The sequence below is a fragment of the Hyla sarda genome, chromosome 6 (assembly GCF_029499605.1).
Source record: "Hyla sarda isolate aHylSar1 chromosome 6, aHylSar1.hap1, whole genome shotgun sequence".
In the NCBI taxonomy this organism is placed as follows: domain Eukaryota; kingdom Metazoa; phylum Chordata; class Amphibia; order Anura; family Hylidae; genus Hyla; species Hyla sarda.
In genome coordinates this window covers 57,603,834-57,675,922 of record NC_079194.1, presented here as the reverse complement: position 1 = coordinate 57,675,922, position 72,089 = coordinate 57,603,834, and the positions used below count along the sequence as shown (strand labels likewise).

Below are 72,089 nucleotides of genomic sequence, written 5' to 3'. Positions count from 1 at the left end.
AGAGGACACTGGAGGTGGATCCTCAGTGTCAGTGAGGTGATGGCGTGGGCCGTACTAGGGGAACGGAATCTTAGGGGTTACTGGTTTTCACCAGAGCCCGCCGCAAAGCGGGATGGACTTGCAGCGGCAGGTAACCCCCAGGTTGTTTCACCCGATAGCGACTCAACCCCACTGACAGCTGAGACAGGCACGGTACACAGGGACAAGGCAAGAGCAAGGTCGGACATAGCAGAAGGTCAGGGCAGGCAGTAAAGGGTCGTAGTCAGGGGCAATGGCAAGGGTCTGGATACACAGGCTTGGGATACACAAAACGCTTTCTCAGGGCACTAGGGCAACAAGATCCGGCGAGGACAGGAAGGGGAAGTGGGTTTATATAGGAATGGGAGTGATAGACAACTGATTGGGCCAGGCACCAATTAGTGGTGCACTGGCCCTTTAAATTTCAGAGAGCCGGCGCTCACGCGCCCTAGAGAGCGGGGCCGCGCGCTCCGGGATGTGACAGCCAGGGAACGGGACAGGTGAGAGGATTGGGATGTGACCCACGGGCGGGTGCGTCCCGCTACGTGGATCGCATCCCCGCCGTCAGTAACAGTGCAGCGCTCCCGGTCAGCGGGTCTGACCGGGGCGCTGCAGGCAGGAGAACGCCGCGAGCGCTCCGGGGAAGAGCAGGGACCCGGAGCGCTCGGCGAAACAGGGTCATAGGTGAAAATGTCCCCCCAAATATTGTAACCCCATTTCTCTCGAGTAAGGAAATACCTCATATGTGGATGTAAAGTGCTCTGCAGGGGCACTAGAGGGCTCAGAAGGGAAGGAGAGACATTGGGCTTTTGGAAAGTGAATTTTGATGAAATGGTTTTTGGGGCATGTCTCATTTAGGAAGCCCCCATGGTGCCAGAACAGCAAAGTACACCCACATGGTACACTATTTGGGAAACTACACCCCTCAAAGAATGTAACAAGGGGTACAATGAGCCCTAACACTCCACAGGTCTTTGACGAATTTCACTAAAGTTGGACATGAAAATGAAAAGTTAGATTTTTTTCACTAATATGCTGGTGTTACCCCAAATTTTTCATTTTCACAAGAGGTAACCGGTGAATATGTCCCCCCAAAATGTGTAACACCATATCTTCTAAGTATGGAAATACCCCATATCTGGATGTAAAGGGCTCTGAAGAGAAGGAGCGCCATTAGGCTTTTAGAGAGAGAATTTGGTTGGAATAGAAGTCGGGGGCCATGTGCGTTTACAAAGCCCCCTGTGGTGCCAGAACAGTGGACCCCCCAACATGTGACCCCATTTTGGAAACTACACCCCTCATGGAATGTAATAAGGCTTTGTAAATGCACATGGCCTTCAATTCCAGCCAAATTCTCTCTCCTAAAGCCCAATGGGGCTCCTTTTCTTCTGAGCCCTGTAGTGCATCTGCAGAGCACTTTACATCCACATATGGGGTATTTCAATACTCATTAGAAATTGTGTTACACATTTTGGGGGGCTTTTTCCCCCTTGTGAAATAAACAAACTTTGTGTAACACCAGCATTTTAGTTAATAAAATCTAACTTTTTCATGTTCAACTTTAACGAAAATTTGTCAAACACCTGTGCTTTGGTAGTCCGGGCCCCGCCCCCACCTGCCATTGGTCAGTGCCACCTCTGAATCTGGTGATCCGATGGCCTGGAAAATCAGGGTGATTGGTGCTGTTCAAGAAAGCGCCAATCAACCTGATTTTCCAGGCCATCGGGTCACCAGAGACCCGATTGACACAGAAACGCTGTGATTTTCTGGTCTGAATTGACCAATGAATCATGGTGATCGCTGACAAGGGGGGATCTCTGGACCCCCCCTGAGTGATATGCTTGGATGACTGCTGTTAGTTAACAGCAGCCATCCCGGCTTGATCACCGCGTTCGGAGATGGGTGTGCACTAAGTGTCACTTAGCAGCGTAGTACATTTGCAGCGCTCGTCCTTAAGGGGTTAAAATTGTCCTCTTTACATACACGGTGATGAATGAGGGCTCATTTTTGTGCTGTGATCTGTAGTTTTTAAAGGTTTAATTAATTTTATATTTTAGTAGTTCGGACATTTACGCCGGTGGCGATACCACATATGTTTATTTTTGTTTACATAATTTTATTGAAAAAATGGGAAAAAGGGTTGATTCTAATTTTTATTAGGCTTTTTCACATTTATTTACCTTTAAAAAAAAAATTTATTTCACTATGCCAATGCCATGGCTTCCTGGAGCATTTGGTCGCCGAAGACCTAGGTAAGGGCCCTCCCGATGTCCTCTTAGCAGATTGGGTCTTCAAGATTTTGCCCCGGGTGTCCTGATCATCTCCACTGAGCTACTGCGGATTGATATTTCCCGTTTTAAATGCTGCAATCAACTTGGATTGCGGCGTCTAAGGGAAAAATGTCAGGGATCAGCCTGATCGGTGACATCTGGCTTTAGCTATGGGCCCTGGTAGCTTAAAACCCCAGGGACCCACCGAGTATGAAGCACGCTCAGCTCCTGAGCATGCTTCATACAGCGGGAGCAGGCAATGGACATGAATGTACATCCATTGCTGTTAAACATTATTGTTTCGTCCTAGTACACCTGTTAAGTATTTCAAATAAAAGTTCTTTTATTTCATTGCACACCTGCTTTTCTTCTTATCCTTCTTTCTTCCTGTGAAACATTTCACTTTTTGGGCGATGCATCTGGGTACAATACATACCCTGGGGGCATCAGTGTACTTGTACAGTAATTGTAAAACAAATTTGCAAAAGTACAAGGAAGAACAAACTGTTATGATTTAGTAGACAGGTAAAAGCTATAAAAAAAAAAAAGGCTTGTCTATAGGAGGCATAAAGAATTTGAAGTGTAGCTGACAGGTGTCTATGAGGGGCATTTACTAATCTTTTACTATGTAGTCTGGTTTTTACCCTGTTTTTTTCTACTTCATTTTTGACTATGTGCGACAAATTTACTAAATTGTTGCACGGCATTAATAAATTTGGCACACATAGGCAAAAGTGGGAAATTTACTTCATGTAGTAGAAAAAATAGTCTGTTCCTTTTTCCTGCTGTCTGAATAGGTTTGGCTGCTAGGTTTCCTTCTGGATCTTTTGTTTTTGAGTTTTTTTTTAGTTTTTTCACCACATCTAAATAATTCAATAACTACAGTGGTCCCTCAAGTTACAATATTAATTGGTTCCAGGACAACCATTGTAAGTTGAAACCATTGCATGTTGAGACCATAACTCTATGGAAACGTGGTAATTGGTTATAAAGGCACCAAAATGTCATCCAAAATAGGAAAAAGTGACAAAGAAAAATAAGTTGATAACTAATATAGATAAAGCAAATCCTTACATATAAAAGTAATAAAGATCTGCTGGGAGCTGTAAATTACTGTCTATGTCAGTGTTTCCCAAGCAGGGAGCTTCCAGCTGTTGCAAAACTATAACTCCCAGCATGCCTGGACAGTCAAAGGCTGTCCGGGCATGCTGGGAGTTGTAGTTTTGCAAAAGATGGGGCCACCCTGCTTGGCAAACACTGGTCTATGTAGAGGACAGGAGCTTCTTCAGGGGTCCTGTACAGTACAGGCAATGTCCCAAACAAGTAATGGAGTCGCCCTCACCTGGTGTCCAAAAGAGCAGCTAACCCTGATACAGGTAAAGTGTACAGAACATGTAATACCAGACACCAGTCAGTGCATACACTTCAGTAATACAGGGGTTTTACCAGTGAATGCCCATTTTGATTGGTTGGTTCTTCCAGCCATTGACACGTTTCACAGATCTGGACTGTCTGTAGCATTGTATGTTGAGTTTGGTTTCAACTTACGATGGTCCAGAAAAGACCATTGTATGTTGAAACTATTGTATGTTGAGGCCATTGTAAGTTGAGGGATCACTGTAAATTGTAGTCATGGCTCAGAAGTGGTAAACGGCGTTTAGTGTGTGTGTGTGTGTTTATTACATTTTTTTAACACAGTTTTTTTCTCCCTAAATGTACTTACACTTTTTTTTTTTTGGTTACTTCTTCTACAGATCTGTGTATCCTGTGGACTCCTTCGGATTCGGTGGACTACTTCGACGACCAGCGTTTTTCTTTGCTTGATGTTAATAAAATGGTTAACGAGGGCTTGTGGGGGAGTGTTTTTTTGTAATAAATTTTTTTTTAAAACCTGTTGTGTTTTATTTTATTTTACTTTACTAGACAGGCTTAGTAGTGGAAGCTGTCTTATAGACTGAGTCCATTAATAAGCCGGGCTTAGCGTTAGCCACAAAAACAGCTAGCGCTAACCCCCAATTATTACCCCGGTACCCAACACCACAGGGGTGCCGGGAAGAGCCAGTACCAACAGGCCCGGAGCGTCAAAAATGGCGCTCCTGGGCCTAGGTGGTAACAGGCTGGCGTTATTTAGGTTGGGGAGGGCCAGTAACAATGGTCCTTGCCCACCCTGGTAACGTCAGGCTGTTACTGTTTGGTTGGTATTTGGCTGAGAATAAAAATAGGGGGACCCTATGCGTTTTTTAAATATATTTAATTATTTATTTTAAAAAAAAAATGCATAGGGTCCCCCCTATTTTCATTCTCAGCCAAATACCAACCAAACAGTAACAGCCTGACGTTCCCAGGGTGGGCGAGGACCATTAGTAATGGACTCTGTCTATAAGACAGCTTCCACTACTAAGCCTGTCTAGTAAAGTAAGAAAAAAACACAACAGGTTTAAAAAATTTTTTACTACAAAAAACACTCCCCCACAAGCCCTCGTTAACCATTTTATTAAAATCAAACAAAGAAAAACGCTGGTCATCGAAGTAGTCCACCGAATCCGAAGGAGTCCACAGGATACACGGATCTGAAATGAGAAAAAAAAAAATGGGTTAGTACATTTATTATCACCTGCTCACACATCTCCCGCCCCGCACGATTACAACTGCCAGCATGCCCTTACAGTAAGGACATGCTGTGAGTTGTAGTTGTGTGGTGCAGGAGATGTGTGGGCAAGTGACAAGCTTGTCCCCTGCCCCCAGCTGCAGGACTACAACTCCCAGCATGCCCTTACAGTAAGGTGGGGCGGAGGCCGGGCACAGTGTTTCCCAACCTGGGACTTGTAGTTTTGCAACATCTGGAGGCACCCTGGTTGGGAAACACTGTTTTAGGCCAGTGTTTCCCAACCAGGGTGCCTCCAGATGTTGCAAAACTACAAGTCCCAGCATACCTGGACAGTCAAAGGCTGTCTAGGCATGCTGGGAGTTGTAGTCTTGCAACATCTGGAGGCACCCTGGTTGGGAAACACTGTTTTAGGCCAGTGTTTCCCAACCAGGGTGCCTCCAGATGTTGCAAGACTACAACTCCCAGCATGCCTAGACAGCATTTCCAGCTACTACCCATTGTCGGGTGACTGAGTAAATAAAGGTTTGCTGGGTGCATAGTATGTAAACCAAGTCATGGATAGTCTTTTAAAATGTATTATCTGTATTGCAAATGTGCTTTTTGCATTTCAGTTCCATCAGATGAATACGCTGAGGTTTCCAGCGTGCAGAGGGGTGAATGTTTCTCTATGTCCCTGTGTGCCACTTCATTGGGCATTGGCCACAATGTAAAAAAAATAAATAAATAAAAATGAAACATTTGTTGACATCTGACAGCGGTCATTTAACCCCTACAGGACCCATGACGTAACGTTACGTCCCAACACCCTGGGTCTTAACCAGGGACGTGCACAGACATTTTGAAGGGCAGGGGCTCAAGTAAAAAAAGAGGGCACTTTTCATAATTTAAAAAATGTCTGCCAGACTTAATGGGCAGATGAGCTGCGGCCCAGGGACACAGTGGACTCCCGACAGGCCTCCTCTACATTCCTATCCCCATAAAAGTTGGTGTTTTTGTAAAATCGAGTCAAGAACAGTTTCTATGAAGGTCTGCCATGTGTATATACACTTTGTCTGTGCTGTCAGTCTTATTTACAGAAAACATGTGACAGCTGCCCTATAATATACTGTATTATAGAGGAGATTTATACAAAACCTGTGCAGAGAAAGAGCGGTGCAGTTGTCCATAGCAACCAATCAGATTGTTTTGCAGAGGGATTTTTCCTCTGCAAAGGTTTTAATAAATCTCCCCCTATATGCCCCAACCTGAGCTCTATATGACAGAACCAATCACCAATCACCCAGCACCCATCACCAATCACCCATCACCCAGCACCCATCAACAATCACCCAGCACCAATCACCCAGCACCCATCACCAATCACCCAGCACCCATCCCCAATCACCCAGCACCCATCACCCACCTTATGCAGGAATCTCCACACAGCTCTGGTTCTTACACTGAAGAGATGGACACCACACTAATATATGCTTACATGCTGCAATATACTAGAGTTGGCAAAAAAAAGAATTACAAATATACAAAGACAGCCAGGCATAGCACAGCATACAGGATGGAGGCAGGGAAGCTCCGCCTCCATTGATCACAAGACTGACTTTGCATACTAGCATTGTGGGGCAATACCTAGAAAATGGAAAGACTAATTTTTGTATACATGTATACATGCACTGTAACCCAGTGTATTGGGTTTAGTGTGAGTAAACAGCCTGTCAGTTTCCGTTTAATTATATACCGTACCCCCCTTAATTCTCTATATACTGTGCCACCATTCATCTATTAGATCCCTATATACTGTGCCACCATTCATCTATTAATTCCCTATATACTGTGCCACCATTCATCTTTTAATTTTCTATATACTGTGCAACCATTCATCTATTAATTCCCTATATACTGTGCCACCATTAATGAACTATATACTGTGCCACCATTAATAAACTATATACTGTGCCACTATTATTTAACTATACAGTGCCACCATGTGCGTTCACACGTGCATATTTTCTGCTGCAGATCTGCTGCAGATTTGCTTTAGCAGATTTCTCATCTCATTGTCAATGAGAAGCAAAATCTGCAGCAGATCTGCAGCAAAAACAGGCACGTGTGATCTATAAGGATCTATACACAGTGCCAGCATACATAAAAAATATAATGTTCCAATATAATGAAATATATACTGTGCTTCCATAAATTCCCTATATACTGTGCTTCCATAAATTCCCTATATACTGTGCTTACATTCCTCCAATAATTCCCTAATAATGTGCTTCATACAATAAATACAAGCACATAACATAAAGACACATACAGTACATAGGTAATATACACACATACAGTACATAGGTAATATACACACATACAAAGAGACAGTGAAACATACATACAGGCCCAAATATACATTAAGAAACATAAATACACAGATACACATATAACATGGAATATATACTAAAAGATATAGCCAATAAGCACATCATACATACAGGTACCTCATACAATCACTCACAGATATATACACACATACATAGATTCACTTGCTCATATATATATATATATATACACACACACACACACACACACACACACACAAATATATATATATACATACACACACACTGAGACACAATCACTCACATATATTTACAGTTACTTACAGTAAGGGCTGCATAGACTGAAGTCTGTGGCCGGGCAGACTGTGGGCGGGGCTTCTCTCTGCCTCCTCTGCTCCTGTCTCCTCTGTGTGGAGAGAAGCAGAGAAATGGCAGATAATGACAGGGTGAGTGGCGCCCCCTTGCTGCAGGGAGGGCACAGCACCCTCCATTAAACCAAATACAACTCCCCAGCAATGGATCCTTTTTACTTCACCTGTCACCCTGAGTCCGCAGCTCCTTTTGTGAGGGCACTAGAGGGGCAGGTGAGGAAAAGGCAGGGGCTCCAGCCCCCTTTCACTCCTATGTGTGCACGTCCCTGGTCTTAAGGACCAAGGACGTACAGTTAAGTCATGGGCAGTTCTGGTCCCCGCCGTGCGCCGGGCGGAGATCGGACCAGGATGCCTGCTGAAAAACTACAACTCCCAGCATGCCCAGACAGCTGTTTGGGCATGCTGGAATATGTAGTTTTGCAACAGCTGGAGGGCTACAGTTTGAGACTACTATATAGTGGTCCCTAAACTGTAGCCCTCCACATCTTGCAAAACTACAACTCCTAGCATGCCCAAACAACTGTTTGCTGTCTGGGCATGCTGGGAATTGTAGTTTTACAACAGCTGGAGGACCACAGTTTGGAGATCACTTTGCAGTGGTCTCTAAAACTGTAGCCCTCCAGATGTTGCAAAACTGCAAATCCCAGCATGTCCAAACAGCAATCAGCTGTCTCACAATGCTGGCAGTTGTAGTTGCATACCTCCAGCTATTGCATAACTACATCTCCCAGCATGCCCTTCGGCGATAAGTACATGCTGGGAGTTGTAGTTTTGCAACAGCTGGAGGCAGACTGGTTGGAAAATACTGAGTTAGGTAACAGAACCTAACTGAAGGTTTTCCAACCAGTGTGTCTCCAGCTGTTGCAAAAGTACAATTCCCAGCATGCACGGTCTGTCAGTACATGCTGGGATTTGTAGTTTTGAAACAGCTGGAGGTTTGTCCCCCCCCCCCCATGTGAACGTACAGGGTACATTCACACGGGCAGGCTTACAGTAAGTTTCCTGCTTCAAGTTTGGGCTGTGGCAAATTCGCCGCAGCTCAAACTCCTAGCGGGAAACTCACCGTAACACGCCAGTGTGAATGTACCCTAAAAACACTACACTAACACATAATAAAGAGTAAACACAACATATACACCCCTTACACTGCCCCCCCCCCAATTAAAATAAAAACCGTATTGTATGGAAGTGTTTCCAAAACGGAGCCTCCAGCTGTTGCAAAACAACAACTCCCAGCATTTCCGGACAGCCACTGACTGTCCAGGCATGCTGGGAATTTAGCAACAGCTGGAGGCACTCTGTTTGGCAATCACTGGTGTAGAATACCCCTATGTCCACCCTATGCGATCCCTAATTTAGTCCTCAAATGCGCATGGAGCTCTCTCACTTCGGAGCCCTGTCGTATTTCAAGGAAACAGTTTAGGGCCACATATGGGGTATTTCCCTACTCGGGAGAAATTGCACTACAAATTTTGGGGGGCTTTTTCTCCTTTTACCCCTTATGAAAAGGAAAAGTTGGGGCTTCACCAGCTTGTTAGTGTAAAAAAATAAAAAAATTTACACTAACATGCTGGTGTTGCCCTATACTTTTTATTTTCACAAGCGTTAAAAGAAATACCCCATATGTGGGCGTAAAATGCTCTGCGGGCGCACAACAAGGCTCAGGAGTGAGAGCGCACCATGTACATTTGAGGCCTAAATTGTTGATTTTTACAGGGGTGCCGATTTTACAGCGGTTCTGACACAAACTCAAAAAAATAAATACCCACATGTGATCCCATTTTGGAAACTACACCCCTCACGTAATGTAATAAGGGGTACAGTGAGCATTTACGCCCCACAGGTTTCTGACAGATTTTTGGAACAGTGGTCCGTGAAAATGAAAAATTTTATTTTTCATTTGCACAGCCCACTGTTCCAAAGATCTGTCAAACGCCAGTGGGGTGTAAATACTCACTGCACCCCTTATTAAATTCTGTGAGGGGTGTAAATTCTGTGAGGGTCACATGTGGGGGGGGGGGTCCACTGTTCTGGCACCACGGAGAGCTTTGTAAAGGCACATGGCCCCTGACTTCCATTCCAAACAATTTTTTCCCCAAAAGCTCAATGGCGCTCCTTCTCTTCTGAGCATTGTAGTGCGCCAGCAGAGCACTTGACGTCCACACATGGGGTATTTCCATACTCAGAAGAGATGGGGTTACAAATTTTGGGGGCCTTTTCTGCTATTTTTTTTTTTACATATGCAAAAGTCGTGAAACCCCTGTGGGGTATTAAGGCTCACTTTATTCCTTGTTATGTTCCTCAAGGGGTCTAGTTTCCAAAATGGTATGCCATGTGTTTTTTTTTTCTGTCCTGGCACGATAAGGGCTTCCTAAATGCGACATGCCCCCCGAGCAAAATTTGCTCTCAAAAAGCCAAATATGACTCCTTCTCTTCTGAGCATTGTAGTTCGCCTGTAGTGCACTTCAGGTCAACTTATGGGGTACCTCCATACTCAGAAGAGATGGGGTTACACATTTTGGGGGGTATTTTCTGCTATTAACCCTTGCAAAAATGTGAAATTTGGGGGGAAACACACATTTTAGTGAAAAAAAATGTTTTTTTTTACATATGCAAAAGTTGTGAAACACCTGTGGGGTATTAAGGCTCACTTAATTCCTTGTTACGTTCCTCAAGGGGTCTAGTTTCCAAAATGGTATGGAATGTTTTTTTTTTTGCTGTTCTGGCACCATAGGGCTTCCTAAATGCAACATGCCCCCCAAAAACCATTTCAGAAAAACCTACTCTCCAAAATCTCCTTGTGGCTCCTTCACTTCTGAGCCCTCTAGTGCACCCGCCGAACAATTTACATAGACATATGAGGTATGTCCATACTAGAGAGAAATTGGGCTACAAATATAAGTATACATTTTCTCCTTTTACCCCTTGTAAAAATTCAAAAATTGGGTCTTCAAGAACATGCGAGTGTAAAAAATGAAGATTGTGAATTTTCTCCTTCACTTTGCTGCTATTCCTGTGAAACACCTAAAGGGTTAAAATGCTGACTGAATGTCATTTTGAATACTTTGGGGGTGCAGTTTTTATAATGGGGTCATTTGTGGGGAATTTCTAAGATGAAGACCCTTCAAATCCACTTCAAACCTGAACTGGTCCCTGAAAAATAGTGAGTTTGAAAATGTAGTGAAAAATTGGAAAATTGCTGCTGAACTTTGAAGCCCTCTGATGTCTTCCAAAAGTAAAAACTTGTCAATTTTATGATGCAAACATAAAGTAGACATATTGTATATGTGAATAAAAAAAAAAATATTTGGAATATCCATTTTCCTTACAAGCAGAGAGCTTCAAAGTTAGAAAAATGCAAAATTTTCAAATTTTTCATCAAATTTTGGGATTTTTCACCAAGAAAGGATGCAAGTTACCACCAAATTTTACCACTATGTTAAAGTACAATATGTCACGAAAAAACAATCTCGGAATCAAAATGATAACTAAAAGCATTCCAGAGTTCTTAATGTTTAAAGTGACAGCGGTCAGATGTGCAAAAAACGCTCTGGTCCTAAGGTGTAAAATGGCCTGGTCCTTAAGGGGTTAAATTGCATGGCATCTATGTTAATGGGGTATTCCTGGTATTCCAGTTATATGAACTGGCTCCAAAAAGTTAAACAGATTTGTATATTACTTTTATTAAAATATCTTAATCCTTCCAATAATTAGCAGCTGCTGAAGTTGAGTTGTTCTTTTCTGTCTGGCAGCAGTGCTCTCTGCTGACATCTCTTCTTGTCTCGGGAACTGCACAGAGTAGAAGAGGTTTGCTATGGGGATTTGCTTCTTCTCTGGACAGTTCCCGAGACAGATGTCATCGGAGAGCACTTAGAAAAGAACAACTCAACTTCAGCAGCTCATAAGTACTGAAAGGATAAAGATTTTTTAATAGAAGTAATTTAAAAATCTGTTTAACTTTCTGGAGCCAGTTGATCTTAAAAAAAAAAAACATGTTATATATGAACATACTTATTATAATTTAATTACATTTATAATAGAAGTTAGATATCCATTATTATATTTATTATTATTGTTTTTATGTTATAGGGCCATTAAAGCGTACCTGTCAAATCACAGAAAAAAAAATATTACTCATATATGTTACTCACTAGGACATGCAGTTTCTTTACATGTGATTTTTTTGTGTCTTGTTTCTGTATTTGGCTCACAAATAGATTAAAGGGGTATTCCATCTTTATACATCTTATCCCCTATACAAAGGATAGAGGAGAAGATGTATGCTTGCCTGGTCCTGCCGCTGGGGACCTCCACAATCTCGGTGAAGCCCCTGGCATCTTGTGCCGGGCGCTGTCTCCAAGACGGGAACCTGACGTCACAGCTACGCCCCCTAGTGACGTCACACCACGCCCCCTCCATTCATTTCTCTCTTTCCAGAGACATGAATGGAGGGGGCGTGGTCGAGATGTCACTAGGGGGTTTGGCCATGATGAAATTCTCCTTTGCATAGGCACTACTAATTTCAAAGTTACTATTGTCTCAGGCTAAGTTTTGCTTTATATAAACTTTGTCTCTCAAATATATATATATATATATAATTGCATAAATAAAATGCAAACAATGAAATATGCAAGAATAGATATATGATTTATTAATTAAGAATATAGAAATATAACATAATATGATACCCAGCACTCACCAGTAATGCACAGTGAACATTTATTATGCCATAGTGTAGTACAAGGACATTTCGGAGTGGGAGCCTTCCTTAGCTGTCTGCCTATATGTCGCACCGATAACTGAATTTGTCCAGTAGAGGAGGGTATATTGCCCTAGTACACAACAGTATTAAAATTGAAGTCAAGATTGCAGCACGAATATCAACACGATATAACATGCATGTAATTGGTATATTATAATATATTAAATATTAAACATGTTAAAACATGAAATAGTGACTGGTGCAATTTACTCTTAGAGAAATTATGTTTGCCTGACTCATAATGTGAAAAGCAAAAGAACTACCGTATATATTCGAGTATAAGCCGACCCGAATATAAGCTGAGGCCCCTAATTTCACCCCAAAAACCCAGGAAAAGTTATTGACTCGACTATAAGCCTAGGGTGGGAAATACATCATCCCCCCCGTCATCATCCAGACCCCCTTCATTAACACCCCTGTCATCATCACCCTGTCATTATTACCCTCGTCATTATCACCTCCGTCATCATCACCCTGTCATTTTCACCCCGCCATCACCCCCCCTTCATCATCACCGCCTGTCAATCCCTTCTCAGTGGTCTTCAACCTGCGGACCTCCAGATTTTGCAAAACTACAACTCCCAGCATGTCTGGACAGCCATCGGTTGTCCGGGCATGCTGGAAGTTGTAGTTTTGAAACATGTGGAGGTCCGCAGGTTGAAAACCACTGCAGCCTTCGTCATCATCCAAACCCCCTGTCACGATGCCGGCTGGCAGGAGGTGGATCCTCTGTGCCAGAGAGGGATAGCGAGGACCGTGCTAGTGGACCGGTTCTAAGACACTACTGGTTTTCACCAGAGCCCGCCGCAAAGCGGGATGGTCTTGCTGCGGCGGTAGTGACCAGGTCGTATCCACTAGCAACGGCTCACCTCTCTGGCTGCTGAAGATGCTGATGATGCTGAAGAAAGGCGAGGTACAAGGGAGTAGGCAGAAGCAAGGTCGGACGTAGCAGAAGGTCGAGGCAGGCAGCAAGGATCGTAGTCAGGGGCAACGGCAGGAGGTCAGGAACACGGGCTAGGAACAGACAAGGGAACGCTTTCACTAGGCACTGAGGCAACAAGATCCGGCAAGGGAGTGCAGGGGAAGTGAGGTAATATAGGGAAGTGCACAGGTGATCACACTAATAGGTAATTGGAAGATTGGGCCAGGCACCAACATTGGTGCACTGGCCCTTTAAATTGCAGAGACCCGGCGCGCGCGCGCCCTAGGGAGCGGGGCCGCGCGCGCCGGGACAGGACCGACGGAGAGCGAGTCAGGTACGGGGACCGGGGTGCGCATCGCGAGCGGGCGCCACCCGCATCGCGAATCGCACCCCGGCAGGAGGCGGGACCGCAGCGCACCCGGTCAGTGGATCTGACCGGGGCGCTGCAGCAACGGGGATGAGGCGAGCGCTCCGGGGAGGAACGGGGACCCGGAGCGCTCGGCGTAACAGTACCCCCCCCCTTGGGTCTCCCCCTCTTCTTGGGGCCAAAGAACCTGAGGAAAAAAAAGTCAATTTTTCCGTGAAGAGGTCCGATGCACATTAGGAGGGGTTCTGTGCGGAAACGCATGAGACTGGTCACAGGGACGTAGAACCTGTTGATAAGAGAGGCCAAAAAAAATTTTCCTGCAGATCCGGAATCCAAGGGGACCATAGTAGAGAAGGAGAAGGTAGAGGCAGATATCCGCACAGACACAGTAAGGCGTGGAGAAGCAGAGTTGACATCAAGAACTGTGTCACCTTTGTGCGGAGTCAGCGTACGTCTTTCCAGGCGGGGAGGACGGATAGGACAATCCTTCAGGAAGAGTTCGGTACCGGCATAGTACAGGCAAAGATTCTCCATGCGGCGTCGTGTCCTCTCTTGAGGTGTCAAGCGAGACCGGTCAACTTGCATAGCCTCCGCGGCGGGAAGCACAGGAACGGATTGCAGAGGACCAGAGGAGAGAGGAGCCGGGGAGAAAAAACGCTTCGTGCGAACAAAGTCCATATCCAGGCGGAGCTCCAGACGCCATCCGGAAGAACGCATGTCAATGCGAGTGGCAAGATGAATGAGTTCATGTAGGTCAGCAGGAGTCTCTCGTGCGGCCAGAACATCTTTAATGTTGCTGGATAGGCCTTTTTTAAAGGTCGCGCAGAGAACCTCACTATTCCAGGACAACTCGTAAGCAAGAGCACGGAACTGAATGGCGTACTCGCCAATGGAAGAAACACCCTGTTCCAGGTTCAGCAGGGCAATCTCGGCAGAAGAAGCTCGGGCAGGCTCCTCGAAGACACCACGGACCTCAGCGAAGAAGGACTGGACTGTGGCTGTGGCAGAATCATTGCGGACCCCATCAAACTTGTCCGGCAGGGACAAGCAGGGGTTAGGAACGGCCGGTTGCTGCGGAGGAGTTGCAGGAGCCGGCGGAGGAGATGGTTGTTGCAGCTGTAGCTGTGACTGAAGTTGCTGTATCTGCGGCAGCAGCTGCTGTGACTGAAGTTGCTGTATCTGCGGCAGCAGCTGCTGTAACTGTGAGTGAAGACGCTGTGTCTCGGAGATCAAGTATGCCAGCTGTTGATCTCGTTGGGCGATCTTTCCGCCAAATTTGTCCGGCAGGGACAAGCAGGGGTTAGGAACGGCCGGTTGCTGCGGAGGAGTTGCAGGAGCCGGCGGCGGAGAAGGTAGTTGCAGCTGTAGCTGTTGCTGTATCTGCGGCTGCAGCTGCTGTATCTGTGACTGAATACGCAGTGCCTCGGAGGTCAAGTATGCCAGCTGTTGATCTCGTTGCGCTATCTGTTGCGACTGCTGGGCGATCTGACGAGCTTGCTGGGCGACCAGCGTAGGGAGGTCAGCGACAACTGGCAGAGGAACTTCAGCGGGATCCATGGCCGGATCTACTGTCACGATGCCGGCTGGCAGGAGGTGGATCCTCTGTGCCAGAGAGGGATAGCGAGGACCGTGCTAGTGGACCGGTTCTAAGACACTACTGGTTTTCACCAGAGCCCGCCGCAAAGCGGGATGGTCTTGCTGCGGCGGTAGTGACCAGGTCGTATCCACTAGCAACGGCTCACCTCTCTGGCTGCTGAAGATGCTGATGATGCTGAAGAAAGGCGAGGTACAAGGGAGTAGGCAGAAGCAAGGTCGGACGTAGCAGAAGGTCGAGGCAGGCAGCAAGGATCGTAGTCAGGGGCAACGGCAGGAGGTCAGGAACACGGGCTAGGAACAGACAAGGGAACGCTTTCACTAGGCACTGAGGCAACAAGATCCGGCAAGGGAGTGCAGGGGAAGTGAGGTAATATAGGGAAGTGCACAGGTGATCACACTAATAGGTAATTGGAAGATTGGGCCAGGCACCAACATTGGTGCACTGGCCCTTTAAATTGCAGAGACCCGGCGCGCGCGCGCCCTAGGGAGCGGGGCCGCGCGCGCCGGGACAGGACCGACGGAGAGCGAGTCAGGTACGGGGACCGGGGTGCGCATCGCGAGCGGGCGCCACCCGCATCGCGAATCGCACCCCGGCAGGAGGCGGGACCGCAGCGCACCCGGTCAGTGGATCTGACCGGGGCGCTGCAGCAACGGGGATGAGGCGAGCGCTCCGGGGAGGAACGGGGACCCGGAGCGCTCGGCGTAACACCCCCCTTTCGTTTTCTACTCACCTCCCCTCGGTGGGAAGGAAGGGTAAGCTGGTCCGGTCCATCTATGCTGCAGGGACCGTCCGGTGGGGAGGGTTAGTCGTTCCGGGCTGTCCATCTCCACCGGGAGGCCCTCTTCTCCGCTTCGGGCCTGCCCCGGACTAGTGACGTTGCCTTGACAACGGCGTCCGTGACATCCCTGCGCATGAACGTCCCTGCGCAGTGGCGTCAATGCAGCGTTACTAGTTCAGGGCCGCCTCGGAGCGGAGAAGAGGGCCTCCTGGTGAAGATGGATAGCCCGGAACGACTTATCCTCCCCACCGGATGGTCCCTGCAGCATAGATGGCCCGGACCAGCTCACCCATCCTTCCCACCTAGGGTAGGTGAGTAGAAAACTAAAGGGGGGGGGGGGGGGGGTCTGGATGATAACGAATGCCGCAGTGGTCTTCAACCTGCGGACCTCCAGATGTTTCAAAACTACAACTCCCAACATGCCCGGACAGCCGATGGCTGTCCGGGCATGCTGGGAGTTGTAGTTTTGCAACATCTGGAGGTCTGCAGGTTGAAGACCATTGACAGGCAAAGAGTTCACTCGAGTATAAGCCGAGGGGGGCGTTTTCAGCACGAAAAATCGTGCTGAAAAACTCAGGTTAAACTCGAGTATATATGTGCATCATCATGTGCATATACTGTAACTGTAATAAAGCCATGTGAAACTATATGGTGCAAGGACAGAAGACAAAACCTGCATTTTCCCCCAAAAATAAGATTTTTACATTTTTCCATCTTTGTAAGCAAAGTTCGTGCTTTTTATAGCCCTAAAGCAGCATGTGAACTTAAATGGTGCAAATACACAAGCAATACGTTCATTAAATGAACCAAAGAGAAACAATTTTGCATATAACAGTTTAGCACCTTGTATTGTTTGTAACTGTGTATGAGGATACTTCTCAAAGACTGCAGCTGTCTGGATCTTGTCTGTGCTCTAAGGCAGAGAATGGAGACAACCCCCCCCCCCCATTACATATTCTGGTCCTTCTATACACAACATTATTTGCATGGTCTGACTCATATGAAAAGCTGTCTATGTCACTATTGATACATCCCGTGATCTTGTGTGCCTTGGAATCAGCTGAGTGAGACTACGTAATACAGAATATTTTACAGTTTCATATTTTGACTGAAACCCACTTGTGATTTTATAGGAAACACAGCTGTGATGTTGCAACAGCTCAGAAAGAGTGAAACACAGTGATAAAGTAACTGGGGGAATAGTGTGGGGCATAGTGTGGGTAGATGATGAGGGCAGTAGTCCTCAGTAATCTTGGCACAAGGCACAATGCTTATGGTGGCTGGATCCCCACATTTTTCACACTGGCCTTCTGAAGCCAGACACATTTCAGGAGGTTCCTCCTTTCTTCAGTAGCTAAACTGAACTCCTGAAATGCGTCTAGATTCAGTACTTTTTGATTCCCCTGATATCATCTCTAGATTTACTGTAAGGTAATAGCCTGTCAAGAAGCTACATCTCTGCTGTATACGGTCAGCACTGACTGCGATTCAAATTGAGCGCCTTTTTACAGTAGCGTGCTCTATCTGGCACGCAGTCCCTTCCAGCAACATATCGCTCCCCTGCACGGCTGGCTGTGGTAGACGGCCCATCATCTGGATGACCACTGAGCACAGCTGGTAGCGCTGCAGGCGGTAGAGCAGGAGAACAGCATAAAGGACCGAAGAAGATTGCGATTGGATGAGTGGAACACAGTCCCTTGTACTTTTTCCTTACAGGAGTCGTCTTGCGCATTGGATTATATAGGGCATAGCCCGGACAGTTTCAGTATAGGATTACACTTTCTCTAGGATGCCGCTGCAGCGTTCAGGATTGCTATATATATTTATATATATTAGATATAGTCGATAGTGAACTTTTGAATTTCTCAGGGTGAGTCTCCCCTACAGGCTGCAACTTGCGGTGTGGGCTGGCCTATGCTAAGCAGTCAGTGCTGCTCCCCTGGTCCCGCACTCCAGTCCTCAGCAGACTTAAGGGGTGCTGGTTTTAATGTTCGGCGCACCAAACATACCTGTATATGACGTCAAGAAAACGCCCCTTAATGGGACTGGGATGTACAGCAAATTAACCTCCTATTTGCTGCTACTGGACTGCACAGCCTCACCTGCTGGACACTACAAATAAAGTGACTGATTGACATATCCTTGTCTTCAGGGGTGGGGTGCACGGGGATAGATTTACATATATCCTGTCTGTGTCCACCATATATATTCAAATCTCCTCTCTGTGCCTCCATATATCAATTATATGTATCCATACTTGTCCCAGTGATCTGACCTCTGTACACAGGACATTATATGAGTGATTTTATATATATACAATTATATAATGTCCTGTGCACAGAGGTCAAATCACTGGGACATGTATAGATACTGAAGAGACTCTCCTGGGTTTCTGATCACCTGTATGGATACTACATGCTGAATTTTTAGCCCACAGTATCTATGCAGATTATTAATAGCCCTGGTGGGTCACTTCAGGCCCTGTACAGTACTTTTGACAGTCCGTTACAGAGAAATTGTCTGCATTCTGTCTTACCAGCCTGGGGAAGATCTGTGGGAGCGGAATAGCAAACAGGAGACTAGAGGCCGTAGGCGGAGCCATCCAGGATCAGGAGGCGGAGTCATCCAGGATCAGGGGGTGGAGCCATCCAGGGTCAAGGGGCAGCCTGCCCGGGAAGACAGGCTGCAGGATATGCAGCTCATCTATTAGCAGTGAGAGACAGCAGTGATTAGTGCTAAGATAATACAATATTTTACAACACTCTTACTGTGTGAGCAGGAGGCAATGTTAGGCACAACTTCCACAGTCAGGGACTTGGGCTGTACAGAAAAAAAAAAAAAAAGATACTTGCAGTGGCAGGCAGGCATTAAAGGGGAAGGAGCAGAAGGAGGGGGGGGGGCTGAAGCCCCCTTTTATGCCTATGTGTGCACGTCCCTGCTCACATTTAACATCTTGTCTGATGGCAGTCCTCTTCTTTCCCCAAAACTGTAATAATGCCCCCTTGGTGTACCAACCAGTAAAATTGGGTAGGTTAATAGGTTCCCCATTAAGTAGATATATGACCCATTAGTAAATCACCACATATGGAGGCATGCAGGTAGCCTCCCCCCAAAATGTAGATACATACTTTGGTAGGTAGATCCTCCCCCCCCCCAAGTGGGTAACTATGTCTGTAGGTGGGTAGGTAGGTACGTAGCCAGGATGGTAGGTAGATAGCTAAATACCCAGTAAGGTCATTTCAAAAAAATGGGATGAGATAGCAGCACTCCAAGATCCATTAAGAAAATGGTTTATTCACACATCTGTCAGTACCTGGTGCAATGTTTTGACCTTCTCAATGAGGTCTTTTTCAAGCTTGAAAAATACCTAATTGAGAAGGTTGAAACATGGCACCATGTTCTGACAGATGTGTGAATTAACCACTTTCTTATTGGCTCTTGGAGTGCCGCTATCTTGTCCCATTTTTTTTTTGGGGGGGGGGGGGGGGGGGGGGGGGGGAATTGGCTGTTCTTTTGGGGTTGTTGTTAGGCCTCTAGAGTTTGCTGAGCGCCCGAACATCCGGACCTTGAATATCTTCACAGTGCCGCTGTTTTTCTATTTTTTGGACTTATTACCCAGGAAGGTAGGTATCCAGGTAGGTAACTAGCAAGGTAAGTAGGTAGGTAGCCAGGAAGATAAGTAGGTAACTATGTAAGTAGGTAGGAAGCCAGGTTGGTAAGTTGTTAGCTATGTAGGTAGGTACAAGATGCCAAGAAATCCGCAGCACACAAGTCCATTAAGTGAAAAAGTTTATTCCATTTCCAGTGTAACAAGATTTGTGTTACTTTCAGCAGCCTCACGCCGCCATTTTCAAGCATGCTCCAAGGACAATAGGAGTGGTTTAAATAGACCACAGTATTAAGAAGTGAATTAAACAATAATGTACAATAGGTGCATAAAATATAGTAATTACATACAAAATTTACAATCTCAATGTATAATTCAGATGTGATACCTCATAAAGCCACAGATAGCATGTGCTCAATGTGCCATCTATAATACAGTATATAAAAAAAATCCATAAAGATTTGATCCTGTGCAGATTAAAATCAACATAATTAATGAGATGGGGGCGTTGCACGCCAGCATCATACTCAATGCTGGCGTGGATACTCTTCAGTGCACAACTGCGCACCAATAAACTGGAAGTATGTCAACACACTTCTTCTCCAATGAATGCAAAGCGTCCTTGTTGTTACGGAACCTGGCTGACATAAGTGTTGCGCACACTGCACTGTCCTGTATTGCACGTTATCTTGGTTATGGGCATACTGACTACTTGTCACTAGAGATGAGCGGCATATGCCATATTCGAATTCATGATATTTTGCGAATATGAGGATGAATATTCGTCCCATATTTGTTATATTCGTGATGTTTTTTTGAATTGCGGAATTTTGCTATTGCGAATGCGAAATTAATAGCGAAATTTCGCTCGTCTGCACATGCGCGCTATAACATCATGCGAGGGACGTTGCTAGGGACGTTGCTAAGCTCTGACAACTGTGCTTGCAGAACTCTCATTGGCTCACAGGCATAAGTAGGGCGTAATTTCCACGAATATTCGCAAGCATAAACCTTTCACCTCACAGTCTCATCCCTGGGTCTTTAATGAAATGATACAAGCATTGCATTTATCAGTCGAAGGAGATCCCTACAATGTGCTCAGTTTTTAAAACAGTTTGAAAAAAAGACGAATATTCCTAATAGTGAATTTTAATCGCGAAATTCGTAATATTCGCAAATTTGCGAATATGCGATATTCGTGACGAATATTCGAATTGCGAATATTCGTGAGCAACACTACTTGTCACAAATAAGAAAAACTGTGTCTTTCAAAAAGATTTCCCATAACCACCAATGAAGCAAATAGCACCATGGTGAGTGTGCTGGAGCACAAAGGGCACAAAGCCCCATCAGCCATATCGGCAATACAGCACATCCCCAGCTCACCTATTCAGCCCACATATCTGCTCACACACACAGGGGGTAATCATAGCACTGTTCATCACCAAAATAGACAAGGTAAAAGCTGAATATATGTATTTATATATATATATATATATATATATATATATATATATATATATATATATATTGTGGCAGTGTGGCAAGGAAAGGGTGTATTTCCCTTGCTATCTCTGCTGAATGCTCCACCTGTGGGCTGATTAATGAGGTATCAGGAAGGGAAAGTGTGTTTAAAAGGAAAAGAAACAGAATAGTTGGGCTCTCCCTGGGTAACAGCATGTCGCTGTAGGGGGAGACACACGGACCTTGTTGAGGAAACACACAGCGAACTGTGAGTGGTCCAAGAAGTGAATAAGTGTTGTGAACTGTGAGTAACAGGTTGCAGGGGCACATGTTTTATGCTGGCTGAGGGTAGCTCACCAGATAGTAGTCAGGGCATGCTGATATGTGTAGTCAGTGACCAGACGGTCTAGGACTTTGGTTTGTTCCTGAGTTATGTTTTGTTTCTTTTACCTGCAACCTGTCTAAATAAAGCTGGAAAGGTGCCAGGCGTGCATGAATAACCGTTGTCTGCGGGTTTATTGAATGGAAACGTGTCCCGTGGCAGTGTCCAGGACGATCCCGGAGCTAATCCCCAAGGAGGAATCCTTACAATTGGTGTCGGATGCGGGCAAACACGTTGCTATGAGCAACCAGTGGTCGAGTTGCAGTGAAGTTGTTGCCAAAAGAAAATAATAGTGCATGTTGCAAGTGGGAACTCTTTTTCTCAGAGAGGAGACAGTGGGACGAGCCCAGCAGTGGAGTACAAGAGTGCAGATTACGTTTTGAGACTGTGTATAAAGGCGTTGCTAGGGGCAACGGAAAATTTTGTTGGCAAGCGGCTGACATTTCGGCAGAGGACTGTGCTGTGTTTTTAAGGTTTGAAGTGTTGCAAGATGGATGTCCTGATAAGTGCTTGGTTGCAGACGGCTGCAGCACAAGAGGAAGCAAGCTTTGCAGAGTTTGAAAAGATTGCTATGCATGAAGCATGGCCCAAGACACACTGGGGAAACTTGGTGTATGGATTCATTGGAGGAGAGGCCCAAAAAGTTCATTGTGAACTGGATCCAAAGATCTTACGGGACTATGAGAAAGTCAAGACAGAGATCCTGACTCAAGTGGGAGTAAGCCAAGCTGCAAGACTACAGTGTGCACTGCAGCCTAACAGTGATGCTGGGTTTAAAGTTGCAGAGCTACTTAAAGAGCAAGTGGAGCTATGTTCTGCAGTAGAGAAGCTGGTGAGAGGTGTCCAGCGCCAGCCCTTAACCGATTGGACGGCAAGAGATTCTGGTAAGACTGTTCCAGGGGTTATGGGGGCCATGTTTAGAGACTATGAGACTGTGCATAAAAATGATGGAACTGTGCATAAAAAAGCTGAGTTGGAGGGTGGTGTTTCCCTAGTTGTCTGTGTGAACAGTGTTCAAGGTGGTACCAACCTATGTCCAGTTGCAAAATCCTGTGAGGGTGGGTAACCCCTCATGAAGACTGATGAGACTGTTCACACTGTGCAGATCGGATTGAAAAAATCTGGTGAAAAGAAAATGTTAAATGCAGGACTGGGAGAAAATGTAACAAAACACACTTTGCCTGAGTTAGGTCCTAGTGCTATGAACTGTCCTGTAAATTTTGAACATGTGCAATCTGATAATGTTTTTGTTCAAAAACTTATGTTGTGTTCAGATGTAAAGAGTACTGCTGCCACCTCTGACAGGACAAAAGAAAACCTGTGTGAGCTGGCAATACAAGGTAAAAAGATGACGGTTTTGTTAGACCCTAGATGTGTAATAAGTCTGGTAAAGTCCAGCAGCAGAAAGCCAGACCCCACTATAATGTCTATGCAGGCTGGTATTTGGGGTTATAAAATGGTTAATGTCTGTATTTCTACTCCCTATGGTACTATAGGTCACAAGGTTGCAATAGAGCCCTCCTTGGAGTATGATGTAGTACTGGGGATGGATTTTTAATTTTTTCAGCAATTATGGGAAGACTGTCAGGTGACTAGAGCAGGTACACCTGATAGGCTCACAACACTTGACTTGCACCACACACTAGTGGAGAGTTATTCAGCAGAGGCTGAGGACAGGGAGTGTCAGCAGTCACTAGATGTAGGTCAGATAGGTGTCTGCCAGACTGCTGGGGGAGCTGAATACCAGACCGTGAGTCAAGTCCAACAGGATCCAGCAACTCAAGTGACAAGTGTGCCTCTGACTGAAACAGAATCTTCAGTGAAACCAGAAACGGATCAGGTACAGGAACATGGGTTCCATCCGCCAGCTGAAGATGAGCCCAAGGGGGGGCTAGAGTTGCGCTGTCACCTGGAAGAAGTGAATGAGACTGGAAAAGAGGAAGCTATGCTGAACCTTGTGAATAAAGATGAGCCAAAAGGGGAGTTGAAATTGCGCGGTCATCTGGAAGAGGTGACTGGAAAAGAAGCTACAGAGATGTCTGTGGATAATGCAGAAGTACTGAAGAGAGTACATGTGGAGCTGGGTGCTGCGCTTACTGTCACAGGCAGAGTCCTGAGTGAAGGAGATGTCACGTCTGGACCAGAGATGGATCGTGACCAGGAAGGTCGAACCACTGGACCAGATGTTGTTGCAGACCCAGGAGCCCTAGACCTTTCTGCTGGGCAGCAGAGAGACAGTGTTGAAGTGAAAGATAAGTCTGCCAGTGAGCAGAGAGACAGTCCAGAGAGACTGTCCAGGAACTACCCTGAAGCCCAAGTGGCAAAGACCCTTGAAAAGGGGGAGACTACTCCTAAAGGTGGAGAAGAGTCTGAACGAGTTGGCTTGAAGGAAGACACAGGCCAAGGACAAGTGACTGTCAGAGGACAAGAGAATGTCTCAAGGTCCAGCAACGAGAGTAAGGAGACCGCTGTAAGAGATCTCGGAAAAAACGCGCTGGTCTTGGTGAAAAAAGGGAGCAGATCCAGAACCTTGAAGAAACCTTACAGATGGTTTCTGCTAAATTGTCTCAAAAGGAAGAAGTAGTTCCTCACCTGACAGAGGAGAAAGAAAAAACGCTTGCAGACTTGAATAAAGAGCAGGAAGCGAAGCTTCAGCTGCAGAAAGATATGGAGCTCCACAAAAGTGAGTTTGCGGCTCTGCAGGAGGAACTGTCCCGCTCCCAGGGTCTTATGACCAGCAAGGAGAGAGAATTGGAGATTCTGGCCAAGCAGATCTCATTCAAGGATGAAGAAGTGAATGTCCTGTGTGGGGCATATCTGGCTCTACAAAGTGATTACAAGGCTAGGTTGGTAGCCATGGAACAGCTGGAGAAGGAGAAAGTGGTAATGGCTCATAAGGTGGAGAGCCTGGAGGCGCAGAACGAGACGCACATTAAGTCTCGCGCAGCTGCCTTGGATTCACTGGGTACTCAGCTCTCTGAACACGAGGCTCAGCTAAAAGTCTATGAGCAGAAAGTGTCCAAGATGGCGCAACTGAATAAAGACAATGAGCAGATGAGAGAACAACTGCTGTCCCTGGAGGACACTGTCAAAAACTTGACAGAATTGCTGGAAAGTAAGAAGAAGAACTCTGCTAAGCTCAAGAGTGAGCAGCAGAAATGTTTAAAGCTGGAAGGGAACATGAAGGTTCTAAAAGAAAGTAGTGACCAAGCTATAGTAGAACTGGCTAATGAGAGGTTAAAAGTGTCTCAGATGGAAACTGAGGCCAAAGCCACAGCCGTCCGTGTAAAAAAAAAAACTGCTTGTGGGGCAAAAGCTACTGGAGACAGGGATGCTTTCTCTAAAAAAGGTGGAGTCTGAACAATGGACGCAAGAAACAGTAGAGTCTGAAGACCATGAGAAGAAACCATACGGGAAGTCCTCTGAAGCTGAGACTGAGATGAAACCATATGGGAAGTCCTCTGAAGCTGAGACTGAGGTGAAACCATATGGGAAGTCCTCTGAAGCTGCAGAGAGATTGACAATGGATGGTAAAAATTCTGAGGCAGAGAAGTTCTCTGAGGTAGAAGTTAAACCAGAGATAACTGCAGAAGCTGCAAGTAAAGTCAGTGACACATCTGAAGGTGCAGGTGAAAAACTGCCTAAAGGAGCCAAGAGTTCTCAGCCTAAAAATGAGCCTCTGAAGGTTTGTGTCCCTAAAGAAAGGGCTAATAAGAAAGCAGAGTCCTTAAAAAGAGGTCACTTTGATCGAAGACTGGGTTGTGGTAGAATCCCTGAGAGGCGCTGGATTAGTTCCAGAAAACATAGGAAGAAAGTCTGCAGAAGTAGAATTTGGAGAAGAGTCCGTCTCAAGGAGAAGATGGACAGGTGCATTAAAGGGAAGCCTCCTGAAATTGTGGAGGATGACTTAGAAGACCTGCAAATGGGTGATACAGGCTCGGTTGGCCACCAGCAAAGTTCGGGCAATGGTCATACCAGTGACAGAAGAAGACAAAGGCCTGGAGCATCTGCCTTGTCCGCACCTAGTGTCCAGAGCACTGCACAGACCAAAATGAAGAACCTGATGTTGGAAAGGTGTGACATGAATGGAGCTTTTTACAAGGAATTTGTCAAAGGTGACCAAAAGTCTTGTGCTCGGTGGCTGATGAAAGTGCGAATGAAAGAAGGGTGCACCATTGAAGTGGTGCAGATAAAATCTACTGATGAAGGAAGCCAAGTGCCTCAAAACCTGTTGGACGTAGTTGTTCAAGGAAAAGGAAAGGCAGTTGGACTCTGCCTTTTGAATACAAGTGCTCCTTCCCGGTGGTCTGAGCAGAGGGGGGGGGGGGGATATGTGGCAGTGTGGCAAGGAAAGGGTGTATTTCCCTTGCTATCTCTGCTGAATGCTCCACCTGTGGGCTGATTAATGAGGTATCAGGAAGGGAAAGTGTGTTTAAAAGGAAAAGAAACAGAATAGTTGGGGCTCTCCCTGGGTCCAAGAAGTGAAGTCAGGGCATGCTGATATGTGTAGTCAGTGACCAGATGGTCTAGGACTTTGGTTTGTTCCTGAGTTATGTTTTGTTTTACCTGCAACCTGTCTAAATAAAGCTGACAAGGTGCCAGGCGTGCATGAATAACCGTTATCTGCGGGTTTATTGAGTGGAAACGTGTCCCGTGGCAGTGTCCAGGACGATCCCGGAGCTAATCCCCAAGGAGGAATCCTTACAATATACATAAATATATATTAGAACATGGACATCTCAAAAATATAACAATAAAGCCGCAATGTTGGTGTTGGCTGTCACGTCCCCTCTCCATATCTAAAGGAAAGAAAAAAATTATTTTAGTCATCAGAACTTTTAACAGAACAATTTAATTGTGGTTTTAAACTCAACATTCAGCCCTTGTGGGTAATGTACCCAAGAAATAAATCCATTTGAGTTCACATTTCTTCATTAAAATATGATCTTCTCTTTCAGATTGCGGTATATGATCAATAATCATAAATGATAAACTTTTCTCTCTGTGATTAGCCTCTGCAAAATTCTTAGAGACCGGCATATCGAGCCATTTCCTATAGATAGTATATCGGTGTTGATTAAGTCTTGTTTTGAGGTCTAAGCTTGTCTCACCGACATATAGCATTTTGCATGGGCACCGCAATACATATATGACATGATCTTAGTTGCAGTTCAGATAGTAATTGTTATACTCTCTTTGGTGCGTGGATTTTTTCATATACTGTATCATGAATGGCACATGCTATTTGTGGTTTTATGAGGTATCACATTTGAATTAAACATTGAGATTATAAATTTTGGCAGTGTGAGGCTGCTGAAAGTAACACGAATCTTGTTGCACTGAAAATGGAATAAAGCACTTTTTCACTTAAAGGAGAACGGTTAACCGTTCTCTCACACTAAACCCAATACAACGGGTTATAGTGCAGGTGAACAGTAGACCGATGTGGGGTCTCTGACTAACATACACACCTGCAGTCTGGCGCCCGGTCCCTCTGAAGATCCTCTTCTGTCTTTGGTGGATTGCATGCTGGAGGCGGGCCCAGTGGCTGGATTAGAACATTCATGGGCGCTGGTCACGTGAGTGCTCAGTAGGTGCAAGCGCTCACAAGACCAGCAACCATGAATATTCAAATCCAGCCGGCAGGCCCGCCTCCACCGCGCAATTCAGAGAAGACGGAAGAGGATCTTCAGAGGGACTGGGCGCTGGACAGAAGGTACGTATGTGAGTCAGGGACCTGTTCACCAACACTATAACCTGGTGTATTGGGTTTAGTGTGAGTGAACAGGTGACCGTTTTCCTTTAATGAACTTGTGTGCTGCTGATTTCTTGGCATCTGCTATCTAATTTGAGCCCTTTAATCATGTGTCTGCGAGCATCACTGCTTTTCCAGATAAGACTTGTGTAGCTGTGCTGTTCTTCTGGTGGATATGTGGATAGGTAGCTACTGTATGTAGGTAAGTATATAGCCAGTGTATACCAAAAAAACATGAGCCATATTCTCAAGCAAATAAAATCACCTCTTTATTATATAAACAATTTAAAAACATGTATATGTGCTCTCACTGTATTTAGTTTGTACAATCAGCACGATAGCTCAGATCAGTGTAATCCAGTTTCACACCATAGGTATATAAGTTACAATAAAGTATATATATATATATATATATCACAGGAACAATTACAAGACCATATATATTGTGAAAAATCCAGTATTATGTTCGTAGAGAAAATCACTAGGTTAGTAATAAATATACACCAGTCTCTTCATATTAAACAGTATATCCACAATGGGACTAAGACAGCATTGGTGCCTTTAATGTTAACATTACCAAATTCCTCCACACAAGTATATTGCACAATGCTCATAGTAAACCACTCACTCACGCATGATATAATGGTGCTAATCCTGTATATAGCCAGGTAGCTAGGTTGGTAACTGTAGTTAGCCAGGTAGCTAAGAAGGTAGGTAGGTAACTAGCAAGGTAGGTAACTAGCTCAGTAAGTATGTAGCCAGGTAGGTAGCAAGCTAGGTAAGTAGGTAAGTAGCCAGGTTGGTAAGTAGGTAGCTATGTAGGTATGTAGCAATGTAAGTAGGTAGCAATGTAAGTAGTCTGTTAGCTAGGTAGGAAGCCATGTATGTAGGCATGCAGCCAAGTAGGTAGCCAAGAAGCTATCCAGGTATGTTGGTAGCTAGGTAGGCATATAGCCATGTAGGTAGGTTGGTAGCCAGGTAGATAGGTAGGTAGCTTTATTGGTAGCCAGGTATGTGTGTAAGTAGGTAGGTAGCAATTAAGTAGCCATAGTTAGCTTGTAGCTATGTAAATAAGTAGGTAACCAGGCAGCAAGCCAGGTAGGTAGTCAACCAAAAATGCCAAAATAAAACAGGAGAAATAAAAATATACTCACCTCATGTTTCACACAGCACTGGTTCGCTGTGTCTTTCCCTATCCACAGTGTAGGCGATGATGAAAGACATCATCGCACCTGCACTGTATTGGGGTAGAGGTCATGGGTCTCCTCTCAGTGTAGCCCCCGGGTCCTGTGACACTGAGAGTTACTCATCTGCGCCTGCACTATGGATGGGGAAAGACGCAGCTAGCTTGTGATGAAGAGGAGATGTGTGGGTCACGAGGTATGTTTTTTTTCCCTCCTCTTTCAATCATATGTGCGCATACAGCTAAAAGTGGTGCTTGCTTGCCTGGGGAAATGAAACAAGTGTTCCCATTCCCTATTTGAGAGCAAGTGCATGCCTGTGCAGGATGGGCCCCCACTCTGGGCCCTCCAGCAGTGACAGACCTATGTTTTGGTGACCAGGGTGTGTGTCCAAGCGGGTGCCAGAACTACAACAGCGTAGGTATGCCACATGCTAACATCACATGTCTTTCTCATTTTCTGTTATGTTGAAAACTAGAGATGAGCAAACTTTTCAAAAATTTGATTCGGCCGATTCGGAAAAATTTGTTTCGATCCGAATTTATTTGCGGCAAATCTAGATTAAAAACGGCTATTTCTGGCCTACAGAGAGCCTCAATCGGGGTATAGAATACTTTGCTGTGTTCTATCACGCATATGGAGTGTGCTGGGGTAGTGAAATAATACTGTTATTCGGAATAACATGCAGATTACCGGCATTGCTTTTAGAATCACTGCCGCAGAGCGGCACAATGACAGAGCCTGGTGGTGGCATCAGTGTGTGGAGACCATATAGTAGCTGAATGACACAGCATGGAGGTTTTGGCAGCATGAGGAGAAAATATAGTGGCTGAATGACACAGCAGGGAGGTGTTGGCAGCTTGAGGAGACCATATAGTGGCTTAATGACACAGCGTGGAGGTGGTGGCCGCATGAGGAGACCATATAGTGGCTGAATGACACAGCTTGGATGAGGCTGAAGCATGAGACCATATAGTGGCTGAATGACACAGCATGGAGGTGTTGGCAGCATGAGGAGACCATATAGTGGCTGATTGACACAGCTTGGATAAGGCTGAAGCATGAGGACACCATAAAGTGGCTGAATAACACAGCGTGGAGGTGTTGGCAGAATCAGGAGACCATATAGTGGCTGAATGACACAGCTTGGATGAGGCTGAAGAATGAGGAGACCACATAGTGGCTGAATGACACAGTGTGGAGGTATTGGCAGCATGAGGAGACCATATAGTGGCTGAATGACACAGCTTGGATGAGGCTGAAGAATGAGGAGACCACATAGTGGCTGAATGACACAGTGTGGAGGTGTTGGCAGCAGCATGAGTAGACACTAGGCCTTCACAATCCCTAAGCTTAAAAAATCAATTCAGAAATTTAAAATGAAGATTTTGAATAGCTGCTGCTAACTACGATAACAAAATTGACTGAATGACACAGCCTGGAGTTGGCTGAAGCATGAGTACAAACCAGGGCTTCACAATCCCCAAGAAAAAAACCAAGAATTTTAGAAATTTAAAATGAAGATTTTAGATAGCTGGTGCTACCTACCATAAAAAATTTTCAGTCCCAGACCCAGGCCCAGCAGCAGTATCAGTAAACCATATATTGCCTGAATGACACAGCCTGAAGTTGGCTGAAGCACGAGGAGACCATTGAAATGTATGATTTTTTTATTTAAATTTCAGATTTAGAAATTTAAATCAATGATTTTGAAATTGAACTTTTAACTCCCAAGTTTTAGTGTCCCGTACCCCCGCGTTTGGGTATAAAGGGCCAAATTCAACAAGCCCCCACAGGGCTTATGTGGCCGTGAGATGTAGGCGCAATGTCTCTATTGCCTTGACCAGCCATTGTTTCTAATACTTTTCGCCAAGGCAAACCATGTGAAGAACAGCGTGACACCGCCGTTTCCTGCACACATGGTACACTGAAGGGCCACTGAGACCTGTCTGGGCAGTGGAGGCTGAAGACACAATGGAGGATGAGGAGGCGTAGTCGCACACTGTTACAGGACTAACGGGCTGACAGAGTGGAGCAGGAAGCAGCATGAGTACACAAGAGGGGTTCACAATCCCTAAAATTAAAAGGTGAATGCTGAAATCTCTATTGAAAATGCATGTTAGGTAGTGCTACCATCCAAAAATTTAAGGCCCAAGCCCAGAAGCATCAGTAAGACAAATAATTCCTGAAAGACGCAGTCAGGAAAAGGCATCAGCAGTACACAAGAGAATTTCATAACCCCTAAGATTGAAAGATCAATGTTGAAATCTCAATTAAGCTAGTGCAAAACATCCAAAAATTTAAGGCCCAAGCCCAGAAGCATCAATAAGCCAAGTAGTTCCTGAAACACACAGTCCGGAGCAGGCATCAGCAGTACACCTGAGGGTTTCATAACCGCTTACATTGAAAGATCAATGTTGAAATATCTATTTAGCATGTATTTAGCTCATTCTAAACATCCAAAAATTGAAGGCCCAAGCACAGAACCATCAGTAAGCCAAGTAATTCCTGAAAGACACCAGAGCAGTCAGGAGCAGGCATCAGAAGTACACCAGAGGGTTTCATAACCCCTTACATTGAAAGATCAATCTTGAAATCTCAATTAAGCATTTATGTTAGCTATTGCTATCAGAACATATTTGGAGTTAATATCCCAGTCCCAGTACCAACGGAAGCGATATATTGGCTGAATTACACAGCCTGGAGGTGGGGAAAGCATAAGGAGCCCATGTAGTGTCTGAATGGTACAGCATGAAGGTGGCTGAAGGTGGCTGAAGCATTGAAATACAAGAATTTTAAAATAAAGATTTTGAATTTGAAATTGAGGATTTTGAAATGGAACTTTTAACTCCCAAGTTTTAGTGGCCTGGGCCCCGGCGTGTGGGTACAAAGGACCTCATCTAACAAGGAGTCCCATCTCACATGTCAGCACAATGACAGAGCCTGGAGGTGGCATCAGTAGGAGGAGACCATATAGGGTCTGAATGGCACAGCCTGGAGTTGGCTGAAGGATGAGGAGACCCCAGTGCTTCACAAAAATTGTCAGAATACCACTTGACATTCAAAATAATAAAATGATAATTACGTTCTCTGAAGAAAAGGATCCTTCATTAGATCACAATATGAGTATTGTGTGTTCCAGTGACATTAGCTCATCGGAGGAACAGGAAAACATGATACAACTTAATTCTGCAACTGAAGAACCACAACAAAGAATGAATGACTTAAAGCCTACTGGAACTGAGGAACTTCAAAATGGTAAATCTACCCCCTGGGATAGTCAGTCAATTCCAACAGCCAGTGGTCAGTATCCACAGTTCCCTGTTTCTGCTAGTCCTTGGCAATATTCCTTTTATTACTGGTCTGGTATCAACATGGCAATAATGCTGGGAGAGTAACTCAAGGATAGCCACATGTTTCCTACAATACACAGTCAATATATGGAGACCATATAGTGTCTGAATGGCACAGCCTGGAGGTGGCTGAAGCATGAGGATACCACATAGTGGCTGAATGGCACAGCCTGGAGGTGGCATCAGGAGTCCTAAAAGTGACCGTAATGCAAGGAATTTCTGAAACTGGGGACCAGCACCTTAATTATGTTTTGAAGTATCTATGGCAGCACAAACAGAGAGCCTGGAGGTGGTAGCATCAGCATGAGGAGACCATAGAGCAGCACAATTAGAGAGCCTGGAGGTGGCAGCATCAGCATGAGGAGACAATATGGCAACACAATGACAGTGCCTGGAGGTAGTAGCATCAGCATGAGGAGACCATATGGCGGTACAACGACAGAGCCTGGAGGCGGTAGCATCAACATTAGGAGACCATTTGGTGGCACAATAACAGAGCCTTGAGGTGGTAGCATTAGCATGAGGAGACCATGGAGCAGCACAATGACAAAACCTGGAGGTGGTAGCAATAGCATGAGGAGACCACAGAGCAGCACAATGACAGAGCCTGGAGGTGGCAGCAGCAGCATGAGGGCCATGCCAACTGAAGGTGGAGTGTGAGGAACATACTGACTGTTGACTGGGATGTTGAATGTCACTTTAGATGAAGTGGATGACCGAGTGAGCTGATCAATCCCGGCTGCTGGGTTGCTGGTCGCGACACGACTGCTAGCTGACACTGGGAGCTCAGACCTCTCGCTACGACTCCGGCTGGCACACACCCCTACTCTGCTGCGACCCCTAGCTGCGCCTGATGAATTTAGGCCTCTGCCACTCCTCTGTGCACGTCCTGGCAATACTCTTCCTGACATACTTATTGCGGATATGAGGGGAGTACAATACGATTCACTACACTTAAAAAAGTACAAAATAGTACACTACTTATATGTAGGTATGCGGTATGCACTTAGGAGGGCAGAAAAATGCGCTACAATGAGCCTAAAAACTCTGTAAGTTTTGTAAAACACCAGCCAGTGAGTACTATTGCTTGGACTTTCACAGTATGTAGGCCCCTGACAGATTAACAGGTACAAAATGGTACACTACTTAAATGTACATATGCGGGCACTGATGAGGGCAGAAAAATACGCTTTATAAACTCTGTATTTTTGTAAAACACCAGCCGGTGAGTATTAGTGCTTGGACTTTCACAGTATGTAGGTCCTTGACAGATTAAAAGGTACAATATAGTACACTACTTAGTTGTAGGTATGTGGTATGCACCTATGAGGGCAAAAACATGCGTTACATTACACTTGGAAAATGTAATTTAATTAAACAACAGCCAGTGATAAGTTTTCCATGGCCTTTCACTGTATGTAGGCTTGTTACAGATTAACAGGTACAAAGAAGTGCACTACTTAGATGTAGGTATGTGGTTTGCACGGATGAGGGCAGAAAAATGCGCTACATTACACTTGGAAAAACGTAAAACACCAGCCGGTGATTACTTTTGCCTGGACTTTCCCAGTATCTAGACTTGTTACAGATTTAAAGATACAAAATAGTAGACTGCTTTGATGTAGGTATGTGGTATGCACGTATGAGGGCAGACAAATGCAGAGTCCGCTGAAAAAACGTATTTTTGCACAGCAGCAGGACACAACAGTGCAGCATTACAAAAAAAAAACAGGGATTAAACCCTAAATTGCACTCTGTCACAGAGTGTTAAGAATGGTGTGAACTGGTTTTTATACCGTCTACAGACTAGTATAAGCAGCAGATGATTTCTTGTGGAAAAAAATAAACAGAATTGCGCTGAAAAATCATTCCTGCCTCCTGTGATAAGGTTCATGAAGTTCAGGCAGCTTCTTGATATATATGAGCCAACGAAAAGCTATCTGCCCCTTTCTGATAAAATGCTGAATAAAGTGACTGGGAACTAAATGGCTGGCGTCAAAATCCTTCTCAGTGACAACAAGCAAAGCACTGCACTTCTCTCTGTCCACAACGCTGATGTGACTAGCAGTTGGCAGTGGAACGCTGCGGTATAATCAATTCAGCGTGTCTGTGTAACACACAGAGACGTGCAGTCTGTCCTATCTCTGCAGTGTATATGGCATGAAATGAGCAGACGCAAGATGGCTGCTGATTATAAAGGGCTGTGACATCACAGGGGTCAATGAATGCTGATAGGCTGCATCCCGCATGTAATTCCGGGTTATCACGCCTACCTCGCTTCCCGCCACGCATTTCTGCCTTCCCAGCATCCCCTGCCCCATTTAGTGGCATGTGGATTCACCCTTTTAAGTGTCCTGGAGCCTGGAATGCTGTAAAATGGAGTTAATGAAGCGATTTGCGTAATAGAATCGCGGCGATATTCGCATTAGTTGCAAATCGAATAAATCCTGAAATTCATAACGAATCCAGGTTCGTCAACTTTGATTCGCTCATCTCTATTGAAAACATATTGTTAGATACAATGCATGTATCCGTATGCGGTTTGTCAGTGCTTACAGGTTTGTTGCTGCTGGCAGAGAGCATACATTTCTGTGTGCTGCCCTTTAAGTGAAATAATGCCCCTTAGCATTAACTAACAGAGGTGTCCTGTTGTTTTACACAACATATAGTTGAAGCTGGTTTATTCTGTTATCCTTTGCTTGTATACAGAGACATCTAGCATACATAGTGTACAGCTTTCTGTTTGAGTTAGTACCAGTAGGATGCAGTAGACAAAGCACAAAGAGGAAATGGTTGAGTTCCTTTCCCTCATGCTTTCCAATGTATTTTTACTCCTCATTTCTTTCATTATTTGCCTTTTCCTATTGGACTTTGTGAAGAGCAGGAAGAATGGATCGCAGTTTCCACCGGGTCCTAAAGGCGTTCCATTTCTTGGTAACATTCTGCAGGTCAACTTCAGAAACCCAACAAAATCATTGCACCAGGTATGTGTATAGCACATGTTACTTCTTACCAGACATATGTAACCCTGCATACTAAACTTCTGTGCATAGAATATACATATTTTTTTACATTTCTGGTTTTCATGACTTGCACCACTTTTTCAATGAGCTTTATACACTTTTTAGACACATTTGCACTATGCTTGGAAAGTAACACGGCTTACCAGAAAATGACTACCGATAAATGGCATGCCCTCACAGAATGGGTGCATGGCTATAATGAGCAAAAATATTTCCAACTAATAGATTGTGCAAAATTAGACTAGACAGTTTAGAGAATGCACAAGTCAAAGTTAAAATTGGGCACATTCTTAGACTTTTTAGTCTAAGTTTACGCTGTCTAAGAATTTGACAGTTTTTAAATGTGTTCCCATTTATCGCTAGCATATTGCCTCTCTGTATGTGCCACAGGCAGAAGCCTAAATGTGCATGAGTGAGATGGCTGAGAGCATGCAAAAGCGAAGAGCACCACTTATTCCAGCCTGAAGGCCGAGCACCAACATGGTGAGTGAAAGCATTGGGCCTACTGTCCCTGGTGCAGTGTACAAAGGCTCTGAGCTCTTTAACAAAAATATAATTGGGTTTGAAGTGAACACAGAGTTAACCCTTAATGTCTCCCTAGTCACCACCGCATACTGTATGCTTTACCTCTCGAGTGCAGATTACCGACCTAGCAAATCTGTTGGGTCACCTGGAACTAAGTGGCAATGAGTGTGGTGCTCTCTGCTGCTCAGTGTACAAGAGCAGGGATTCCTGTCTTTGACAGGTGTCTGCCCTTTTATGAACCTGGACTTAGTTGGGCTCTTACTGTGCTGTGGAAACCCCCCTGAGCTTTTAAGATTCATTTGCATAATAACAAAGGCTTATATTTTGGCATTAGAATGGAGGAGGGAAATAATAATAAAAGATAAAGATATGAATCCTGATGACTAGCCATGTGCTAATTTACACTGACAGGTCTGTTTTAAATGACCAATTTGGAATTTTTATATCCTTCATGGATTTATTTTGTTGAAAACCGTTTTTTCCCTTTTAAATACATGTTCATCTGTTTTCAGTTGAGAAAAGAGTTTGGGGATGTATATAGTTTGCAGTACTTCTGGAATAAAACCGTGGTGCTGAATGGATTTGAATTGATAAAGGAAGCTCTGATCAACAGGTCGGAGGACATCGCAGATCGACCTCGATTTCCTATCTATGAAAAAATAGGATATGTTGGAGACACCAAAGGTAATGTCAGAATAATTTCATAGAAAGTTTATTCAGTTGTTGCAAACAAGACCAAAGAATTGGAGGAAATCCCTAAATCTGTTGAAGAAAACAAAAAAAGGAACAAGAAATTTCAATGAAGAGATGAGTGAGGAGCAAAGTTCCGAAACTGTTACTTTCCACTAGTTAATTTGACCAGATAAGGTCTGGCCTTCATACAGTCATGCTATTGCAATTTCAAAAGATGATCACAATTTTAAAATGTCCCCTTTTAAAATCTTGTGTTTTTTCTTGGAGAGCATTCCATTTTAGCAGATGAAGGGGATACTGCATTGATCGTATTGTTTGAATACGATCAATTATACAAAGGCAGCAGGGCCAGCCCAAGACATTGTGCTGCCTGGGTACAGGGGTGAAATGCTCCCCCCCCCCCCAAAAAAAAAAAAAAACTACTCCATTGCGTATCAGGAGGACATCATCAAAAAACCTCAATTCTGGGGCTTTGTATTTTATTATTTTTACGGCATTTACCGTACGGGATTAATAATGTTATATTTTAATAGTTTGAACAATTACGCATGCAGCGATACCTAATATGTTTATTTTTTAAAATGTTTTCATGTTTTTTTTGTATGGAAAATTGGAAGGGGGGGGGGAGTTATTTGGACTTTTTATATGAAAGGGGTTAATGTATTTTTTTTTTAAACTTTATTAAACTTTTTTTTTAAGACTTTATTTGTCCCTTAGGGAACTTTCAGGAGGTATCATTAGATTCCTCATACAGATCAATGCAGTTCTGTTGAACTCCATTGATCTGTGTGCTCTGTGCTCCATTGACAAAGCCTGGTCCAGCTAGGCTCTATCAATGACAGAGCCACGGACTCCAGGGAACAAGTGGTAAGCCCACTGGCTACCTCTACAGTGGATCGCCCTCCACATGTTTATCATTGTGCCTTCATTTGTAGAGTGAGTTGCAAACTTTTATATATATTGGGCCTCATTTACTAAGAGTTTCCGATTTTTACTAATGGGAAAAGTTGTTTCAGACATGCAGGATTCCTTTCTATTCACTATTGGGAAAAGTCGGGAACATTTTCTGACCAGCTTTTTCTAGGTCGATATTTCCAGCCATTTACCCAAAGGATTTTCTGTGAATTCCATAGTAAATCGGTCGGGTTGTGAAACCACTCCCCTTTTTGGTGACCACACCCCCTTTTGTGACAGACCACGCCCCTTTCCGGGTTTGTCTGGTTTTTCAGGCGCACACTGGCGCACACTGGCGCAGACATGTCTCAGACATGTCTCAGACAAAATAACCAGACAAAAACTGGTCAGTTTCAGCTTAGTAAATGAGGCCCATTGTGTACTGTCTTGAAATATAAGCAACAGCTACAGACTTCGTATAAGCTGGAGAAAGTATATTGGACTGCCAACATATGGCACCGTATTCATTAATATGCATAGTGGTTTTCCTGCATAATGTGTATGCCACTCTGTATGGCTATGTGTCCACTCTTCTGCTATCCTCCATCTTGATATGTGAAGTACATGATGCTCTCTGTATGTCTCAAGTAAACTTTTAATTATCCCACACAGGGCCGACTTTGCATATAGGCAAAATAGGTAGCCGCCTAGAGCACACTTTTGTTAGGGGCGCTGCTCTACCGGCAGCAATAAAGTTAGCCATCATCTAAAGCACCTGCCCATCCAACAAAACACAGCCAAAACCCCTGATTGATTACATGAGGAGGAGGATTGTTCCAATGTGTCACCCCAGTAGTAAGGTGATTACATGAGAAGAAGGTTTGTTACAGTGTGCAACACAAGTATAAGGGAATTTTTACAGTGTGTCACCCCAATAGTAAGAAGATTAAATGCGTAGGGGGTTGTTACAGGGTGTCACCCGAGTAGTAAGAAGATTACATGAGTAGGGGGTTTGTTACAGTGTGTCACCCCAGTAGTAAGGTGTTTACATGAAGAAGAACCTGTATGGGGAGAAAAAAAGAGAGACCAGAGAGGGCGCCTCGTGTGATACCGTTGGGTGGTTGAGGGAAAAGGAAGGGAAGTAGGTGCGGGGCTTGCAGGCCCCTTAGGTAGTAACTGCTCACCTTAGAGCAAGTATTAAACTTGCATATCAACCCAATGCACGGGTTACAAAATAGCCGGAGCCGCTGCTGAGCCTGAGGTTACAGGTGAGGTAAAAACCGTCTCCTGGAGAGAGTAGGTGATCATAAAAGAGCAAAAAAGACCTCGCAAATGGCGCTGCTGGTTCCGTGGAGATGTAGGAATAAACCAAAATCCAAGTTGGAAAATTGTAAAAGCTTGTGGATTTTATTGCAAATGAATAAAACCAATAAAAGCAATAGCAATAAAAGAGTGATACAGGTTAAGATTACGCGTTTCGGGGGAGCCACCCCCTTCTTCAGATCAGTATGCAGACTATACAAACAGAGATTCTATAAATACTGGAAAAAAGGGCGCCAGGTACATTAGGGGGCGGAGTTATGCAAATTACATACATGTGAAACAATAGGAAAAATTAGGAAAAACCACAGAAACCGAATGTAATCAAATAATGTACATCTTATATAGGTAACAGTGGGGACCAAATGTTATTAAGACAGGGAATTCAGTGTGTGGCTCAAAGATGAGGCTGCCGATGTCTGGCAGTATCAGGCCACACATCCGGACCTCAGATGAAAACATCCGGGGTCCAGATGTGAGTCAGAACAGCTCTGACAGCGGCCGTGATGTGTAATGCGAGGGCGCGCGTCAGGGGGGAGTTGCCACGGACGGGTTGCTAAGGTGCGTGCGTCACGTGGCTAGTGCGGCCAATCAGGAAGCAGTGATCCCGGAGAGCTGTCAGTGGTATGCTGACAGCTCCGTGCGCTGCATCTAACAGTGTGTAGCTCTGTGTAAGCTGGCGAGAACTGCAGGGGGATGGAAGAGGATATCCAGAAATGATTAAATTGATTTAAATAAGAATGAAGTGTGTTATTTAGGGGAGAGTGATGCATGATACAGGGGGATGGGGGGATACGGAGCATGAGAGGACTAAAAAAGAAAATAGGAGAATGTGATGACAAATATTGGGAAGATGGGCTAGTAGTCATACCTGGGTACTGTGGACATGGGGTGGAGGTACATAGCATGTACATAATGGGTGACAGCTACTGGAGTGGGGGTCCTAGTTCAGGTAGCTTAATATATATATATATATATATATATATATATATATATATATATATATATACATATATACATACATATACATTGGGGGGGGGGGCACGAGATCCAGCCGAGGAGATGTAGAGTGGGTAAGGAATTATATGTGTATATACATGAGCATACGGGTAGTAATGCACATGCGTCACGAAAGACATGTGTCGGCATATGTTTGGCAGCCATATAGCAGGACAGCTGTACTTAATAGTTGTATAATAACACATATGAGTGACAATGCACATGCATCGCAAGAGATGCATGTTAGCATATGCATATCTGTGGAGCTGGACCAATGTACTACTGTGCATGTATGTGAGTGAAACCATACACATTCGAGTAGCAGTGTACATGTGAGAGTGTGTTCATGTGCATAAGGGTGATAATGCACATTTACCACAACATGCATGTGAATATGTAGAATAGAATGAAATGAATGGTATATTGGGGTTTGTGTAGAATTTTTGGTGGATGGGGTGATTAAAGTAAAATTAGTGGTAAATACAGGCGGATCAGGGTTGATTAATCTGATGGATGCGTTCGAGGGTTAAAGGTTACATTCAATCATTTCATTGAGACCCCCTGGTGAGATGGTGCCCAGGGTATGAATCCAAAAGTTCTCACGTCTTCTGAGGGTGTTGTATCGTTGGTTGACATCCTTATTGATGTGTTCTATGGGGGTAGCCTCAATATTGCTGAAATCACCCTGGTGGTGCTCAGTGAGGTGACGCGAAACACTGTGGAGTAGGAAGCCGCGTGTGGTGTTGCTGCGGTGCTTATTCAGGCGTTCCCTAAAGCACCTTATGGTCCTACCCACGTATTGCTGTTTGCAGGAGCACTGTAAGAGGTAAATGACATACCGGGAGCCACAGTTGAGGAATGATTTGATGTTAAAGGTTTCTTTGGTAACGGAGGAGGAAAATGATTGGCAGTTGTGTGCAATGTGTGAACAGCACTTGCATCGTGGAAGACCACACTTGAAGCTTCCTGTTAACGTGGGAAAAATGGAAGGGTTATTGCGCAGTATCGTGGTTTTGAGTTTACTGGGAGCGATGATATTCCGTAGTGTCCGGGCTCTACGGAAGGTAAGCGGAGGTTTGGATGGAAGATTGCTTCTTAGGTAGGGATCCTGCAGTAGGACTGGCCAGTGTTTGGTGAGGATTTTCCTGATAGCATAATGTTCTTGGCTGTATGTGGTGATAAAGTTGGAAGTACGTTCCGTGGTAGTATTTATTGGTTCAGGTTTGGGGAGTAAGCAGGAATTTTGACTGAGGGAGAGAGCCCTATTATAGGAGGACTGCACCAACGATCTGGGATAGCCCTTTGCCTTGAACCGGGCCTTTAGAATGTTACTTTGTGATATAAAGTCACTGTCTTTTGTGCAGTTCCTTCTGATCCTCTTAAACTGTCCATATGGTACATTAGTGAGCCATTTCTTAAAATGGCCACTATCAAAGCCAAGATAGCTGTTGCTATCTACTGGTTTGAAGAAGGTCTTGGTGTAAAGTGAATGACCATCGTGGGAAACCAGTACATCCAGGAATTCTGCATTATTGCTGTAAACGGATTGGGTGAAGTGGAGTGACCAGTCATTGGAATTTAGATGAGTGATGAAGTTGTTTAGACTAGATCTGTCTCCTTTCCAGATAATAAAAATATCGTCTATGTAGCGCCTATAAAAGATGCAATTAGAGAAAAGATGATGAGGGTACACAAAGATTTCCTCGAAGAGTCCCACGAACAGATTCGCGAAACTGGTCAGCTATACATACAGCACACCGGGACCGCTATGGGGTCCAAAGTAGCACCCAGTTTCGCGAATCTGTTCGTGGGACTCTTCGAGGAAATCTTTGTGTACCCTCATCATCTTTTCTCTAATTGCATCTTTTATAGGCGCTACATAGACGATATTTTTATTATCTGGAAAGGAGACAGATCTAGTCTAAACAACTTCATCACTCATCTAAATTCCAATGACTGGTCACTCCACTTCACCCAATCCGTTTACAGCAATAATGCAGAATTCCTGGATGTACTGGTTTCCCACGATGGTCATTCACTTTACACCAAGACCTTCTTCAAACCAGTAGATAGCAACAGCTATCTTGGCTTTGATAGTGGCCATTTTAAGAAATGGCTCACTAATGTACCATATGGACAGTTTAAGAGGATCAGAAGGAACTGCACAAAAGACAGTGACTTTATATCACAAAGTAACATTCTAAAGGCCCGGTTCAAGGCAAAGGGCTATCCCAGATCGTTGGTGCAGTCCTCCTATAATAGGGCTCTCTCCCTCAGTCAAAATTCCTGCTTACTCCCCAAACCTGAACCAATAAATACTACCACGGAACGTACTTCCAACTTTATCACCACATACAGCCAAGAACATTATGCTATCAGGAAAATCCTCACCAAACACTGGCCAGTCCTACTGCAGGATCCCTACCTAAGAAGCAATCTTCCATCCAAACCTCCGCTTACCTTCCGTAGAGCCCGGACACTACGGAATATCATCGCTCCCAGTAAACTCAAAACCACGATACTGCGCAATAACCCTTCCATTTTTCCCACGTTAACAGGAAGCTTCAAGTGTGGTCTTCCACGATGCAAGTGCTGTTCACACATTGCACACAACTGCCAATCATTTTCCTCCTCCGTTACCAAAGAAACCTTTAACATCAAATCATTCCTCAACTGTGGCTCCCGGTATGTCATTTACCTCTTACAGTGCTCCTGCAAACAGCAATACGTGGGTAGGACCATAAGGTGCTTTAGGGAACGCCTGAATAAGCACCGCAGCAACACCACACGCGGCTTCCTACTCCACAGTGTTTCGCGTCACCTCACTGAGCACCACCAGGGTGATTTCAGCAATATTGAGGCTACCCCCATAGAACACATCAATAAGGATGTCAACCAACGATACAACACCCTCAGAAGACGTGAGAACTTTTGGATTCATACCCTGGGCACCATCTCACCAGGGGGTCTCAATGAAATGATTGAATGTAACCTTTAACCCTCGAACGCATCCATCAGATTAATCAACCCTGATCCGCCTGTATTTACCACTAATTTTACTTTAATCACCCCATCCACCAAAAATTCTACACAAACCCCAATATACCATTCATTTCATTCTATTCTACATATTCACATGCATGTTGTGGTAAATGTGCATTATCACCCTTATGCACATGAACACACTCTCACATGTACACTGCTACTCGAATGTGTATGGTTTCACTCACATACATGCACAGTAGTACATTGGTCCAGCTCCACAGATATGCATATGCTAACATGCATCTCTTGCGATGCATGTGCATTGTCACTCATATGTGTTATTATACAACTATTAAGTACAGCTGTCCTGCTATATGGCTGCCAAACATATGCCGACACATGTCTTTCGTGACGCATGTGCATTACTACCCGTATGCACATGTATATACACATATAATTCCTTACCCACTCTACATCTCCTCGGCTGGATCTCGTGCCCCCCCCCCCCAATGTATATGTATGTATATATGTATATATATATATATATATATATATATATATATATATTTAAGCTACCTGAACTAGGACCCCCACTCCAGTAGCTGTCACCCATTATGTACATGCTATGTACCTCCACCCCATGTCCACAGTACCCAGGTATGACTACTAGCCCATCTTCCCAATATTTGTCATCACATTCTCCTATTTTCTTTTTTAGTCCTCTCATGCTCCGTATCCCCCCATCCCCCTGTATCATGCATCACTCTCCCCTAAATAACACACTTCATTCTTATTTAAATCAATTTAATCATTTCTGGATATCCTCTTCCATCCCCCTGCAGTTCTCGCCAGCTTACACAGAGCTACACACTGTTAGATGCAGCGCACGGAGCTGTCAGCATACCACTGACAGCTCTCCGGGATCACTGCTTCCTGATTGGCCGCACTAGCCACGTGACGCACGCACCTTAGCAACCCGTCCGTGGCAACTCCCCCCTGACGCGCGCCCTCGCATTACACATCACGGCCGCTGTCAGAGCTGTTCTGACTCACATCTGGACCCCGGATGTTTTCATCTGAGGTCCGGATGTGTGGCCTGATACTGCCAGACATCGGCAGCCTCATCTTTGAGCCACACACTGAATTCCCTGTCTTAATAACATTTGGTCCCCACTGTTACCTATATAAGATGTACATTATTTGATTACATTCGGTTTCTGTGGTTTTTCCTAATTTTTCCTATTGTTTCACATGTATGTAATTTGCATAACTCCGCCCCCTAATGTACCTGGCGCCCTTTTTTCCAGTATTTATAGAATCTCTGTTTGTATAGTCTGCATACTGATCTGAAGAAGGGGGTGGCTCCCCCGAAACGCGTAATCTTAACCTGTATCACTCTTTTATTGCTATTGCTTTTATTGGTTTTATTCATTTGCAATAAAATCCACAAGCTTTTACAATTTTCCAACTTGGATTTTGGTTTATTCCTACATCTCCACGGAACCAGCAGCGCCATTTGCGAGGTCTTTTTTGCTCTTTTATGATCACCTACATGAAGAAGAGGTTGTTACGGTGTGTCAACGCAGTAGTAAGGTGGAGCTTGTCAAAGGGCGGAGTAGTGGGCAGCGTCAAGGGGTGGCAGAATGAGCTTGCAAAAATCCTTGCACCAGGCTTGCTCTGACAATATCTAAATGCTAAAGCTCCTGCAACTATTTATAATGTATTTTACTATGTTTTTTCCATTTTTTGGCTGATTGTTAGGCCTATTACACAGGGCAATGTCCTCCTGTTTGACTAACCTTAGTTCCATTGGTCTTTTTGGAACTAATTAATATTGTTGTAACTTATGGAATATATGAGAACATGGAATGTTTTCTTCAAACACATTTACATAGTGCCTACTGTACATGATTCAAATAAACTAAACTTGCACAATTCAGTTCCTGCAAGAGGTCCCTATAAACTCCCAAGTATTTGAATCAAAAATTTAAGTACCCAAGGTCTACCACAATGGTACAGTGGGGAGATGCTTAAGACCTGGTTGACCTTGGGTACTTTAATTTATGTACATGACTCAAAGAATCCTTTTCCTAGCCTTGGTATTTGGTAGGTGTTGAGAAAATCTGTGCTGATATTATCCCACCAGAATAAACTTGATATTAATCTCTAAACCACTTTCACATTGTAAAAAAACAAATTGGGTGACACTGGAGAAGGTCCTTTTTATGATTAAAAATACAAGAAATTAGGACTAAGGGAAAATAAATAATCATTAGAAATGAGCTCTTCCTGTTGGGCACTAATACTTTATGAACATTTTGTTTGATCTTGTTAGGCATAATAATTGCCCAATATGGAAGCTCATGGAAAGAGCATAGAAGGTTTACAATGTCAACACTTAGAAACTTTGGGATGGGCAAGAAATCTCTTGAGGAAAGGGTGGCAGAAGAAGCGCAGTGTCTGTGTTCTGCATTCAAAGCCCAGAAAGGTGAGTGCTAGTTGTTTGTCTTGAGTGTATTATGATTTAATAAACCATCTTGAAGCTGACCTGTTGCATAGATAAATATTAACATAGATTCCTGTCTACCATTCCACCTGCTTTGGAGACAGTTCTGCTGCTGGTGACTTTTTCCACACCTGGTGAACATCTTCTTGCATCCAGTACAGTATCTATAAGGTTGGGTTCAAACTAGGTTTTGAACCGCTGTATACCACGGTTTTAGGTCCGGTCAGAAAACCAGATACAAGATAAAAATAAGCTGACCAGAGTCCCTATCTGACTCCGGTGGCTCATTCAAATGAATGAGATACAGGCTGGGTGACCGTATCTTCAAATGTAGTGTGAACCCACCCTAACTCAGGTCTATCCAATGAACCATCACTGGTATTCATCTTCGAAAAAAAGCCTTACAAAAAACACTACAATGTATGTTATAGATGTGGCCCAACAAAATTTACCAGCTTAGGCTGGCAAAGAGGCTGCAGAAGAGGGGAACACGTGATGAAACATGTCATTATCATTAAAGTGTATCTATCTTTAGCAAAAACATTTGATATAATGTAGATAATACAATTATATGTATATTTGTAATATTTATTGGTTAAAAAATATGTATATTTTTGGGTTAAAAAATTCTGTCCCTGCAGCAATTGTCTGTGCACCTCTATGAGGAGTCTAAATACAGAAAATATAGGGTGGGGCAAGAAGGGATCTGTGCAGACTCCTGGCTTGTCAATCATCCTGCTGTGTGAGCAAGGAGCATATCAAAAACCCTTGGTGTACAGAGCCTTGCTTGTCCTTGGTGTACAGAGCCCTGCTTGTCCTCAGTGTACAGAGCCCTGCTTCTCCTCAGTGTACAGAGCACTGCTTGTCCTCAGTGTTGAGAGCCCTGCTTGTCCTCAGTATACAAAGCCCTGCTTGTCCTCAGTGTACAGAGCCCTGCTTGTCCTAGTGCACAGAGCCCTGCTTGTCCTCAGTGTACAGAGCCCTGCTTGTCCTCAGTGCACAGAGCCCTGCTTGTCCTCAGGGTACAGAGCCCTGCTTGTCCTCAGTGCACAGAGCCCTGCTTGTCCTCAGTGTACAGAGCCCTGCTTGTAGCCTCAGTGCACAGAGCCCTGCTTGTCCTCAGTGTACAGAGCCCTGCTTGTCCTCAGTGTACAGAGCCCTGCTTGTCCTCAGTGCACAGAGCCTGCTTGTCCTCAGTGTACAGAGCCCTGCTTGTCCTCAGTGTACAGAGCCCTGCTTGTAGCCTCAGCTGCTAGAGTCTAGCAAAATTTGGCCCCTTCACTGATTAGTCACTCCTCTGTGAGCTGGTCAACTCCTCTACCCCATTAGGCTGTACTGTGATTCCCACCTCTTCCCATAATCTAGCTGCTGAGAGGAATGTCCAGTGGACTCCAAAGCCTAATTTGCATATCTTTGTAAGTGCTGGAGGCAGAGAGATCATTTAACTAATGGAAGGGATGGACAGATTTAAGGTCAAAAGCCCTATACAATCTTGCCTTTACTTTATACCATAGAAACCTTCTGGCATGTCTGCTTTAAAGGGGTACTCCGCCCTTAGACATCTTACTGTTTAGACTGCCGGGTGCCGTACATATAAATAAGTCTGTATTTATATATTTATATATGTACAGTTATGTTATTTGTGTCTGCAGATCAATTTAATCCACATTACCTTATAAACAATGCTGTTGCCAATGTAATTTTATCCATTGCATTTGGGGATCGGTGTAATTATGATGATGCAGAATTCCAACGACTTTTATATCTCTCAAGTGAGGGCTTGAAAGGCAAATCTGGACTCCTGAGCCAGGTACATGAAAGACTTTATAGCAATATGGCACTAATGTGTACTTAAGCCAATATAATCATAAGCAGGAGGATGTTATTAGATTGAATCATGGTAGGAATCAGTATTACATTTACCCCTGATACCTTCTCCCCAACAAACCCTTTCCTGCAGTTGCATTGGTGAACACTGTAGTATACCTTAAAGAGTACTTGTCACCAAACAAAACTTATAATATATTGTTCCTCATGTAATTTTAAGACACTTTGTTTATCACTTGCTGTTTAAATTATCAATCTTTATATGATTTTAATGGGATTGAAAAAAATGGCCAGTAGGTGGCTCTGTTCTGTTCCCTGCCACAAGTCGAACAGTTAGTTTGGTCTCCTCCTTGCCTGGAAGGAGACTAAACTCAGGAAGTGCGTGTGGAACATGACGAGGCACAGCTCTCACTTCAGTGGTCCGCAGCTCATGGAGTGAGCAGGATAAAACCGGACACAGTGATTGTTATAATTCAAACAAGCAAAAAAAAAAAGGCAGGGGGAGAACTTTTATTAAGGACAGAAATGATATGAGTAGTTGTAGTATGGATCTGCAACTTATCAAACAGTTGCAGTAGCCAGAAGACATCAGGCAACAGTGGACTGGTGGGGGTTGTAGCCAGCATACAGCAGGCAGCATTGGACTGGCGGGAGTTGTTTCCAGCATACAGCAGGGGTGGGGGTAGTACTATCAATTCAGTGGCACCAGGCACAGTTAAAATTTCTTGCTGATCCATGCTTGATACAGTGAGGCTTCTTATTTTATACCACTATCACTGACCGTTAGACACACACGTGTCAATTAGCTAATTGATCAAAAATTTACAAAATCTCATAAAACAACCATTTATTAAATTCCTTAAAAAATCCCACATAGATCAAGTATAGAGAAAGATGTTTTGAAAAATTATAATAAAGAATGTATACACATATAGGTTCTCCTATGATGAACACCTGTATATCCTGGCGCGTTTCCCTGTGCATCTTATGACATACAGCGGTTCATCAGGGGATCACAAAATTCAATAAGCAAATAAATACATATAGATATAGAAATGCACATAAATAAGGGGGAATAATGTGACAGAATGGTAGAAAAATTTATGCACATAAAAATGACATAAGCACATAAATTCAAAGTATGCCGGTAGCGATACAGACTCTGAGTGGCACAAATAGACATATAGCACTAAGCCTTCACTGGATTATGTAGAAACAGACGATAGGCTGAACAAATTGCTTGTAGAGTCTTACACATTATTAGTCCTCCAGACAATAGTATACCAAAAAATGCTGCCAAAAAACAGTGATTCACTGATAGATGAATCCCCTCAAAGAAATCAACTGAATAGGATCCCACTGTACACTAGAGGTTGCCTGATACAAACAATTTCCCCAGTAAACAGAAAGACAGGTCCAGAGCAGCACTAATGTAAATAATGTAGACTAGTGCAGACACTCCCAGTATTCACAGATTAAATAGGTTCAGATAATTCAGACAAAACTGCCACCTAGATAAAGTATAGCTTTAGGTATCAGATATACACACTAAAGCCACCATATGCTGTCATTAATGAGATACCAATCCCCAAAACGGCATTTCTTAGGAAAAATAAACCTGTTCTGCGGCTGACGATCCACATTTTTTGGTATACTATTGTCTGGAGGACTAATAATGTGTAAGACGCTACACATTATCCAGTGAAGGCTTAGAGCTATATGTCTATTTGTGCCACTCTGGGTCTGTATCGCTACCTGCATACTTTGAATTTATGTTCTTATGTCATTTTTATGTGCATGAATTTTTCTACCATTCTGTCACATTATTCCCCCTTCTTCATGTGCATTTCTACATCTATATGTATTTATTTGCTTATTGTATTTTGTGATCCCCTGATGAACCGCTGTATGTCATAAGATACATGGGGAAACGCGTCAGGATATACAGGTGTTCATCATAGTAGAACCTTTATGTGTATGCGTTCTTTATTATATTTTTTCAAAACATCTTTCTCTATACTTGATCTATGTGGGATTTTTTAAGGAATTTCATAAATGGTTGTTTTAGCTCAATGAGATTTTGTAAATTTTTTCTTTTGTTATACCCAGCTAGAAATTCTCTATATTTGGTAACAACCCAGAAAATACCAGTAATGTGACATTACAAGCCCAGTGAACTTTCACAGCTAGAAATATATATTTAAATATATAAATATATTTGGTTAAACCCAGAAATGACAGGTGAAACACAGATAAGCCCGCTGCACAATGCTTTACACAAATTGCTTTGTATTGTAGTGTGATAGCTTTCTATTGCATCGTTCTGCAGACATACTGCTGGGATATGTAGTGCAGCAACTAGAAACAGTAATGCAGGTCACTAAGGTCTGCCCACTGCACAAGGCTTTGCTCAAATGGCTTGTTTTCCTAGTTGTCATAAACACACTAAGCAGTAATAGGGGATTGATCAGCTTTGTCTCTATTTATAAATGTATGTATAAGAATTCATTATACTTTAACATTCCTTGTTACTTTATAGATCCTAAATGAAATTCCTTTTCTAATGAACATCCCGTGGCTTATTGATCCTGTGATGCAGGCCGATTATGAAGTGATTACATTTTTTAAGGAAAAAGTTTCAGAGCATCAGAAAACTTGGAATCCTAACTACACCCGTGATTTTACTGATGCTTATCTGGTGGAGATGGAAAAAGTAAGAACCCTTTTATGTTCTTATAAAATATGGCTGAAGCACTTGACTTTTGTTTCCATTAGTAGATTTTTTTTAAATGCATTTAGAGAGTTTTCAGGCCCTTTCACATTTAGCTATGTAGTGGACTTGTTTTCCCTTCATCATTCTATGGTCAATACCCCAAATTCTTTCTGAACCTCTCATGCTCTGTCAGGTTGGATAGGAACTGTTGGTCATTTTCAGGTCTCTCCAGAGATGTTTTACCTGGTTCAGGACTCTTGCTGGGCCATCCTAGGACATTGACAGAGTTATTATTGTCTCAGCCCCTAGACATCTTATCCCCTATCAGCAGGGAATGCTGGGTGCAGCAGGGAGATCGTGGGGGACCCCAAAAGTGGGACCCCACGATCTCCCTGCTGCACCCGGCATACGTTTAGAGCATTGGGTGCAGCGCCAGAGGCTCGTGACCTCATGGCCTTTCCCCGCTCTTGATGTCACGACCATGCCCCCTCATGGCCACGCCTCCTCAATGCAAGTATATGGGACGTGGCATGAAGGCCATCACACCCCTCCTATAGACTTGCATTGAGAAAGCAGGGCCATGACGTCACAAGCGGGGCGTGATCGTGTTGTCATGAGCCTCCATCCCGCATCGCCAGTCATCCCGCATGGAGCGAAGTTCGCTCCGTGCATCAGATGTCTGGGATGCCGCAGCCGAGATCGCAGGGGTCCCCAGTGGTTGGACCCCCCACGATCAGACATCATATCCCCTATCCTTTGGGTAGGGGATAAGATGTCTAGGGGCTGAGTACCCCTTTAAGATCATTGGCTTATTGGAAGGTGAATCATCAGCCCAGACTCAGGTCCAGAGCGCTCTGGATCAAGTTTTCATTATAAATATCTCTGCACTTTACTACATTCAGCTTTTCCTCAACCCTGGCCAGTCTCCCTGTCCAGCCACTGAAAAACACCCCCACAGCATGATGCTTCCCCCACCATGCTTCACTGTAGGGATAGTATAAGGCAGGTGATGGGCAGAGCCTGTTTTTTTCCAGACCTAGCGACTAGAATTAAGACCAAAGTTAAATCTTGGTTTCATTAGAGAACCTTTTTTCTCACAGGCTGAGAGTCCTTTAAAGGGGTACTCCGTTGCCCTAGCATTTGCAACATTTTGATCTGAATGCTTGGAGGGGCGGCGGTGGGTCGTGATGTCATGGCCATGCCCCCTCGTGATGTCATGCCCTGCCCTCCCATAGACTTGCTTTAAGGGGGAGTGGCATGAAGTCATGAGGGGGCATGGCTGTGAGGTCACGATCCCCGCTGCCGGCACCCAACATTCTAAATGAACGCCGGGTGAGATCATGGGAGTCCCAGCTGCGGACCCCCCGTGATCAGACTCGTGGAGTGCGGCAGTGATGGTTTACACAGGATCTTTGAAGCTCAGCCAGAGTGACCATTGACCTGTCTTACCAAGGCCATTTTCCCCAAATAGTTTTGCCGGCTCTAGTAAGATTCCTGGTTGTTCCAAACTTCCTCCATTAGGAATTGTGTAGGTCACTGTGCTCTTGGGGAACTTTCAGTGTTCCGAATTTTCTGCTATGAATATATGAATACTTATGCCAATGCAAAATTTTACTTTTTCCTTTTCAACAAATTACCAAACATTTCTAACATTCTGTTCTCACTTTGTAATTATGGGGCACTGAGTGCAGAATGATAGGGGTAAAAGAATGAGTGCGAAATGATGGGGAAGAAACCGATTAGACAGCAACATAACATAATGTTAAAAAAATGAAACGGTCTGAAGACTTTCAGAATGCATTATGCCTATATTTTGGACATCTTAGGTGGGGCATGCATATGCTTCTTTTTATTGTCTTTTATGAACAGAAACCATGATGCAGTGCCAGCATATCCGAAAACACCAATGTAACCCAAGAGACCCCATTAACTTTTAATGGGGTCTATCGAGTTCCATTGTGCAGTCCATCATTTTGACAGGAAGCTGCACTATTTTTCCCATCAGATCTCAAGGAACCACCAACAGAGGCTCCAAACAAAGTCTCTGACAGCAGTGCGAGCATAAGATGTATGATCGCAGGGGTCCCTCCCCTGGGGACCCCCACGATCTCGGTGCAGCCCCGACATGAATGTCTTGATGTCTTGTGTCTGTGTGTCTTGATGTCACTAGGGGGCGTGGCCATGACGTGATGTCCCGTTTCCGAGACAGCGCCCGGCTTAGAATGACGGGGGCTGCATTGAGATCACGGGGTCCCCAGCGGCAGGACCCCTGTGATCATACATCTTATCCCCTATCCTTTGGATAGGGGATAAGATATATAAAGCTGGAATACGCCTTTAATATTACTGATTGTTTTCTTGAGAGAACTAGGTTGGAACATCTTAACACTGGGGCACTCAGCTTAAAAAGGTTGAGAAACATTGTTCTGTACTATACAATGGGAGAGATTTATCAAAGGAAAAGTGGAGCAGTTACCTTCAGCAACCAATCACCTCCATGTCTTACTTTTCAAAGGCCCTTTTAACCCCTTATTTTCACTTTTGGCCATATAAGAGCTTGTTTATTGTTGGACGAATTGTAATTTTTAACAACATTTTACCATAAAATGTAATGCAAAACCAAGTTATTTTTTGTGAAAAAAAAAAAATGCTTTTCAACAACCGTTGACGTTTTAATTTTTTTGATGTTCATTTTGCGGTAATGCCAACATGTTAAAGGTAATTTGTCATCAGTTTCACCTGCACTAACCTGTTGGTACAGACAGGTAGTGCAGGTGACACTGATGACAACCATACTTTTCTGGTCACGTTCCCTTCTCTGGTTCCCCTGCAAGCTTCCGCCGTATCTTCCTTTCTGGGCCGACTTGGAGCATGGTCAGAGCTTCATGACATCACTGAGCTCCGCCCATGTTACGAGTCAGCCGTGGAAGGGAAGAACCGGCGGAAGGCTGTGGGAGACCCACAGCATGGAACGGGACCAGGTAAATATAGTTGTCATCCTTGTCACCTGCAATACCTGTCTGTACTGACAGGTTAGTCCAGTTTAAACTGATGGCAAATTTCCTTTAACTTAATTCTGCAAGTCATTGCAATTTAAGCGCTACCCATTTAATTTTTTTTACATCATACTACTTAAAACTTTAAAAAAGGCTTTGCACCATCGTGTTCTTACCTCTATAATTTTTATTTTATTTTGGCAACTATGGAGATTTATGAGGGCTTGTTTTTGGTATGGTGATTTATGGTTTTTATTGGTAGCATTTTAGCGTAGATACAATCAATCATATGACTTCTGGAAAAATCTTCTGACTGACAGTGAAGTGGTATTTACCTGTGTAACAAAACTAAACTACCCTGAACCCACTGGATTGTTCAAGAATAGTAAAATGCTGGAATGAGCAAAAGGCAATACGACATTAAAGTACAAGTAAATAACGACATATATTGCATACATTAATAATGTAAGATCACATCTTGCCTTTTAGTCATACCGGTTGAGTAACGAGTGCAAAGTTTTAAAATCCAAAACACCTCACGGTCTAATACCTTCGGCCTATGGTCTCCCCCTCTCAAGGGGGCACAATGTTTGCTAACCATAGATATGTGGCAGGAGTTAAAATGTGGGATATCTGAAAGGTGTTCTCATATCCTCACTTTCAGAACATTAGTAATTTATCCTACATATTGAATGTTACACTCCTGGCACGTAATCAGGTACACTGCATGAGTAGTCTTACAGTTATTGTACTACTTTATCTTAAACCTCTCATCATTGTCTGTTGATGCAAACTCAGTACTGTTATTCATCACTGCGCAACATGCCATCTAGTGTGCCCACACTTGAAAGTCAAGTGGTTTTGCTATGATTGTCACTAGAAAAAGTATAGGAGATACTATAGTTGCAATAGTTGTTCCTCTCCTGGACACACATCGGAAACCCTTCTGAAAAACCTTCGTATATGCAGGATCTCCGCTGATCATAGGCATGTATTTTTGTATTATTCTATGCACAGCATTATAATCATCGCTATATTAAGTAGAAAATACAATATCATCACAGGGACCAGCTTTCTTCCCTTTGCCACCAAACAGGAGGGTATAACGTTCCTTGCTTCTAGCTATATCTATAGCTCTAATATATGGCAAGGACGATGCCCTCTGTGCTTTAGATGTGAAGCTATGTTATCTGCTTCACATACAAAATCACAACTCAAGGAACGATTACGTTGGGCTCGGATAATTTCCCCCACGGGCAAGTTCTTGATGATGTGGGAGGGATGACATGATGCCGCATAAAGTATAGAATTAACCGAGGTGTCCTTGCGGTACATAGTGGTAATAACCTTCCCGGACGTGATGTCCTTAACATTTGCTTCACTGTGGGAGACCGTGAAGCTAAGATTAAGTTCATTGCCATTAAGGTAACAAGCAAAATCTTGCATGGCCGCTACATCCGACCCCCATATGAATATGAGGTAGTCAATAGTGTTGAGCGGCATAGGTCATATTTGAATTTGCGATATTTCGCGAATATATGGATGAATATTCGTCATATATTCGCTAGTTTTGCATATTCGTAATATTCGGGTTTTATTTTCGCATATGCGGAAATTTGCATATGCGAAAATTCGCACGCCAGTCTCACACAGTAGTATTAGAGCCTTCTTTACACCACACAAGCTGGAAGCAGAGAAGGGTGATGACTGGGATGTCTACTGTGAAAAAAAAAAAAGAATATTCGTAATTGCGAATATATAGTGCTATATTCGCGAATATTCGCGAATTCGCGAATATGCGATATTTGCGAATAAAATTAGCATTGCGAATATTCGCGAGCAACACTAGTAGTCAATGTAGCGGCAATACCACTGGATACTGGTGGCAAAAGGAATAGTGGGGGCGAAGAGTGTCTCCCTCCCCCACTAACATATATAAATGTTGGGAAGAGAGGGGGAGAACTTTGCCTCATCGCCACTCTGGTGGTCTGCAAGAAGAAACTGACATCGAACATAAAAAAATAATGAGTTAAAAGATATTCCACTGCTAATGCTATATATTCTTGCAGACCATCAGAGTAACAGGAATATGTGTGAATAAACCATGCCATTGCTATCTTGGCTTTCGAATGGGGGAAGACAGGGAATTACAATGATGTAACGTCTGCAGAAATCCAAACAAAACCTTCCTGCCATGTAATATGTTCACACATGGCCAAAATGTGAGTCGTGTCCTTTATGTAAACAGGCATCTCACCAATAAGGGGTTAAAGAATGTTGTCTACCCAAGCGCATAATCACTCATTTAGTGATGACATGCCCGCTACAATCGGTCTCATAGGAGGAGGGAAAACTTTTTTTGTGGACCTTGGGGAGGGAATGGAAAATAGCAATCACCGGACACTGGATCAGGTAGTCACATTGTTTAAGACTCAAATATCCCTTTTCCACCCCAAGATCCCCATATTCTGCAGTAGGGGCCTGAAAATCGAAGTGGGATCTTTCCTCAAGGGCCTCTATGTATTTGTATAAGATAACATAGCTAAATTCAAACTACGGTAAAGACCCTTGTCTAGCACGACTACTGCCCCCCCTTTGTCCGCCTGATGGACAATAATGTCATCCATTTTCTCCAAACTCATCAATGCCTGTCTTTTATTAAATGATAAATTACTTCTGCCTTACCTTGGTGATTGAGATAAAATAACCAATTCCCGTTCAACTGCCTCCTGGAAATAGTCAAGAACTGGAGTTCTAGACATGATAGGGTAAAATTCTGTATTAATAGTATGGAAAGTGGGTTCATCAGACACTGCTGTAGTATTGTGAAATGGTTGTAATTCAGAGAATGTCCTGAGGTCCGTAAAAGAGAACCGCAGGGCACCCCCCATAACATTAGCACGTTAGCCCTCGGGATAACACAGACAATTTGGCAGAAGAAAGTAGTTTGGCAAACAGATTAAACACAGAGACAGTTCTCACCTCCTCTTCTGTCTTGTTTCGTGCCTGGGATGACCTGTGTTGTGCTTCCTCCTATGTTCGATGGCAGTTTCTTCTTGCAGACCACCAGAGCATTGATGGGGGCAAAGTTTTTCTCCTCTCTTGTCAACATTCTTCACCCCCACTAATCCTTTTGCCACCAGTATTCAGTGGTATGGCCTCTACATAGACTACCTCATATTCATATGGGGGTCAGATGTAGCGGCCATACAAGATTTTGCTTGTTACCTTAATTGCAATAAACGTAATTTTCGCTTCACGGTCTCCCACAATTTGTGATCTATGTCATTTCTTGATTTGCAACTTGTGGGAGACATCACATCCGGGAAGGTTATTACCGCTATGTCCCACAAGGACACCACGGTTAATTCTATACTTCATGCAGCATCATTTCATCCCCCCCACGTCATTAAGAACTTTCCCGTGGGGGAAATGATCCGACCCAACGTAACTGTTCCTTGAATTGTGATTTTGAACATGCAGCAGATAACATAGCTTCACGTCTGAAGCACAGATGGTATCGTCCTTGCCATTAATTAAGAGCTATAGATATAGCTAGAAGCAAGGAACATGATATGCTCCTGTTTGGTGGCAAAGGGAAGAAAGCTGGTCCCTGTGATGATCAACCTATTGTATTTTCTACTCAATACAGTGATTATTATAATGTTGTGCGTAGTATAATACAACAATGCGGAGATCCTGCATACGAGATTTTCAGAAGGGTTTCCGATGTGTGTCCAGGAGAGCAACAACTATTGCAACTAAAGTATCTCCTAGACTTTTTTCTAGTGACAATTGTAGCAAACCCACTAGGCTTTCGTATCTGGGGTCCTTCAAGTGTGAATTAGACCAGGAGGTCTTTTGGATTTTAAAACTCGACACTCGTTACCCAATCGGTATGAATAAAAGGCAAGACGTGATCTTACATTATACATTTTTGGAATATATGTCGTTATTTGGGCATGTACTTTCATGTCGTATTGCCTTTTGCTCATCCCGGCATTTTACTATTCTTGAACAATCCAATGGGTTCAGGCCAGTTTAGTTTTGTTACACAGGTATATACCACTTCACTGTCAGCCAGAAGATTTTCCCAGAAGTCGTATGATTGATTGTATGTAGGTATACATTGCATATGAATATCAAGATTTTAGGAGAATAATAAGCTTTAATAGTATTCCTTTTTCTCCTTCTTTGTATTGCGCTTGCAGTGATATATTTATATGCACCTTAGCGTTTATTCATATTGGGAATTATATCCTTTTTATGGGAAGAATGTGTTATGCGGCGCAATTACAAGGTTTAGTTTATAATCACGGTCTACACAAAATGACACGGTTTATAAAATGCTATTTTTGTCCTAATTTGTCATGCTCTTTTTGTGTTTAGTACTGTGTATATAGTGTTCTATTAGACAGATTGTCTTATGGTTTATATTTGTGATAATTTTTATACACTCGTGTTATGTCAAATCAATTTAATGTGTTAGTTTATCTGTCTCTATGTTAGCTCCGGACTATGTGGGTGGGGAGGAGACCTAACCAGGACGGGTGTTTTCACCTGTTGTGGGTGGGAACTTCCCCCTATATAGTCTGAGCAGATTTTTAGGATTTTTAGTGGAACCAGTATGACTAAGACGGACACATCCGCTGAAACGTGTCACTTTGTGTCTGAACTGTTGCGAGCTGTTTTCTATGTAAAGCCTTATTAAAGCTAATGTTTTTACCGCATGCCGCTGTGCTGGATCTTCTCTGTTTCTCGGCAAGTTAAGACGTGTGGTCCACATGTATCTGTTACACAGCGGATGTGGTGGTGAGCTGGGCTTTACACATATTTGTTTAAGACTATTGTACTCCTTTACTTTTCTTAGTTGCTCCTTAGAAGCAGCATGTAAACTTTCAGACACCTGAAACGGGCAAGTCCAATTACAGCTGCATGCAGTGTTATGTTTATGGATCTTCTTTTTTTTGGATTAGGTGGATACATTGGCTGCTCCTATAGGGGAGCCCTGGGGAAGCCCTGATGATGTAGCGGCTCATATATGGAATGTTATATCATCAGAGGTTCCCAGGGTTAGCCAATCTATTTCCTCTTCTCCTTCTGAGCTTCCTCCAGAGTGGTGGTACCGCTGACAGCCACCTGAAACACTTTTTATTGCATACCGTATGTTGGTTGTTTGCCTGCAGAAACACCGCTCTGTGGGTAGCCTAGGAGCATAGAGGAAGGAGGTCCCTGTATTTCCATCTCTGGAAGCTCCAGTGATGGTGCCCATAAATAGAGCCAGAGCTTCTGACGGTATCCATTGAATAGATATCTGTGATTGATGCAATAGTTTTGCATCTGTTGTCATATCTTATTATATTTAATATATACATAGAATATTTTATGTATTTTTTATAAATTTTCATATGTTTTTGTACTTTCTTTGTATGTTCTTAGCTTTTCAGCAGTGTTGGTCTGCTAGCAGCACAGATTTTATCAGCTACATACAATCTAACAGACATAAATAGCAGACTTGCACTACTGAAAGTATCATGATAAAGGGTGTGTTTATGTCAGGAATGCGTTGGCATCACTGGTTTTGTGTCACCTTGCAATTCACTCCGATATCAGCTGGTTTTTCTGGTCTTCTTGCCTCCGCTCCCACAAGTTGTGAAAGCAAGAAACTCAAGCAAGCTGGAAAAGCAATTGTTTGCATGAGGAATTAAACATGTAAACACTTAATAATTGAAGCCATATAACAGGGGTAAATTCACTAAGGAACAGTATAGGGCAGCAGGAGACTACCACTCCCGACTTGCGTTTTACTAATAAAAAGCTTTATAAAGGGTCAGAAGTGGCTGCACATGATCAGTGACATCTGGCAAAGGATTAACAGTTTTTCAAGAAATATTCTGGGAACATTCTGAGACCTTTTTTTGTCCCTGGAGGATCATTCATGGACTATCTAACTTCATTTCTGATAAGAACAGTGTATCATTGGTCAGCTTAGATGATTACTCATTAGTTACATTTCTTGTGATGAATAATCGCTTTGATTGAAATTGGACCTTTGCATCAACTTTAATCTAATACGTTTTTTTGAATCTCCATCTGTCTTCGGCTCAAAAAACTGTTTGAAAAACTGCATTAAAAATGCATGTGTGCTTACATCCTTACAGTTTTTCAGGGCGGTGCAGCAAAATTAACTGTGTGGCTAACAACTCACATCCAATATACCATAGAGAGTAACTACACAAAAGACTAGAATAACAAATATTACCACTATTGAAGGTCTAAATAATTTTATCACACCAAGAATACTAGCATTACCACAAAAAATTTGATTATGTTGGTTTTTTATTAACCCCTTAAAGGAAAGGGGATAGAGGATAAGATAAGATTACGGTAGTCCCGCCACTGGGACCCCCACGATCTCGGCTCTGGCACCCCAGACATCCGGTGTGCAGAGCGAACTTCGCTCTGTGCCAGATGACTGGCGATGCCAGGCGGTGGCTCGAAACGTCACGGTCATGCCCCGCTCATGACGTCATGGCCACGCTCCCTCAATGCAAGTCTATGGGAGGGGGAATGATGGGCCTTATGCCCCCTCCAGTAGACTTGCATTGAGGGGGCGTGGCCGTGATGTTATGATCGGGGTGTGACCATGACATCACAAGTCTCAGGAGCTTCACCCGACGCTGGGTGCAGCAGGAAGATCCCCAGTGGCGGGAGCCCCACGATCAGACATCTTATCCCCTTTCCTTTTACAGACCCATTTTCCATCTACAGACCCATATGAGGGCTTGTTGTTTGTGGGACCAATTGAAATTAATGAGATCACTCGTTTTACAAAAAAAAAATCTACTGAGAAGCCCCCCCCCCCCCCAAAAAAAAAAGAAAAAATTTTTAGGACAAAATTGAGAAATAAATAAATAAATACAATTTTGTATTGCACTTTACAGTAATAAAGCCATTACCTTTATTTTGTAGGTCAATACAATTACCGTACAGCAATGCCCAATTTATATAGGTTTAGTTTTCTTTTGCTACTTTTTTTTTAAATACTTTTTCTGCACGCAGGGACACCAAGTATGCTTATGTTTATTTTTGTTTAAATTATTTTATTTGAAAAGTTGGAAAAGGGAGGGTGATTTCAACTTTTATTAGGGTGGAAGGGTTTTGAGACATTTATTATACAGCATTGATCAGTGTTATCAACGCTTTGCTTCTCCAGAAAGAAGACTGGATGCACAGAGGCAGGTAGGAATAGTTTCCAGTCCTACAAAGGTGCTCTGCAGACTTTAAAGGGAAATACAGTACAGTTGCATCCAATATTTCACAGGTGACATTTATCTCTGACCAGATTTGTTCACAATTTCTGTCTTTTAGGAAAAGAATGTAGACAGGACTTCCCCATTTAGTAAGTAGGTCCCCCTCAATAGGTAGGAAGGTCCCCAATTAAAAAGATATGTCCCACCATTAGGTAAGTAGGGAAGCTGGTGGGTAAATCCTCCAGTAGGTATATGGTCCCCATTGGGTAGGCAGATATGACCTCTGATAGTTAGGTCCTCCTAGTAAGCAGGTAGTGCCTCCATTAAGTAAGCAGATGCCTCCATTAGGTAAGTCCCATAAGTAGATAGGGACTCTGGTAAATCAGTCACCCATTTAGGTAGGTTCCCCCCAGTTGGTATGTAAGTCACCCTATTAAGTAGATACATTCACTCAGTAGTTAGGTAGAACCCTAGTAGGTAGGTAGGAGGTAGGTTCCCTGTTAGGTGAGTCCCCGTAGTGGGTATTTTTTTCCCCCTTGAAAGTAGTTGGGTCTCCCGTGTAGGTAGGTGGGGACCTCCTATTCGTTAGGTCCCTCGGTAGGTAGGTGGATACCTCAAATCTGTTAGGTCCCCCCAGTAGGTTGGTAGATCCCTGTAGTAAGAAGATTCTGTAGGTCTAAAGCATCCTGCAGCCTATAGGAGTGAAAGGACAAGTAGCCAATGACATTATAGCTTTCTATATAACTTATATAGCTTATAGCTTGTTTATAGCTTAATGAAGCACATTCAATTAAAAACGGTGTTTGAAAGTCCAGAGATTCTGGGCAATTGGATTCCCTGGTAGTAGAATGGCTTGCATCATCCTAGGCACCATTTGTCCAGTTTGTCCGCGGGCTTTGTATTTGCACTTTTTCTGTGGATGGGTTTACAAAAAAGGTGCAAAGTACTTCAGTGTGGAAGAGGTTATTCTATTAGAATCTGGGCAGAAGTTTATTCTATTTTAAACAATAAAATACTGCTATAAACCTATTAAACTATATTTTTCTGAGCTCACCTTAAAAGGGTTTTCTGACCTTTACAAAACGTGCTACATTTATTCTAAGCACCGTATTAATAACATTTATTTCTTAAAGGTGAAAGAAGACAGTGGGAGTAGTTTAAATGAGGGAAACCTGCTTATGACAATATATGATCTGTTTATGGCTGGGACAGAAACTACAAGTACCACCCTGAGGTGGGCTCTGTTGTATATGATCCTCTACCCAGATGTCCAGTGTGAGTAGCTACACTTCAGTTTTACTATGACCTTTAAATTTTAAATCTCTTACTCCTACTTTGCCATTTTGATAACGCCATAATAATGTTCACAGAGGGTGAGAACAACAGGATAGGCCACCTGGCTCTGCTCACTGTCTTGTAGTGCGAGTGTTACAGCTGTGCGTAACAGCTGACTGGTGGGGGGGATGTCGGATATAGCATTACTTGATCAGCGCTCCACTGATAAAGTCTACCAAAGGCTGACTTCATCAGCAGATTGCCCCAGGACTGCATTGAGCAGGTGAGGAGACCAATCTGACCCCCACATGTATGTTGTGGGGGGTGCCAGTCAGGCAGAGGGACTGTCATTGAGGCTCTTTAAGGGGTACTCCACCCCTAGACATCTTATCCCTTATCTAATAGACTTGCATTGAGGGGGCGTGGCCATAACATCACGAGTCTCCAGCGCTGCACCTGACGCAGCTAAAAAGAATGCCAGGTGCAGCAGGGAGATCGTGGCGGTCCCCAGTGGGGGTAACCCTGCAATCAGACATCTAATCCCCTATCCAAAGGATAGGGAATAAGATTTCTAGAGGCAGAGTACCCCTTTAAGTACTGTGATTGTCCTTCGTTGACAATTAGTACATGGCTGATAGCAGCCGTTACTTACATTCACATTCAAGACTTCAGGGCATACATGTATGCCGTGGTGTGTTTATTACCAGGCGGCTAGAGCATACAAGTACACCCTATATCGCCTATGGGTTAAGGCCTGTGTATGAAACACGGTGGTTCTTTCTAGATAGAGAAGGTAAAGAGTTACCTGGTTAAAGATAATCAATGAATTGGACTATTTAGCTGAAAAATGTATTTATATGCTGATCAATTAACCCCTTAAGGACCGGAGGTTTTTCCGTTTTTGCATTTTCGTTTTTTGCTCCTTGCCTTTAAAAAATCATAACTCTTTCAAATTTACACCTAAAAATCCATATGATGGCTTATTTTTTGCGCCACCAATTCTACTTTGTAATGACGTCAGTCATTTTGCCCAAAAATCTATGGTGAAGCGGGAAAAAAAATCATTGTGCGACAAAATTTTAAAAAAAACGCTGTTTTGTAACTTTTGGGGGCTTCCGTTTCTACGTAGTACATTTTTCGGTAAAAATGACACCTGATATGTATTCTGTAGGTCCATACGATTAAAATGATACCCTACTTATATAGGTTTGATTTTGTCGGACTTCTGGAAAAAATCATAACTACATGCAGGAAAATTAATACGTTTAAAATTGTCATCTTCTGACCCCTATAACTTTTTTATTTTTCCGTGTATGGGGCGGTATGAGGGCTCATTTTTTGCGCCGTGATCTGAAGTTTTTAACGGTACCATTTTTGCATTGATAGGACTTATTGATCGCTTTTTATTCATTTTTTCATGATATAAAAAGTGACCAAAAATGCACTATTTTGGACTTTGGAATTTTTTTGCGCGCACGCCATTGACCGTGCGGTTTAATTAACGATATATTTTTATAAATCGGACATTTCCGCACGCGGCGATACCATTTATGTTTATTTTTATTTTTATTTACACTGTGTTTTTTCTTTTATGGGAAAAGGGGGGTGATTCAAACTTTTAATAGGGAAGGGGTTAAATGATGTTTATTCACTTTTTTTTTGCACTTTTTTTTTGCAGTGTTATAGGTCCCATAGGGACCTATAACACTGCACACACTGATCTTTTACATTGATCACTGGTTTCTCATAAGAAACCAGTGATCGATGATTCTGCCGCATGACTGCTCATGCCTGGATCTCAGGCACTGAGCAGTCATTCGGCGATCGGACAGCGAGGAGGCAGGTAGGGGCCCTCCCGCTGTCCTGTCAGCTGTTCGGGATGCCGCGATTTCACCGCGGCTATCCCGAACAGCCCACTGAGCTAGCCGGCATGCTTTCGGTTTCACTTTAGACGCGGCGTTCAACTTTGAACGCCGCGTCTAAAGGGTTAATAGCGCGCGGCACAGCGATCAATGCCGCGCGCTATTAGCCACGGGTCCCGGCCGTTGTTAGAGGCCGGGCCCGACCCGCTATGACGCGGGGCCACGCCGTGGCCCCGCGTTATAGATCGGGAGTGGACACATGACGTTCCAGTACGTCATGTGTCCTTAAGGGGTTAAATGGGTACTCCGGTGGAATTTTAAACAGATGTAAATTACTTCTATTAAAAAATCATAATCCTTCCAGTACTTATCAGCTGCTTTATGCTCTGCTTTAAACAGTGGAGCATTTGTGAAATGAAAAGTATGTATCTGAACATAGGAATGTATCTGTACATTGAAGTCAATTTCACTGTTTATCTTTATATTGCAATGTAATATTATGCTCATATATAAAGTATTCATATACTAAAGTATGTATAAGCATTAATTCAGTGAAAAACATTGTCATTCAGCCAAAGTTCAAGAAGAAATTGATGAAGTAATTGGAAGAGAACGGACCCCAACAATGGGGGATATGCTACAAATGCCATATACTAATGCTGTGATCCATGAAGTACAACGATGTGGAGATGTTATCCCCTTGCCTGTGCATATGACCTACAAAGATATAGAAATTAAAGGTTACATTATACCAAAGGTAAAAACTAGGGGAAAGGTCTTGGAGTTTATATTATCTGACCTCTAAGGGCCAATTCACACGGCAGAGTTTCCAATCAGAATTCTGCTTGGAAAATCTGGTACAGCAGAGTCCCATTGATGTCAATAGGATTCAGCAGCACAGTGCACACTACAGAATTTCAGCAGCGAAGCTCTCCGCCACTGGAATTCTGCCACAGAAAGAATGAACATGCCGGCTATGGAGATTCTGTGCATAGACCCTAAAGGTGAAATCCTGTGTCTACACAAATGGCCAATATTATACATTTTGGAAATTTTGTCTTGTTTAAAAGTGCATAGACATAGATTACATAGTAGCACAGTACTTATACATGTGGTAGTAATGTGTATCTACAAACATATTAAAGGAAATCTGTCAGCAGCATCACCCACACTAAAACTGTCACACAGGCTTATAGTGCAGGTGATGCTGATCAAAATGATACATCCAGATTCGCCCAGCCGTTCTGCAGCTATTTGTATTTTTCTTTTTATGGAAATGAGGGCCTTGAGGCATGGGCGGAGCTCCGAACCGAGCTAGGGGCACACTAATGTCATCTTCACCGGGCGGGTGCTCCGCCCGGCTCATCAATATTCCTAACCCCCCTCCCTGCTCTTGTGGCGCATGCGCTGTACACTAACACGGAATCCAAAGTAGATACAGCACCAACCAGCTGGAGACTCAAGCTTTTAGATGGAGTGTGACTTTATTCGCTTCCCAATGTGCAACGTTTCGGAAACAAACTGCCTTTTTCAAGCATATCAAACAAAGTGACAATGTGCATATATATAGGAATCACAACATGCTGTGATTGGTTATAAAACAGGTGTTCCACATATATCATTACAATCAGCTTTAACATCCTATTGGCTAAACTGTGTTGTCATGGTGAGCCAGATATACAAAAAAATACAAATATATAAAAACACTAAGAAAACAGCTAACTATAGCATATTTAAACTTCAGATGTGTTCACTGGGACTTCACTTACATTGATCCACGTCTCTGATCGCATCCTTATCTTATTGATCGCTTGAGAATCCTGCGTCTGTGTATTACAGCATAGCTTGTAAACAAGCAGACTGCGGCTGCGTAGCTCCTCGGTATGTAGTTCCGATCAGCTGACCACTATAGGTCAGCTGATGCAGGAGCGTCATAGAGGCCCAGGATCGTAATTATATAATCTGCGCAATTGCCAACTATTTGCGCATGCGTGATGCAGCTGAATGTGTAACTGCACGCAAGTGGATCGGTCAGCGCATAAGATATGCGCCCGCAAATGCCTAAGCGTGCACCTGACACAAACGGGCCGCAATGCTAACAATACATATGAGTCTGAACAGACTTTTATACATGTACGTGTAAAAATAAAAAATAAAAATTTATATCAAACTAGGCAAATATATTAGATATGATAAATTAATATCACAAAAAGGTACTATATTGAAACTAGGATCAGTGTATCACAAAATACATTCTGGTTATTAAATCTTCATTTACAAGTTTTTTCAAGAAGTGAATTCATCCTCCGCTGTAATCTTCATATAAAATGATGAGTGAAAAAAATAGTGAGATGAATCTAAAGAAACATATAAAAAAATATTAAAATATCATCATGGAAGAAAATATCCATAACCTCATGTTGTCACTTATAAAAATTGCATACAAGGATCAAGTAGAAAAAAGAAAGAAGAGAAATAAAGGGGAAAAAAGGGGGAAAAGAAAGAAAAAGGAGAATAAAAAAATAAAGAAAAAATAAAAATAAAAAATGGGTGTAGGGTAAGAAATAAAAAAGAAAAAAAGAAAAAAGAAGAAAGAAACAATACAGAAAAAAAATAAAATGTAAAAATGAAAATTAAGCAAAATAAAACAAAAAAATTAAAAAATAAATATAAAAAAATTATAAATAATAAAAATAAATATAAATATAAAAAACAAAAAACAAAAATAAATAAAATAAAATATAATGGAAAAAGAAAGAAAAAAGGGAAAGAGAAAAGAGGAATACATAAACGCCTACATAAAGGGTTTCAAGCCAAAATCCATATTGAGTCCATTTAAATCCATTTAAGTTCTTTCTGACGCAATAATTTCTCTCTATCACCTCCTCGCCTCAAGGGGGGCACATGATCTATAATATGAAATCTTAATTGACTAATATTATGACCAAGTTCCAAAAAATACTTGGGTAGAGGAAGATCAACCTTTTTAGTCCTAATAGAAGATTTACGGCCATTTAGTCTTATTCGGCACTCGTTGGTGGTTTCACCTATATAGTAGAGCCCACATGGGCATGTCAACAAATACATTACAAAAGAGGAGCGGCATGTGTATCTACCATGAATTTTAAATGGTTTGCCTGTATGTGGATGAGTTAAGAAATCACCCTTTATCATAGAATTACAATGGCTACAGTTTACGCATGGAAAATTGCCCTGTTTGAATCTCTGTGTATTTTTATCTTTAAATGAGCCAACGTCAGATTTAATTAGATGGTCCTTAAAGTTACGTCCCTTCTGATATGCCATTATTGGTGGTTTATCAAAGCCAACTGTCTTACTCACAAGTGACCAGTTACGTCTAATGATAATGGCTATAGCCTGACTACTAACTGAATAGGTGGACATGAAAGGTATCCTGTCATCAGATTTTTTGGGGGTACTATTTAGGAGAGTAGATCCTTCAACCTGTAGGAGTTTGTTTGATTGGTGGTTTAACAAGCGTTATGAACAACCCCTAAGTACACTAACACGGGGCGCAAGAGTAGGGAGGGAAGCGGCACATGCGCCGTACACTAACACAGGACCCAAGAGCAGGGAGGGGGGGTTATGAACATTGATGAGCTGGACTGATGACGTCAGCGTGCCCCTAGCTCGGTTCGGAGCTCCAACCATTTTTTTTTTATTGGGCTTTATGACTACAATTTTTATTTAGCTTTCTCATAGTTTTTTTTTTTTCAATTCTTTTTCCAAAGGGCACCACTGTCATCGCCAACCTGTCCTCTGTGCTCAAGGATCAGAAAGTATGGGAGAAACCTTTCCAGTTTTACCCAATGCACTTCCTGGATGAGAACGGAAAGTTTGTAAAACGAGAAGTATTTATTCCATTTTCTGCAGGTGAGCTTGAAGAGTCTTAGCAACAATGGTTCTTTTTATGAACCCTTCCCAATTGTTTATATTTCTGCATGCATTTGACCTAAAACAAAATTATGCTTGGTCACTTATCTATTAAAGAAATTATTTATTGAGGAAATTGGGGAAAAGTGCAGTGGAGGCTATTCCTGATATGATATACCCCCAACACTGCTGCAGCAATACACTGTCCCTGACAGAAGGGGGGGGGGGGAGGTTGGTGTGTGTGTGTCTGCTCCAGTACAGAGAGGAATAGGCCAGACAGGTGCTGGTAGTTGGGGACTTAATTATTAGGGTAGGTATAGGGTCCTTAAAACTGTTACCCATTATTGGCCATACTGCAGTAGCCATAGTTATTACCCATACTGCACAGATCTCTCCATATCAGCTCTGCTCTCTCCCTTGAAGCTGTGACATCACGTCACAGTTTGTGAATGCAGAGATCTCCCATACCCCCTTCCCTCCAGTCTGCTCAGAAAAGACCATTGATGTGAAGAGAAAGCTCATATTACTACTCATTAGATTTTAAGGCAGCAGGAAGTTTTTATCAGATAAGACAGCAGTTAGCCTTTTTTGAGGGAAACTAATGTGGCTGAGAAAGGCTTTGAGTCGTAATGAGTAATGAGCAGTAATAAGAGCTCCCCCTCTTCATATCAAATGTCTGATCCTAAACAGGAAGGGGGAAGCCCGGATAAAGCAGACTACATTCAGAAAGTGTGGTGTGATGTCACAGCTGCAAGGGAGATAGTTAAGCTGATGTGGAAGATCTGTGCACTATGGCTAATATCATTGTATTAGTAAGTTATTTTATCATACTTTTTGATACTATACACAGGTTATTTCTTTCCCTAGACAACCCATTTAAAACAGTTTTCCAATCTCATAAATTTATGGAATATCATTACAATGACTAACCCTTTCTGTTCGGTGGCAGTCTGTTCTTTGGCCCCCATCTATAGTGAGAATTAAATGGGCACTGTCAGATACAAAAACTTTTGATATGTTGTAAAGCACCAATAGGTTTTGCAATTGCTTTCATTAGAACATTTTCAGTATTTCATTCTGAAAAAGACAGTCAAAGAACTGCCCCCCCCCCCTGCCTGCTTGGACACATACTATTCCTGCTGTGTCCATGCATCATCACCTATGTCATGGACACACTTCCATGATTGACAGCTGTGAGTGCAGGGCTCAGAGCTGGAGGAAAAATCCTCCCACTGTCAGCTTGTGTTCCGCTACTGTCAGTGAGGACAAGCTGGGAGTTGTAGTTTTGCTAATGCTAGGGGATATGTGAGCAGACAGCATACTGAGGGAAGAGGCGGAGACCTGCACAGTGAGGCCACGCCCCCTCCCTTTGAGAGGAATTCAGACTAGTGAGCTAAATTAATAGTGTAATAAAAAAATAAATAAAGGTGCTAGACACATAAAAATTAGATGTACATGGTCAGGATATTACAAAAAAAATGTTTTGTTGCATCTGACGGGTACGCTTTAAGGGGATGCAGCGCTGCATTTTTACGTTTTATTAAAGGGGTACTCCACCCCTAGACATCTTATCCCCTATCCAAAGGATAGGGGATAAGATGTCTGATTACGGCGGGACCCCCGCAATATAGCATGGGTCACCCACTTGTTACTGCTCCGGAAGTGCCGGAGGGTCTGGGTCCCGACCACGGGAACGGAAGATCGTGACGTCACGCCCTGCCCCCTCAATGCAAGTCGTTGGGAGGGGGCGATCTTCCGTTCCCGTGGTTTGGACCCAGACCCTCCAGCGCTTCCAGAGCAGTAACAGGTGGGATCCCCGCGATCAGACATCTTATCCCCTATCCTTTGCATAGGGGATAAGATGTCTAGGGGTGGAGTACCCCTTTAAGCCACAATGTGTGCTAGTATATGAAAATAATCTGTTTTCTCTTGTAGGTCGGAGGTCTTGCTTGGGAGAACAACTTGCCAGAATGGAACTCTTCCTGTTTTTTACCACTTTATTACAGCAACTTACATTTGAGATACCAAATGACCAACCTTGTCCAAGAGAAGATCCTCTCTATAAATTTTTTCTATCTCCATATCCCTACAATATTCATGTAGTAGCTAGGGTCTGAATTGATATAGTTCAGAACTGATTTTGTTCTGATATAGAATCTCATATTATTCTACATATCCTTGATACTTTTCATTACAAATGTATAGAAGACAATTCATCATTCTTTTAAAAATATTTACATTTATCTGCAAATAGATACAAATAACATTTATAACACGCTGAATCTGTTTACAAATGTGTGATCTCTTATTACAAATTAGCCAAAAAATGATAACGTATTGTTTTCAGATGCATGCTATAGTAAAAGTTCTGAGGTAGACACGTGCACCGTCGTGATATCTCTGCTGGATCATTGTGGATGCAGAGCAATGCCTGATGTGGTGAGAATACTCGCTCAGCCGCTCCAGGGTCTTGTTTGTTTGTCAGAAGAGATTTTGGACAGATACAATGGCACCCTCCTCCACTGACAAGCAGAGGAGAAGCTGCATTGGTTTCCTCAGCATGTCAGCGCTTGCCTATTTCCCCCTGATTCACTCACTTAAACAGACATTATAATTGTTATCTGCAATTAAAAGAATTAAAGTTTGTTTGTCAATTATTATTCATGCAGTTTGAGCCTCTGGCCAGGCTTCTTACACACCACCTTTTATATTGTAAATAAGTGTATGCTATACTGTTTCTGGTGGGCTTACAATAAAATGTGAAACATCTAGTATATATACCATCCTCCTAGTGTAGATGGAAGCAGTAGCGATGAAGTCTCATGCCATGGTAAAGGTAAGTTTGCAAAACTTATCAAATTTGCTTTTTATTTCTCAGTCCAGAGTCAAGGAGGTGGAGCTGAGCTACTCAAGTGCCAAAGCCTGGCACATTTCCTCGCTCACCCACTCTTCCCAGCCCCTGCTTGACTCATTTATAGGGCTATGTGAATCAGCTCCAGGGAAGGTACTGTTTGCCTTTACATCCTAACTGCTATCCAATTGTACTAAATTCCTACTACAGGTAGTATGGCGCTAAACCAAGCCATTATATTGTATTTCCCTCTTTCTGAAAAGTGCTGGCTTTCTTTTTTTGTGTGTTCCGACATGATGTAAAAATTTTAAAATAAATTCAAGAGAATAAAAATATAAAAAAATTGGCAATGATGGGCAACTATTTGTTTCAAATCACAGCTAACTTCACTGCATACTTTAGAGGTGTATAGTGCACTGTGCAGCTGAATCCTATTGTCAGCAATGGCACCTATTGTCAGGCTGCAACGGAATTATTGAGCGGAATTTCAAAGTGTAATTCAGCTGGGAAATTCGGTAGTGTAAGCCCAGCCTTACAAACAATGCCCAGTTTAACATTGTAATGCATTAACATAACCTAAAAATTTTTTTTTTTTAAAGATTTGGCACTAAATACAACAGGCAAATCAAAAAGAATGCTGTGTCCTATATTGTATCCCCAGCGGATAGTAAAAATACTGCCTAACACAATAACATAAACAATAACCTACAGAGAAAACTAATTGCGGCAGAAAAATATATATAATATAAAAATATATTCTTTATTAAAGGGGTATTCCAGGCAAAAACTTTTTTTTTATATATCAACTGGCTCCGGAAAGTTAAACAGATTTGTAAATTACTTCTATTATAAAATCTTAATCCTTCCAATAGTTATTAGCTTCTGAAGTTGAGTTGCTGTTTTCTGTCTAACTGCTTTCTGATGACTCACGTCCCGGGAGCTGTCCAGCTCCTATGGGGATATTTTCCCATCATGCAAGGGATATTCTCCCATCATGCACAGCTCCCAGGACGTAACATCATCATTGAGCAGTTAGACAGAAAACTTCAGAAGCTAATAACTATTGGAAGGATTAAGATTTTTTAATAGAAGTATTTTACAAATCTGTTTAACTTTCCGGAGCCAGTTGATATATATAAAAAAAGTTTTTGCCTGGAATACCCCTTTAAGGTGCATTAAAATACATACACCATTTCAAACAATACAGCATACAGAAAATGCAAAAAAGACAATTACAAAACAACACAAAAAGACAGAGGCAACTGGAAAAACAGAGGCTGTCCTAGCTTTACAGATTAAAGGCATAAATAACTAGTGTTGAGCACGAATATCCGTAATGCAAATTTTTATCGCAAATATCGGTACTTCGCTATTTCGTGAATATTTAGAATATAGTGCTATATATTTGTAATGACAACGAATATTCGTGTTTTTTTTCACATGCAAATTTTTACGCGAATTTTCCATGCAGATTTTCGCATGAAAAAAAAAGTGAACGTACATAGCGAATATGCGAATTTGGCAAACATAGGACAAATAATTGTCAATATATTTGCGAAGTATCGCAAATTCAAATATGGCCCCTGCCGCTCATCAGTATAAATAACATCAAGTGTATGCGCCTTCGATAGGTATAAATACATACGAAACAAGGGAGGGTACAGGCTAAAGTTGCAGCCTCTGAATGTTAAACTGAACCTGCACAACAAAGTACTGAACGTATAAAAAAAAAAAAAACTGCAAGAAAAATGCCCACATTAGAAGCGATCTGGACAACACACAGGACGTCCACCCCTACGACCGTTTCAGATAATTTCCTTAGTCCGGGAAGAAGAAAGTTATCTGAAACGGTTGTGGGGGTGTATTTCTAACGCACCTTAAAGGGGTACTCCACCCCTAGACATCTTATCCCCTATCCAAAGGATAGGGGATACGATGTCTGATCGCGGGGGTCCCGCCACTGGGGACCCCCGCAATATAGCTTGCGGCACCCACCTGTTTCTACTCCGGAAGCGCTGGAGGGTCTGGGTCCCGACCACCGGAACAGATGTCCGTGACGTCACGACTCCGCCCCCGTGTGATGTCACGCCCCATCCCCTCAATGCAAGTCTATGGGAGGGGGCGTGACGGCCGTCACGTCCCCTCCCATAGACTTGCATTGAGGGGACGGACGAAGGAAATTATCTGAAACGGTAGAAGGGGTGTTGTCGTTGTCCTTTGTTCGCCAAATTTGCATATTTGCTATGTTCGTTCACTTTTTTTCATGCAAAAATTTGCACCCAGACCCTCCAGCGCTTCCAGAGCAGAAACAGGTGTGTGCCACATGCTATATTGCGGGGGTCCCCAGTGGCAGGACCCCGCGATCAGACATCTTATCCTCTATCCTTTGGATAGGGGATAAGATGTCTAGGGGTGGAGTGCCCCTTTAATAAAGAATATATTTTTTTTATGTTATATCTTTTTCTCCGCAATTAGTTTTCTCCATAGGTTATTATTAACTAACTACAACACAAGATTCACCAACACTGCACTATCTACACACAAACACATATACTGCGTTATCAAATAAAATCTGGTAGGGAGGGAAGTCAAAGCCGCACCTGGGAAGCTGAGGAACGATAAATAATTCAGCAGCACTTGGATGATACTATGATTGTCTTATTAAATTACCATAAGGTAGCTCAAGTAACCCCTTTTCTTATCTGTTTCCA

The 72,089-nt window shown here is 43.2% G+C and overlaps 1 protein-coding gene across 1 annotated transcript; it reads left to right on the top strand.

Annotated features, from left to right (window-relative positions):
• Nucleotides 1-34,551: 34,551 nt before the first annotated feature.
• Nucleotides 34,552-68,644, top strand: LOC130277449 (cytochrome P450 2D17-like). Its single transcript, XM_056528121.1, has 9 exons — nucleotides 34,552-34,746; nucleotides 35,823-35,994; nucleotides 44,537-44,689; nucleotides 46,360-46,517; nucleotides 49,074-49,247; nucleotides 60,630-60,771; nucleotides 63,206-63,390; nucleotides 66,386-66,527; nucleotides 68,463-68,644. Exons 1-9 carry the CDS (start codon nucleotides 34,552-34,554, stop codon nucleotides 68,642-68,644), a joined length of 1,503 nt encoding a protein of 500 aa, XP_056384096.1.
• The last annotated feature ends 3,445 nt before the right edge of the window (nucleotides 68,645-72,089 follow it).

What these genes read in the sequence shown, in the direction of transcription:
- LOC130277449 (XM_056528121.1), top strand. Translation starts at nt 34,552, where the DNA reads ATGGTTGAGTTCCTTTCCCTCATGCTTTCCAATGTATTTTTACTCCTC. An exon ending in AATCTGGACTCCTGAGCCAG is followed by an intron (nt 46,518 to 49,073) that starts GTACATGAAAGA and finishes GTTACTTTATAG; the next exon opens with ATCCTAAATGAAATTCCTTT. An exon ending in ATCTGGTGGAGATGGAAAAA is followed by an intron (nt 49,248 to 60,629) that starts GTAAGAACCCTT and finishes TATTTCTTAAAG; the next exon opens with GTGAAAGAAGACAGTGGGAG.